This window comes from Pyrgilauda ruficollis, unplaced genomic scaffold (assembly GCF_017590135.1).
Source record: "Pyrgilauda ruficollis isolate IOZ18807 unplaced genomic scaffold, ASM1759013v1 scaffold44, whole genome shotgun sequence".
Classification (NCBI taxonomy): Eukaryota; Metazoa; Chordata; class Aves; order Passeriformes; family Passeridae; genus Pyrgilauda; species Pyrgilauda ruficollis.
Window position 1 is genome coordinate 2374641 of NW_024525934.1, and position 71864 is coordinate 2446504.

At 42.5% G+C, this 71864-nt stretch overlaps 1 protein-coding gene across 2 annotated transcripts; it reads left to right on the forward strand.

The window, feature by feature from the left end:
* Positions 1-548: 548 nt before the first annotated feature.
* On the forward strand, positions 549-32137 carry RAP2A (RAP2A, member of RAS oncogene family). 2 transcript variants are annotated; one of them, XM_041478275.1, is made up of 3 exons: positions 549-1058; positions 1221-1486; positions 28098-32137. In XM_041478275.1, the coding sequence occupies exons 1-3, from the start codon at positions 999-1001 to the stop codon at positions 28333-28335; spliced, it is 564 nt and encodes a 187-aa protein (XP_041334209.1). In that variant the 5' UTR covers positions 549-998; the 3' UTR covers positions 28336-32137. The 2 variants fall into 2 exon arrangements, with proteins under 2 accessions (XP_041334209.1, XP_041334208.1); XM_041478274.1 differs by having other exon boundaries at positions 553-1016; positions 1191-1486.
* The last annotated feature ends 39727 nt before the right edge of the window (positions 32138-71864 follow it).

Sequence of the window (71864 nt, forward strand, 5' to 3'; positions counted from 1 at the left end):
AAAGAAGCGTTAAGGAGTCTGTCTCGTAGCAGACAGGCAAGCATACAAGTGAGCATCTTTCCGGAGTGATACCAGTTCCTGGGAGGACCTGTGAATTCCATCCCATCAATCATCTTCATTTTCTATACTGTTTTGATGGAGCACTTTTACCAAAGTGCACCACCACTTTTACTGGCCCCTTCCCTCTATCAGAAGGGGACGAGAAGGCAGGCACCACTGCCAACAAACACCTCCGGCCGTCCCCTTGCAGGCACGGCCCAGACGGCAGTGCGTCCAAAGGGATCCAACGCGCGCCGGATCACTGCCATGGATTCGATGAATCCCACTGACTTCTACACGCAGCAGCGGGATTCACACGGCCGGAAAGCCGCCAGGTCCGGAGCGGCCCGAACTTACCGCGCCGGAGCCGCCTCCCGCCGCCCGGGAAGCGGAACCGCGGGAGCCCGGCCGCGCTCCCATTGGCTCGTCCCGCCCCTTCCCGCTCGGAGCCGGCCCGGGCGGCGGGGCCGGGGGACGCTGTGTCCCCGGAGCGACGGCACGGCAGGGGACGCGGGGAGGGGAAGGGACACGGGCGACAGCGGCGACAGCGGCGACAGCAGCGGCGCCGCCGCCCGCCGGCATCACGTGCGGCCGCCGCGCCCGGGGGCAGGAAGGGGGGCGCGCCACGTGACGGGGCGGTGCCCGCCCTCCTCTTCCTCCTCCTCCTCCTCCCCGCTCTTTCTTCCCCCGTCCCGCCCCGTTGGCTGTTGCCGTGGCGACACGGGAAGGAGGAGGCGGGGCCGCCGCCCCACCCCGGCCGCGCCGCAGCCCGTGAGCGCGGCCCCGCCGCCGGCAGCGCCGCCCAGGAGCCGCCGCGGCGGCCCGGAGCATCCGCCGGGCGGGGAGCGGAGCGGAGGCGGCTGCGGCGGCGGGCACAGGGCGGGGCGGCCGATGGCGGGGGGGTGAGGAGGGGCCGTCGGCAGGTGCGGGTCGGGCGGGCGGTCCGCGCTGGCGGGAGGATGCGCGAGTACAAGGTGGTGGTGCTGGGCTCGGGCGGGGTGGGGAAGTCGGCGCTCACGGTGCAGCTCTTTCTTCCCCCGTCCCGCCCCGTTGGCTGTTGCCGTGGCGACACGGGAAGGAGGAGGCGGGGCCGCCGCCCCACCCCGGCCGCGCCGCAGCCCGTGAGCGCGGCCCCGCCGCCGGCAGCGCTGGTGGTGCTGGGCTCGGGCGGGGTGGGGAAGTCGGCGCTCACGGTGCAGTTCGTGACCGGCACCTTCATCGAGAAGTACGACCCCACCATTGAGGACTTCTACCGCAAGGAGATCGAGGTGGACGCCTCCCCCTCCGTCCTGGAGATCCTGGACACGGCGGGCACTGAGCAGTTCGCCTCCATGCGGGACCTCTACATCAAGAACGGGCAGGGATTCATCCTCGTCTACAGCCTGGTCAACCAGCAGAGCTTCCAGGACATCCGACCCATGCGCGACCAGATCATCCGCGTCAAGAGGTGACTTGCCCGGCGGCCGCTCCTCCGGCGGCCGCGCCCGACGCCCACCTGCGGCCCGGCCCGCCCCGCCGGGGCCTGCGGGCCTCCCGCCCCCCCTCCGTGCCCTCCTCCCCCGCCCCGGTGCCCGGATCTCCGGCCCGGGGGCTGCCCACGCCCGCTCAGGTGCCTGCCCCGCGGCTCCCTTCCCTCGCCCGCCTCCCTCCGCCCTCCCCCGGGCGGCAGGGCATTGCCCCCATCCCGCCGCCCCCTCCCGAGCCGCGCCCGCAGCCCCGGGCTCCCCGTGGGCGGGCGCCGGCCGGGGGTGGCGGAGCGGGGGCAGGGGCCGGGGGCTCCGGTGGCTTCCGCCGCTCGCCCTCCCCCCGGTTGCGTGTGCGGGGAGTTTGGGGTGCTCCCGTATGGAATACGGTGGAGAGTCTGGCCAGAGGCTGGAACCGTGGGGGCGGAAAAGCAGTTCCCCCAGTGGTGCATCGGGTCAGGCAGCCCTCGAGTGCACTTTCGTGGTGGACGTGCTGTGGCCGATGTGCAGGGGAAGCACCTGGATGCTTTCGTGCGGCAGGCGAGAGATCTGCCTGTTCAGATACCTGCATAGGCATTTCCATGAACTTCTCCCTCTTAAAAGTGCAGGACGCCACCTCTTTCTCGGTGGACGTGACGGCTGTGAGTGTTAGGCCTCATGTGTGCTGGTGTTTCTCTTAAATTTCCCACGGTCTCGTTGCCAGCCGCTCTGTTAGGAGCGAGCCCACGGTGGTGAAACACCGGTGCCTACTGCCAGTGTGTTTTTATAATCGCTGCGTTGTTTAGATGTGCATCAATCAGTCAGATGTCGGCAGCTGAAATGCAGCCAGTCGCGCTAAAATAAGGGTAGATCACCATTTGAAATCATAGCAACCGTTTGAACCAGAGCGTAGATGAGAAAATGCCGCTGGCCAGACCATCGCAGGCAGACGTCTCTTACTGCCCGTGGAGAGAGGCTGTAATTATATCGCAGAACTGGTTGTAGCTTTGCCTTGGACATCTGAAAGGGAAACCCTTGTAAATAACTTAGTTGGACCACATCTGTTGGATTTGCATCTTAATGTAGAGTAGAGCATAAAAGGTGATGATAATAATAATGGCTAATCATATGGTCGGGTATGGTCTGTTCACAGAAACTGCCATTCCAGACCAAGGCCTGGGGAAGATGTATTTTGAAATTGGGGAGGAGGGTGAGTAGGGGAAAGGGGAGGGAGGAGGCAAAGCGCTGCTATTTTTAAAGACTTGCAACTTTTTCATAGTGGGTGTTTCTTAATGTGTGTCCTGACTCTCTCAGTGGAGATTTCTAAAGACCAATGTAATGGAGTTATTTTGAATTTATTATAAAAAGTGCATTTTCAGTATCCTTCCATTCTTATCGTTCTCGCATACCTTGCAGAAGGTTTTTTCTTTAAGTAGTTTGGGTAGACATTATTAATTACTAAATGCTTTTGGTTTTCTTGTACTTAATCATCACTATAAATTCATTTAGCTTCTGAATTTATATCTGTGGCTTTTGCAGCTTGCTTTGTACCTTGTGCTGGAGCAGCTGCATTCAGACCCCAGCTGACCAGCTGTAGATAGGTGAAGCAAAATAGAAAGCAGCTTGTACTTCCATAGTTACATTGACTCAGCACTGCTGAGAGTGGGTCTGAATGCTGCTCTCATTTTTCATCTGCCAGCTCTTTCACTGCAAGACTCCAGCTTTTACCTTTTGGTTAGATATTTTGTGAGACATATGAGCAGCGTTGTAATCCTAAATTTCATTTATGTAAAGTAATCTAAATGCAGCTTAAATCCTGAAAATTTTAGCAAGCCCAGATAATTTTAATTGAGTTGTAGTTGAAAGGAATATGATGCATTAAAGGGATGTAGCTTCAGCAAGGGTACCAGATTTTTACTTGTTAACTCGCCTGATTTACATATGTGGGTTGTGGTGGGGGTGTTATGTTTTGGAACTTAGGTTTGCAGGCAGTGTAAGACCTAATGTGCTGTAGACTTAAGCTTGCATCTTTCTTACCAGTTGAACCTGAAAAGTGCATATTTACAGATACAATATGCATCTGTACAAGGACTTCTAAATTATAATTTACAGTTGCAGAAAGGCATTTAATCCATGCTGAGAAACAAATAATCGTAGTACTATTTTGTTGGGGGTTTTGGATGACAACTGTATGCTTATATTGATACAAAACCATGTTCTGAAAAATCTCTGAGCTTTAGTTGTACCGAAAACCAATTGGCCAGGTCTCTAAGTGGAAGGTATCTGTGCATTTTACATATTGTCCTTGCTATTTTGTTTTATTTTCAGATGAAAGAATCCCTGTGTTATACCATAATTAGAGAGTAATTTTAATTACACTACCAAGAAGTAGAAAAGCCAGTTGAAATTCCCTCTTTGGGCTAAGAGATGCACATTTGAGTCTTCTGCTTCCCTGGTCTTATGACCACATGCCATGCCAGCTAAGCTAAGTGAGTCCTGCACCCCACCTGATGAATCTGAGTGACCTTAGAGGAATGAGCGACATGTTCATGAATGAAAGAGAGGAAACGAGTGGACCTTCGCTTAGCTCTGAAGCTTAGTGGTTAGAAGAGATTGAGATCACTCTTGCCACTCTAGTTTCTGTTCTCTTTAAATGGCTATTTAATATTAGTGCATAAATAGGCTTAGTCTGAAATCCAGCTCTGCCAGCTTGCAGAGAACTCCCCTAATGGCAAAGCTGTGAAGTTGGGCTTCCTTGTGTAGTGTGTGCAGACCTTGCATCCCTTTCAGTCATGGTGCACAGCTTTATCAAGAGTGGAAGGTGTCTTCATGGCTTTTAAACAGGTAATTAAAATTCTTTCCTGGGAAAATTTTTAAATGTAAGCAGTATTCCTCTTTTCAAAGTAAAAAAAAAAAAATTGTTTAGATCTTTCTAAGAGAGAGTCCAAGTGCTTTACCTTGAGAAGGGAGCCCTGCCAGCTCTGGGTGGATAGGTGCACCCCCAGCCGCTCTGCCTTGACAGAGGATGAGGAGGAGGAAGAGGTTTCAGAAGTGCTCACTGTACTCCGGGCTGGAGTTTCCTGCAGCGCAGAGTGCTGCCACTGTTGGATGAAGGATCCCGGTGGTACCAAATCACGGCTGCTGCTCTTCCTCCAGATGTTTCATCTGAAATGCCTTGATCCAGTCCCAGTTTGGGCACCTAGAACTGGTTTCTGGACCCTGCTTTTGCCAAATAGGTCCATTGAGCCTTGTTTCCTGATTCTTGCATATGCTGAAGGTTTGTACTGCTAGGAAGGTGGAGTGTACATAAGGTAGCTTTGAAGACTACTTACTCTCTGTATTCAAGAAGGATAAAAAGAACCAGCTGCTGCTTTACTGCCTCCTGGTGAGGTAATACACAAAGTATGTCACCTGTGCATTGGTGGGTGCTGCAGTTCTGGGGCCTTCTTCCTTAGATTTACAGGCTTGGCAGCAAAGAATTGACTTGTTTATGCTGCAGACAGAGCTCGCCATCGTTTCAGAATGAGCTGTTTTCTGGAGAAACCTTCTGTTTGTGAGAGCAGGGCTAAATTGGATGAGTGGGCCCATGCCAACAAAGGTCCGCAGTGGAGGAAGGACAGAAGCTGTCAAAAGAACAGATTGGAAGTGGTATATCCCAGTTAGATGTCAAGATTTAGAAGTAATTAGCGAGAATGAAGATAAGGTAGTGCAAATTTTATTTTTATTTTTGTGGAAAAAGGAGTTGGGTATCTTCTAACACTATTTGTGTTTGTCTGTTGTTTGATTAGAAAGCTCTCTAAAGAGAATCTGTTGGTATTTGCCAAATAACAAATTTTAATTTTTAATATGACTGCCAATGTTCTTCTATTATGAAGGTATGTTTAAAACTCACTGGGTAGCCATTCTAGGTGCTTGCTTAGCCTTCAATACTGTAATTTCTCAATCTGTTCTACAGGTGTTTTTATAGTGTTTTTTTCAGGTGAACCCCATGAAATAGGAAAGTTTTGTTATTTCTATTCAAGCAGAAAACTAGAGCCTAGAAGTAAAAGAAAACTCAAAGTTAATTCAGAGTTCTTTACTTGTAGTAATTTTTCTAGGTGTCTGACCTATGCTTTAAGTAGAGGACTGTTGCGATCACATTTTAGAGACTAACAGAGCCTACTTAAAGTATTTCTCAAAAGTGCTATTTTACTCCAAGTAGTGAAAAAAAACTCCTTTTCATTAATCTCATGCTTTTTATCTAGAAGAAAAAGACCAGAAAATTTATTTTATTTAGATTGGCTGAAAATGTAGACTAAATTATATGTGTCTTGCTATGAAATATCACAGAAATGTATCTTTGAGTTGACAATAGTCTTTGTAGTTTCTGTGGTTTATGATCATGATGAAAATCTGCCTCCCAGTCTAGGAATTCTGTGTAGAATTAAAACATATAAGAGATGTAATTATTGAAATTTATTAATTGTGAAATCATCTTCAGTCAATGATAATTGATGTATTTAGTGACTTAATGGTGATTAAGTCTGGAAAACTATATTTGAAATTACAAATTGCTTAAAAGTTTACTTGAAAATATTGCTTTCCAAATACTTTGAAATTGAAGTATGTTTTTTATTCAAAGAACATAAGATCTCTTTAAACAAGGTCAAATTTTTCAGTTTTCTGAAGTTCTGTGTATGTTGCGTCCTTATTTCCAGAAAGTATTTTTTCTACTTTTGAGAATTAGAGGATTCTTCATAAACACTAGTATAACACCTTCAACCACAAACATGGCTTCAACCTTTTAGGAAGAAACACTTAAGTGTTTGGTAGAGCTGAAGTATAGAAAATCCTGTTTCTTCTGAAGTGTACTGTATACAAAGCTTGACAAATGTCTAAGGATTTTCATAGGTGCTAGCTGTGTGGAGATAAGCAGAAATAAGCACACACTGAAATCTTTGTCTTTTTTTAGGAAGAGTTCTTTTTTGTGCAATCATCTTAATGCAATGGATTGCTTTGAGTACTCATTTTCAGGTAAAAAAAGGCTGAGTGGATAAAAAGCATGGCCCCCATTCTCTCTTTGGACAAGCTGCCAGCTACTTTTGTGCACCCATGAGGTGAAATTTAGGACTTCATTGGAAGAACAGATTAACAGATTCTAAATCTCAGTAAACATTTGCACATATTGAAGTACAATAGAAGAACTCTACTGCTCTCCCTTTTCCTTTTTTCTTTGTTAAGGGACACCTATGGATAGCTGCTTATCAGGTGGGAACCTCACAGATTTATAGGAACAAAATGTAAACACTTTAAGGATCTGTAGAGATGTAAAGGAGAGGTAAACAGAAGTAGTCATACTTAATTGACTCTGTATATAATATCAGAACTTTCAGCTGTCTGGACATCTCTTGTGTTTTATTGGAGAACTGATACATAGACTGTCCTCTAGAAAGTGTCTGTAATAGAGCATAACTCAGATTTGTGCTCTCATGTTTTTAAAGTAACTTTAGAGACCAAAAGAAGCATTGTACAGAGCTTAGATTAATTTTTTGTGTGTATGAATATACCTTTGTTTTAATTTGAAATTAATGAACTAATTCTGTCAGGTAAAATTATAGGTTCCTACAAGTCTTATACAGACAATCCTCTAAAAAACGTCTCTGACAATGTGCAATTTTAAGCTATAGAAGACTATTTTAATGTTGTTTGGCTTAGTCTTAAAATCAGATATTTCAAGGTGCTCGTGCATCTTCAGAATATGTAACCTTTAATGTTTTCCTGTAGTAACTTTTGAATTTAATTGCATATTTGCAGAGTTCTCTTGACTCTTCCCCCCACACTTTCCCACTCTCACATTCTTGATAATCTGAAATATTCATATTACTTTGAATTTCTTTCAGTGGAAAATGTGAAAATTGGAGACAATGCTTATAACCAAAGTGTTCTAATATGTTGGGGTTTTTTTGGCTGTTTCCCTGCTTCCTACCATCCCCATGGCCTAGTCCAGATAATTTTATTGGTATTCCTTCCCAAGTTTTACTTATTTTTCTCTGTAAGGTAAAATGACATGATAGCTTTCATATCCGAACACTGAATATAAATATTTTTTATCCTCTCCTGCTTTTTAGGTGTTCTTTGGACTTTTATTGAAAAAGCCAGGTAGGCAAGCTCCTTTTGTATGCGTGTTTAGTTTAGATTGTGCTAGTTTAGAGTATAGTGCCTTTCTTTTTTTTTTTTTTTTTTTTTAATGATGCCTTTCTTAGCATCATCTTCTGGGTTTGGGTTTTAATTGCTGCTGTAGCTTAAGTTGTTGTAGAGATGTGTGGATAATTTTTGGATAGCTACAATTATCAAATAGTAGAACAGTATGTGGCAAGACTTCTTAAGTTTGTTTTTGGTTGTGCAATATTGCTTGATTGTGTCTGTGTTGTAAAAATGTCATTTAATGTGTTAAAAACCAAATATTATCATGACTTTGTTTTCATAATTCAGTTCAGTAATATAGCATTAATGCTTGGGGTTGAATGTTTTCTATCTTGCACTTCATTAGACTGTTTTGACAAAGATTTTTTGAATATTTGGAAAATTTTATTTAAAAAAAATCATTGCTCATTAGAATTTCTAGTTTTGCATTTGAATTTCTGTTTTGCTGAGAGGCCAGTAATTCTTTAAATACTGTTTTTTATAGCCAACACAGTTGTCAGTAAGTTTAATATTTTCTTTCAAAATAATTCTTCAGCTGGATAGTGTGTGGATAGAAATAAGTTTCATTCTTTGGTCAAACGTGAAGCATTCTGGGTAACATAATGTTTAGTTAAAGCTCCTGTGTTATCAGGCATACTTTTTAGGCCAGAATTTCAAAAATAGACATTCTTTGGCTGTTAAAAGTTTTTAAATTAAAATGTGAAATGTCTGAGTGGGTGGATTGCCCAAAAAAATCATCAAATCCTTCCATTAAATTTCTTTTCTGGTTTTCTTAATAATTGAATGTCAGATTTTTATTTCTTGTACCTAAGAAAAAACCTGGGGTTACTGGTTATTTAATTTCTGGAGCATTAGAAGTGTTGCTCAAACAGTTTTTTTTTCCTCCTTGTAAATTGTGTAGGTGGTATGTGATGATAACGTTTTGAGAGAGAATAGGGAAGCAATCAGGACTGCAGTGCTAAATTATCCTGGCGCGTAGTGACTTGTATAAAGATTTATGTATAAAGATTTTAAGGTAACAAGAACTATAGCTATCTGCTTCTATGGGCTCTCTTATTCATTAGCTTGCTCCTGCTCTTTTCTGGGGGGGTTGGATTTGTTTTGTTCTGCTCTGGGTTTGTTTTCCAGAAGTTTCCAGTTCAGGACTAGTATTCAGTTTTTGCTGCACTAAGGCAGACACTATAGTCTAGGTGCAGTTTACAGTGGTGAGTGCAACTTGAACACTTTCTTTGTCAATGGGTTGGATGCACTTTGGCAGCTGTGTTGCCTTAAATCCTAGTCTAGACAAGAGAATTAAAGGTGTGTTATGAGCATGTTATCCTTTCTCAACACAAATGTCATGGGGCTCGCTCAGTACAGTTGGATGCTGTACTCTTCACAAATGCAATGGTGACAATATTTTAATTCTTGTCTTGGTTAGCCCTAGACTGGGTGAAAGATCAGGTGAAGGACAAACAAAATGAATGTTGTTAGGATTGATTAGTTTGTTTTGAAATATCGCTTGTGTCTTGTAGATGGAGCTTTAACAATTTTTAAATTATTATCTTCTGCAAAAGTCATGGTAATGAGGAGGACATTAAAGCATTTTTAAAATATTAGGATGCAATACTTAGGGTAGTGGTCTGTGGTAAAATAAAATACAGTTCTTACTTTAAAGAATGGTTTGGGGACTCCCATTATTGTTCTGGTTAACAGGTAGCCACCTTAACTAAAAGATTAATAGTGTTTGAGATTCCCATGCGAGTTTCAATTCAACTACAATTTAATTTAAACTGGAAATGAATTGGATAAGGCACTGAACTTAAGTGCTGTGAAAGTTGTGAAGAAGAGCTTTGATCCTGGATTTCTGATTAATTGCAAGAAAGGATGCTTTCAAGAAACAGCCAAATAGGTCACCACTAGCCTATAAGCATGTCTGCTGAATTATGAGCAAGTTTTCATAGGAGAATGTTTGAATTGTTTGCCCTCTTACCCCTAATATATTTTACAGTAAAGAGTGTAAGCCAGGACTGATCAACCTACTTTATCTGATTAGATCTGGTTGCAGTTTCCAGCACTGCTGTAACATCTTTTAAACTGCTGTGCAAAATCTTACTTGAAACATTTTATAAAATAATTGGAATGCTTCTGTCTTTTCAAAAAGCTATGAACTTTATAAGACCAATATAGAAATGCATCAATTCTTTCCTCAAGAATTCCTTTACTTTTGAAATTTCCTTACTATGTTTTTAATTTAATTTATAAATTTTAGAAACTCCTTGGTTTTGTTAGAACTAAACAATGAATAGAAAATGTTGGGCGTTTATACCATTTTCCCCAGAATTTATAAATGGGTGGGGAAAAAATTCTGGTGGGGTTTTTTTTTCACCCACCTCTGTATTTAATGCTACAAAATGCTGAACAAGTGTATTTTTTTTGCACTATGACATCAGTCCTAATTTGTATACTGCTACTTGTAAATACATGTTTTTAGGAAGGTATGTTTTCAGTCTGTGGATTACTTTCCTCTGCCAAAAGAACTTGATGTGTTATAGGTTTTCCTAGTAGTTGTCTTCTATCTCCAGGTTCAGAATTTGCCCTTCTGCTGAAATAATGCTATTGAAGGCCTGTCACATCATGGTGTCTTGTGTTTTAGCTTCAAGCATTCAGGTTGGGGTTTCTTTAATAATTGAGAGGGCAGAAGATGATCATGTTGAGCTATTTATTCTGGAGGGTTTTATCAGATGCCTTTCATATGCCTCTCACCCCACAAAGCAAAAAATCTAAACTGGTCTGAGTGTTTTTCAGTCTCCAGTTAAATTCAGGCTCTCTATCTCAGTGCTTAAAGAAGGCATCTGCTCCGTTATAACAGTTTAAGATGCAGCTAGATTCTTGGTAGCTGACATGCATGTCACTCCCTACAATGCCTGGAAGAGAGAAGAATGAGTCACCTTCTGCTGGGTTAAGGCTGCTGCAGTCCACTGTCAAAGTTCAAGTGATAATGTGAAGTGAGTTCTCCCATTCCTTTTATCCATTTGGGTGTGGTTTTAGGTTTGGAGGGAGGAGAGTGGCGGTGTTCAGTGTGGTACCTCTTAAATCTGTTCAATCTGCTTGGATTCTTTAACAGATGAGCTCCTCAGGATGCATGGAGGCTTTGGAGGTAGGAGAGCTTGGTTTCATTATTGTACCAAATGTGCAGGATGCAAGCAGGCACTCCTGGCATCAGTCTTCTGAACATGCAGTGCTCTGGAACAGATGCCTTTTTAAAAATATTTTTCCCTAATGCCAACCTTCTCTTTTTATGCATTTCATTTAGAAATAAATGAGACCTAGGCCTTTCAGGAAAAAAAACACTAAGCTATTTTGGGTCATTTCCTTAGGAATCTGCTTTGTTCTAAGGTGTGTAATACTGTTGTAGCAAACCACTCAAACTACCAAGTCATATATACAGAATCTTTTCTCTTCAGAAACAGGCTTGGCCACAGGTCAAAACACTTAATTTAAAAGAATGGGAGAGAAGTGGAAGTCAGTATGTCATCATGAAGCAACAGCTGACCTTTCCTGAAATATTATGGTCACCTGGACCAGGGGAGTCTTCTGTTGATCATTAACTATATGGGATATCAGTTTTGCATTTTTGCAGTGACTTCCTAATCTAAGGAGAATAAGCAGTCCTGAGAAATGACTGGGTACCAGTCCTGGTACCTTTCTTTATCTTGTACATCTGATCCTTTTCTGTTGTTCCCTTGGGATTTGTGAATTTGCCTTCTTGTGTCTTGTGTACTTACCTTCATAGTGGTACATCTTCAACAAAAAGATTTAAGAGTATTTTCTGAACCTGTCTTGCAGTTGAGTGGTTAGAACAGTCTTCTGGGAAAAGCAGATGTGAAACTCCTATGACTAAAGGAGGTGTGTAGTGCAAGTCTGTCACCTCATTGATCAGGGTTATAATCGCTGTACTATGTTAAGTGTGAGAAACAGCATTGACACCACTTGCTTCTATTCCCAGGGCTTTCTATGGAAGTGATCTCTATTGTGGGTTTGTTGAATATCTCACTGTTGTTGTGTTAGTAGCCTCAGTAAGCAATGTTTAGTGAATTAAGCCTCTTGAGGGACTTGGCTGCTTGCGTAAGGCTGCAGAGACCTTAGGTGTGTGACCCTGTTTTGGTTCCAGTATGTGGCTCAGCTGGGCTTGCACAGCTCTAGACCTTCAGACAGATACCTTGTTTTGACAAAAACTTTGAGTGGGTGCAGCTTTTCAAGAAATTTACTGGGGAGGTAGAAATTTTGTGGAGCAGTCTCCTGGTCATGGCCTCTAAACACTTCTGGAGATCCAGTATATTTATCTACCTCAGTTTTGCTTTCAGACCCAGGAATATTTGCCATCAGAATGAGTAAATCTCTCTACCTCCTTTTTCACAACAGTTTCATTCTGTATGTTTTGGGCAGTGAGTTTCTGAATGCCTTTGTATGACTTTTTTGGTACAGAATATGGAGTAGGCCACAGCCTTGATCAACAGCACAGGCTTAACAAGTCTTGTACTTCAGATCCCTTCCTTCTCTAGAAGTTCTATGCACAGCTTATATTATATTACTGATTACAAAATTTTATTTGGAGTAGAATCTGCTTGGAAATCTATCCTTATAGAAATACTTGTCAGAAGGGTGATAGACTCCTTTCTAGAAAGAAACTGGAGAAGAGGATATCAGGATAGCCTGTCAAGAGTCCATAGAGTTTTAATGTTAAGTATCAAATAGGAAAAAACTTGATTAGTTTGCCTTCATTAGGTATCTCTTCTGTCTCTTAGTTTGGTTGTCTGCAGCCTCACTTAACGTCAGAAGCGCAGATGCTCAGCAGTCTCATGCCATCTCTTTCTCCAGTAGCTGGTATAGGTTAGTCATGTGAGAGAATCAATAGCCTTGTGCTCCTTGGTCCTTGATGTTCTAGAAAATTTAGACATGATGACACATTGTAGAATTTCACTCAGTCCAAATATTCCCAAAGTTCATTAAAACTGGGGAGAAGCCAGGCTGCCTGCTGCGTGTGGCTATGTTTTGATGGGAGTGGGGTTCGAGAGTCCTCTGCTGCCTTTGAAGATAACATAATGGATCAGCTGATAATTTTGCCTGGACTAAATAAATGGGTATCTATCTAATAGTCTCACCTTTAGTCTGGTACCATAGAGGGTGTAGCTGTCCCATCTGGGATTTTGTAAGCTCTGTTACTTAACAAAGTATCACTGTCTTATTGTAGTTGTTGCAAATTTCTGAGTCTGTTTTACTATCTAGCAGTTTGTAGTCAAACTTCTTGTAACTCTTTTATTTCTCATACTCTCTTGTAACCAGATCTCTTAGCAACCAAAATCAGAATATTGTTTCCTGTCAGATGAGTCTGTTAACAACCCTTGGCAAGGAATGCTGTTCGTATTACCACTCCAAGTTCCAGTTTTTACATTGTGGGAATGGTCCTGCTGCCACCAGGCCTTTTGCCCCAGATTCCACACTGACCATGTAATTGGAAGAGTCGCTCCTCATCTGTGTGAAGGTGGTTTTCAGGAGCCACAATGAGCAAGTGCAGTCCTTGGACTGTCTCCTGATGGACTGGAGCTACTTTTCCTTTCATGTTTTTGATGTTACACTGTTGGTTACGCCTGTAATTGCCAAGAGCTCGACTGCTGGGCTGCAGTGATGGTTTGTAGACAGGACGTGTGAACATTTAATGGGAAGCAGGGCCCTTTCTCAAGGGAAGGAGGTGATGGGCACTTGCAGATGATATGAACCCTCCATCACAAGACTAAACTGTACAGGTGTGTTCAAAGGGCCTGTATCTCTCAAAATTATATCACAAGAAGCTGAAGATAAACATCATGGTAGCTTGATGGTAGAAAGGTGGTTTATCCAGACTGCTTTGTCTTAGGTACTTTAATAAATCTTTGAACAAATCCATGCAATTCAGGTTTACCTACCAAAGTTTACAATGTAACTCTGTTATGGAAAGGAAAACGAAATATGCAGAAAGCCACCATTGGAGTACTTGAACTTAAAATGTCCAAAGTGCTCTGGAACATAAGGAAGAGGGAAGGCAGGTGCTATGAATTGCAGGGCTTGCTAATGTGTCCCTAGGCTTGACAGGGACATATTGGAGAAAAAGAAACTACCCTGTGTTTACAAAGTTTTTACTTCTGGAAAGATTTGCTGCATTGTAGGCTTTACAGAGGAAAGAAGTATGATTTTTGAAAAAAGAAAATATTTCCATGGCTTCTCAAGAACTTCATCATTCAATATAATTGCTGCAATTTATTGCAAAATATTACCTTTTCTATTTTTTTCTCATGAACTATACTTGGTAAAAAATAAACAAAAAAAGAGAAAAGCATGATTTTTTAAATTAGTCTGTTCAAGAAAGAAAACAAGTAACCTAAAGGGTGTTATTCCCGCATAACTTGGGGAATGTTGAATTCTCCTCCAGATGGTTTTTAGTCAGAAATAGTGAATGCCATTGTGGTAGCTGTGAAAGGTTATTCCCGCACAACTTGGGGAATGCTGAATTCTCCTCCAGATGGTTTTTAGTCAGAAATAGTGAATGCCATTGTGGTAGCTTCATCTGCCAGAGAGGGACAATGGTGAGCTCAGCCTTGGATGAAAGCTGAGAAGTCACACCTTGAAAGTCCATCATTACTCTAAAATTAAGCAATTGTATTGCCTTCCTAGCTGGGATAATTAGTCTGGTAATTGAAGTTTACATTCTTCTCCAAGAAATGATCAAAATGCTTGCTTTGAAAGACTTTGTCAGCAAGAAATGTGGTTAGATTAAAAGGACTGGGAACAGTCTAGGCTTCACACCTCTGCACACACCTTCAGATTAATTGGAATGGCCTTTCTGAATAGGACAACTTAATGTGGAAAAAATAATTAATGAACTATTTTCAGGAAATTCTAGTTACCAATTAGTGATTCAATGAAGAAGGTGTAATGGACTTGGGGATGTGTGCACAGTACCTTTAAATATAACCTCTTTCTTAAAAGAAAACCTTCTTTTTCAAATATTTCAATATTTTCACATATTTTCTTACTGTTACTTTAGAGCGTTAAGTATACAAATTACCGTCCTTTCTCTACCTAAAATGTAACAAATAGACATGTAAATATTGGGGTAATATTTTGTTTCTTAGAATAAAATGAAGTACATGCTGGTTTTTTTAAATTAAGTTTGCTCAGAAGAAGAGACATTTAAAATGTATGTACAACATACACATACAAATATATGCATATATGTACACAAGAGATTTTCAGTCTTTTAGACATCTGGGGTCAGGACTCAGGATAAAAGGAAAAAATGAATGAATTCTATCAGGTTCTGCAGTCATCTTCTGTTTAAAAAAAATTAAAATAGGCTTTGTCTACATGTGAAAATTCTTTCACCAAATTGCTTCTGAACAAATTTGTTTAAACTAATGTAAAGCCACATTGTTTGTCTCATACCTAATTTGGGCAATATAAAAATTGGTATCCATGCAGGAATTTGCAGCATTTTAAGGAAGTTTCTTAGCTTTTCCTGGCTTGTTTTTGTTTCCCTCTCAAAAAAAAAAAAAAAAATTATGTCAGTAAGAAACACAGGCACTGATTTCGTTCTGTTTCCCTCTCTCACACACCTGTGCACGGGTTGCTTTTTCTGTCAGCAAGCGGGGCCCATGCTCCCCGTCTGTGGGTGACACCGGCCATGGGCCGGCGCACGGCCACCAGCCCCAGGCAGAATGCCAGCGCGGAGCCGCTCCGCTGCCCAAGGGATGCTGCCAGCCGGAGCCCTGGGCTCTGACCCGGTGCTGCTGACACAGCTTTGGCACGGCCAGGGTGCCCGCATCCCCAGAGGTGCAGCAGCGTGGTGGTGGTGGGGGAGTGCCGGGGGCCAGCCTTGCTGCTGGGGCTAACAGGTACAAGATAAAACAGTCTGCAGGCTTGACTGGCTGCCACAGAGTGTCTTCGTGGACAATAAAATGGCTGTCAGACAGGTTAGTAAAACTCTTCTGGGAAAGATGAGCTTTTTATAACCTAGAGTAGACCCAAGGAAATTAACATTTATACAGTAGTTAAAATATAAATAGCTCGACATCTGAGATGATGACTATATCTGAGTTCCTCATTCTAGATGGCTTCATTTTGATAGGTAATCAAGTATTAGATTTGAGATATTCATACACACATCTATGTATGTGAGAAAAAGTAAAATGTTCAGATTTCACTGTTTTACCTGGTACCCCCCTGTATTTAATGTCATCTTATAAACATGTTCTTACTAAGAAATGTCTGGATATTCAAATGGATCATATTCACAACACTGGTTCAGAATGAAGTGGTCTGTTGTTTTTCTTTAATTGGTACCCGTCTTATTGTAGAAATAATGAAAAAATCTCCTAAGAAAATTATTTCTCAAGTTTATGCTCAAGATAGAAGGGAGATTATCAAGAAATTGTTCTCTATATTTGTCTTTATTCCACTTAGAGGTAGTGTATTGGGAGGCAGTATTTTATATTTGAAGATGAACCAGAATTTATTTTAATAAGAACAAACAAGTAACAAGCTATCAAAAAATCCTGACAATTCTGAAGCTCTTATTTTGGTCTGTTCATCTTTAGATATGAAACAGTTTCACGTAACAAGATAATTGTTAATAACTTTTTGAATAATATTTCTGGAGATAGAAAGTTGAGGTGTTGAACTTGGAGCTGACTTCTTAAACCTGTGGAGAATGAAACCTTCTTGGTGCTCTGTTTATTCTAACATTCCAATTATTTATAGTAGACATATGGTAATTAGATAAATTATTCTGTAAGGTAAAGGCCACCAGCTTTCTGAAGTAATGGCAGAATGGTTTTGCTTACCAAGTTGAAAATAAAATGTTCTGGTAGAAACTTGGCAGGAGTGAAGAGGCTTTCAGAGCATCTGCTCATGATACCAGTCAAGGCCTTGGATTTTTACTTTTTGGTAGAGGAGGGTTTGACTATGGTCAAAAGGAACTGAAAAAAGACTACTATTTCTGCAGTTAAAGAGAAAATGCATTTACACTGTTTTGTCCTGAATTGGTTCACTGGATCAGTGTGGTCACTTGCTTAGAGTTTCTGTAAAGTAGGCCATCTTCTGAAAAATATCCAGAGTTCCACCCTAATTGTACCATTGTGAGGAAGATCTGTCTCAGCAGAGCATTTTTTGCAAAGTATTTGTATGTGCATTGTGGGATGTTTTTATTAGCTTGAAGGACATTAAGCTGTATTCTTCTTTAGTTTCTAGGGCAACAAAAGTCTCTGCTTTGAACTAGACACACAAATTCTTTTCAGGCTATGCAGTATCATAAAAACTCCGGTATCTACCTGCCTTACCTTCTACTTAGGGACTGATGAAAGAGCAGAAGATCAGGCCAGGTTGTTTGCCAATTTGACCTGTTATTTTTGTTTTACTTTTTCTTTAGTTTTAGTGACCTGCAGCTAGGTTCATTGCAAACAGTCAAATTCTTTGAAAAGCAAATAAATAAAAGCCTCTATGGAACTGCAGTTTCTATCAGTATGTAATGCTCGATTCTGCAGACTAGATCGTGGCAATCAAATTATCAGAGGTCAGTTTTGTGACCAAGGTTTGCATTTCATGGGCCAGATCTGGGTAATGCCAAAAGTCAGGAGCACAGACTTTTTGGAGTAAAAGGTTCTTACCTTGAAATGGAAGAGAAACTGTTTCTTTCCCTGTGGTTCTGACTGGACAGGACAACATGATTGTTCCTGACCTCTAATCCTTTGGAAGTGGGTGATGCTACTAAGAAGGTTTTGAATTAATTGTTAGGCCTATTCTTGAAGACTGTAAAAGTGTCATTTTAATGAGCTAGAGAAAATCCTGTTAGAATAGTTTAAACAAGTTTTGCAGTGGAATTTTTATTAGTGATTATAAATTGGTTAAAATAGTATAAGAGTGTGTTGGCTTTGAAATGTGAACTAATACTTAGGGAACTATAGTCTTCTGGCCCTTTTAAAATGCATATGCATTTCACTATTTTTTGCTATTTTTACTTTATGTATCCACTAAAAAGTTTTCAATTTTATAGTTTAAATAAACAAGGATAAAGGGTTTGAAGTTGTCATTAACTTATGCTTGAGCTTTAGCTAATTCTGCAAAATCTGGTTAGTTCATTTTGCCTTCAAAATTCTAAGATATGGGTATCTCAAGGCCTGTAAGTATGATTATCACTTTCTCTACATAAATGAATGGCTATAACTATTTATATAACTCTGTCATTTGTTTCTCGGCCCATTTTCTATGTAAACAAGCACTGTGCAACTCAGTTGTCCACTTGTCTCATCTTCCTCCATCATCTGCCAGTAAGTTTTGAATTTGGCAGCACAGTTAAACTAAATTCAGCATTAGGACAAATTCCCAAAGAGATCGTGGAAGACCTGTCCTTGGAAGTTTTCAAAACTGAACTGTGCATGGCCCTGAGGAAGCTGGTTGAGATTTCCTGGCTGACCTTGCTCTGAGCAGGGGGTTGGACTGGAGACTTCCCAAGGTCCTTTCCTGCCCAGATCAACATCTGGAACAAATTAGAAGTCATGATTTAGTTCTTTCAGAATTGTTGGTGGGAAAGACACACTGTCACTGCTGTAGTTATGGAAGAAACTGGCACATGCTTAATTCTATTTATGGACTGGAGAATGATGAGGGGAGAAGTTGTAGGCAGAGGGAAAAACTAGAGCTTTAGATAGCAGCATTGATAGACTCTGTAAGAAACTAGACCTACCATTGTACTCATAAATTACTTTACAGACTCTGCGCTTTATACGAAGTCTGGATGCTGTTTCAGCTTTTCCAGGAGGATTGTTAACAGTATTTTATTGCAAAGATTTTTTTTTTTAGCTGAGCTACTGGCATAAACTTTGATATATCAGAATTGGTACAAATCTCTTTGGTCACTTTCTTTCTCCTCCCTCACCTTTGTCAGTGCTTGTTTGTACAGGAAGTTTACAGTGTATTTTAAAATATTACAGTAGTTTATCTAAACATTTGCACATCAAGATACACTTCTGAGAGAAATTTCTTGTGACAAAGCGTGTATTGATATATAGTAATACATTTTAGGGTCACTGTTGTTTGAACACAGCAATGTAATAATTTTAAACTATAAAACAACTGGAATCCATAGATTTGTATGATGTGCAAGAAGCTCACATTGCTTTTAATAGATATCTGCATTTTTTATTGCCTTTGTAAAGGCACCTATTCAGTTCCACATCACCAGAACAGGCAGGTTTTATGACCTGGTAGAGTTTTGTACAGAGGAGCAAGAAAGAGGAGAAATCTCTCAATGTCAGCGTATGTTTAAAGGTATTGTGAGCCTTTGCAGTTTCTGCTCAAGTTGGTGGTGTTGAAGTGAGGTAACAACCTTGACTTTGACCCCAAAGCTGGTTTTCTTGCTTCAAGGCACACCTAATCCACCAGCTTTATTCTTGCTGCTGACAGGTTTGATGTTGGCATGGAATCTGCCCTAACGTTCCTAATACTTGTAAAGAAATCCCAAAGTTTTGTGGTGTTACATAGCTTACTGCTGAGAATAGCTGGGATGCAGAGTGCTTTTTCAGTTGAAGAGCAAGCAAAACTGCTACTGCATGCTTGAAGATGTTCAGATTGCCTCCATCACTAAGGATGGAAGACCTCAGAAGTGTTTATGTGCCACAGGCAATAGAGGTTAAACTGACAACTCTTCTTCAGATGGAGAGCAGAGGTCCAGAGTTCAAGGGACTTGCTAGAAATTGCACAGGTGGTCTGTAACAGGGTGTGAAACTGAACCCACATCTCTTAAATCACATATCAGCATTCCTCTTGCTTGATGCTTAATGTTTTTGCTCTAAGATATTGAGGATAAGATTTAATTTTAAGTGGCTATGTCTGAAAAAAGTTGTCATTTAAAAGAAATTTTTTTTTTTTTGAGAATTCAATATACAAATAAAAGATAGATGGTAGCCTCTCTAATTTTAGAATCTTCTATATGTTGCACATTTGGTAGGTACTGAAAGCCTTTACATATTCAGTCATGCTCATTGTATTGGAATAAACATTAGTATATTAGCATGGATATGGCTTAAAAATATTCAAGGTAAGAAAACGATTGTGGTTATTAAGAATAATTTTCAATTATGGATGCAAAGCTTAAATATTGAAATGCGAGACCTAATTTTCAGGATGTTGAGTTATTCCTACAGCTAGTAGCAGTAATTTTTAAAAAAATTAGGTGCTCGGCTTTAATGTCTGGAAATTTTTTGAGCAAGAGCTTTTTGTATTTAAGAAACCGTAGCATGCCTTATAGTCTGTTAGTAGTTTTCTTGACAAGTAGACTTCTTTCAATATGACCTGAGTAGAGAGACAGGAGCTAGATGAAATTGGTGCAGCTGTGAGAATCTCAGATTGGTAGGATGTTCTGATTTTCTTGTTGCTTTTAGAAACAAGGCACAGTAACAGAAACAGGTAAAACAGTTGCCTTGTATTTACTTGTGGTTATTGCTTCTTAAGCTAAACCAAGGAACAGAAAATTCCCATTTGAAAATTCCAGTGTTTCTGAGTTGCTAAATGTGCCAAGGATTTCAACAAGATGATGTTGATGCTCAGTTGTGTAAGATGAGGATTTTGATTGGCATAGAGAGGGAACTCGAGGATTAAAATCTTGTTTGGATATGCTCCCAGCAAACCTGCTGCTAAGAAGGTAGATTTTATATATCCCTTAGAGTCTTTTCAGTCTTGATAATAGACTTCAGTGTTAGCTATGAATTTTAATGATATATGCTAGAGAGAAATGTCCTTTTTAAGTTGAAAAATAACTTCTTGTTTGTGAAGACTTCAGAGCATCTGAAATGGCAGTAGATGAGAACTGAAGCTACTTGTGTCATTGGCTCCTTGTCATCCCCAGCACTCAGAAAGCTATTTTCCTTCACCTGTGCTAGAGCCTTACATTGAGGGGAACAGACAGCATCATGGGACGTAGTTTAAACATTCATGGAGCTCTGCAAGCTTAATGAGAAAATGTCTCCCTAACATCTTAATGATCGGGGATTTTTTTTTTTTTTAAGCCTTACTTTAGTGACTAGTGAACCCTTAAGACATGTTGATAGAATTTTGAATTTTCAGATGCTCTTGACATTTTATCTTAAAAAGCTGGAGGGAGAGCCAAAAGTAGGCTCTGTGTGTAGTGACTTGCAGAAGCGAGCTGAAAACATGGAAGGAGATTGTTATTCTAGTTCTCCTATGGAATCTTAGTTGCAGAAAATCCTCTGTTGATAAGAATTTTTCTCTGAAGTGAATGGAAATGACCTGTGAAGATCTTTGGTGTCCTTCATAAAGAGATGATGTGGTCATTCTCATACCATTCTCCTGTTTCATCTGTTGCAGCAGGGGAAGGTAAGTTTACTGCATGGCCTTTGAGTATGTGTGTTGGGTTGTACAATCCATGGTTCTAGTCCCTTGGAAGGTCTCAGCTGTAAGCTGCTTGGGAATAATGCATGCAAGTGCTTATTGTGAGAGCTGGGAAGAAGATATTTATAGTGCTTCTGTATACTGTAGTTGGTTGTTGTTTCTTGGGCTTTTGCTTGGAACTATTTCCTCTAATTTCTTACAAGCACAGCACCAATGGTGAGCCAAACTGGCAAGTGAAGCCAGTTCTAACACCCACAGAACTGAATTGGCTTTAAAGTATTTTATTTAAGCTGAGGGCATTATTTCCAGAAAGTTTCATGTATAAGAACAAAGATTCTGAAGCCTCCTCAAAAGTGATATGGTGTGATGTTATTTATTATTCTAATATTATCCTCCCAAGTTGTTTTGCAATTATTATTTAATTTGCTGTCCTATGAGTAAGTCCAATTATCATGACTTTATATACCTCAATCTATCCATCTGAAGAGTTTGTTTTCCCAAAGGCTATGTAAGGAGTTCGTGTCAAAGCCTAGAATAAAATGTTAGATCCCAGTCCCGCAATTAGACCATACACTATTCTTTATAGCAAACTGATTCATGAGTCAGCCACCTAATTGCAGTGGGACTTCCAATAAACTCTTTAACGTCTACTCATTTATAAAAATTATTTTAAGACTATTTTTTTAGTTGGGAGTTATTGCTTATGAAATTAAATCACTACACAATATAACTTACAAAACTGAATATTAAATGCAATTAATTAGTAAACCGGAATGACTTGTTTGCAGCAGAATCGTGGGAGTTTTACAGCTGTTCTGTGTGGTTTTGCCTGAGAAGCTGTAAAAATTTCCATTAGATGGAAAAGTGCTCAAACTTTGCAGAAAGCTACCTTTGTCTAGATTTGAGTATCTCTCTGGCACATTTATACATGTATACAGGTATTGACATGTCTTTATTGGTGTCTATTTGCAGGAGTCCACGGAAACATAATTCTGCACAATGACCCCCTAATAGCTGCAGTTTTTAAAGCTACCAAAATACAAAGAGTAGGGGTTTGGTAAAAGTGAGGTGTCTCCTCTGTCTGAGTGTCTTAAGGTAGTAATAGCTTCAGTTGTGTGTTTGTATATATATATTTTTTTTTTCCTGCTGCTTTGGTTCAAGAATTGGGTTAAGCTTCAAGAAAGGGTTAAGATGGTTTTCTCCTTGAAAATTCTGTGGTATTGCTTCCTCTCATCCTGGTGTTTGAGAGGCTCAGAATCAGGCTGGGGAACACTCGGTGCCTTTTCTTATCCTCCATAGCTGATGTGAGTTTTAGCTGTCAAGGTTTTTGCATTAAATATCAAGTAATTATGTGAAAGATATTAGAAAAATTCTTGATAGTTACACTTGGAATATGTTCTTCCTCTAAAGGAGGAAACTGCTTGTTCAACTTATGACAGATTTTACTGAAGGCCATCACAGTTTGCAAGTTACATTACAAAAGGATATTTAGTTATATTTAGTGTGAATTTGTAAGTAACCTAATAGATTTAAGTGTCATTTCTGGTACTTTATTTTATATTACCCATAACTCTTTTGCTGTGTATTTTGGCAAGATTCATACCACAAATTTTTTTAAGTCTAAAATGAAGAACAATTTTTTAATTGACTTTTTGATATTATTTGCATAATTTTCAACACTAATATCTTTATCCCTTAAATTAATTTCCTTTTATAAATACTATCAAAAGTGACAGAAATGCATTACAAAAAAAAAGGAGAGAAAGATAGATACCCTGTATATAGAAAGTAATAAAGGAGATTTAGTACTGGAGACTCCTTTTGATTATTCCATATAGATACCTTTTGTATTTCAGTAGTCTCAGTTTTTATCGTATAAAGCTGTAATCATGCATCTTCCCAAAAACTTCAACAGGACTTTAAAAAATGGTCTTTAAGAATACATGGTATTATCTTGGGGGTTTTTTATTACACAGATTGATTTGGTTGAAAATATTTGGGTCTGATATGAAGCCCAGGGAAAAAAAATCTTAGAAAAGAGACACCACCTCCAGAATGTCAAATTAGATAACAGGAACCTGTTTGTACATTTTTCTCTACTGACTACTGCAACTCACACATGCACACAGGGCATAGGGGTACTGGGCAATCTCTACCACTCTTTAAAGGAATCAGATCAGTTTATTAGCCTTGGTGTGTGTTTGGGGGTTTTGTTTTTAAATTCTTGCTGTTTCAGTCTTCATTTTTATTATATTTTCACTGCACATCATCTTTGTTTTTATCTTTATCCAATGACAGTCCTAACCAGAAATCTGAGAAATACCTTGTAAAAGAAGTCAGGTACTGCCCATGTTTTTTGGGGTGTGATTGGCGGTGGAAAAGCTGTGAGGAAAAAGTCTCTGAAGATCATTCTCATACCATTCACCTTGACGCTTTCTAAATGTTCTAAGCTGTTATTCAAAATGTACATAGTAATCTAAACAGAAATATGGATGATGTGTGTGCTGTGTGAGGCAAGATAAAATATAAAATATTTATTGCTGTGTGACATATAAGGCTGTGTGGTCAGTGGTGTATAACTGGGCCACATAAAACATTTGATGTTTGTGTGTTTATTGATTTTGTGTGTCTGTGGTGTCCATCCTCAGGAAAACTGAGATTTATTGTGGGCTATTGGTCCCAGGTGTTTATTAAAGATGGGTAACAGGGTGGGTTTTAGCACTGAATTTATCTAGAACTCGGAAATACACTCTGATTGTCTTTTATGGGGCAATGACTGTACCTTGCCAGTAGTGGAAACCGTAGATATGATGGCATTTGACTCTGTACTGGTGTCTTTCATGGGGCTATAAATGTCTGCAGTCCTGTTACCTCTTCAGGAGTCGCCACTGCTCAGTATTGGCCATATTGGAGCTGCAGATAATGAGATGATTTAAACAGGGTGAAGTGCCTTGTTCTTTAATCATGTTCTGCAAACACATGTAATTGGTCTTGCAAAAATTTGTTCCTGAAGAGGTCTTAAAAAGTCAAGCCTTCCCCAGCTACATTTGAGAGTGTTTCTTACAGGCTCTGCTGTATTTGCCCCAGAATACATACTGTGCTGCTTTGATACTGACAAAAGTAGCAGCAGTTCTTATTTTCAGGTGGCCTTTGTGCTTTTCATTAGGAATGATCAGTGCTGCTCAAAGCTTTTCAGCCATACTGAGAAAATTGGATTTTCCTGCTCCAGAAATGAGCAGAACTGTGCCACTTTCCCATTGCTCAGGGAACAGGCAGGGGCAGGTGGGCTGCAGCAAAAGGCAAAACTTCTGCCCAGTTCCTGCTGCGGGCTGAGCTGTTCTCTCACAGATCCTGTGATGGGAACAGCAGCCTAGATTCACAACTTCAGTATAGGTGGTGGGGTTTTAGCCTCTCTTGCTCTGCTAAAAGTATTTGCGAGTTAGATCCTACTGGAGGAAGGATTTGTGAATTCCTGTGTTTGATTTTTGTGGCTGTGTGGAAGGATTCTGCGTTGCTGCTTGGACATTGCAAGTGGCTCTCTTTTTTTTGTTTATTTGGTTTTTTCCTTTGTAAAGAACCTATTTTTCTCTTGGGCCACTGAAATTCAACGGGGTGAAAAGCCTGTGAAGAAGAGATTATCTTCCCTTCAAATTTCATTAGGATCTTATAATTACCCCAGATCTGAGAAACTGCCCTTCCCTTGGTGGGCCTGCGTTGCCACACACCACCTGAGTGGTGGCTGGTCAAAGCTCTGAGTATCAAGTGGAGTGACCAGATGCAGGCAGAAGTTGCCTCCAGTGAGATCAGCAGCTGTAGTAAGGAAAGTATTGAGCCTGTACTCATCAGAAAAACAATTGCTCAGGATACTAAGTGAGGCAGGAAATTCTGGCAGTGTTGAGAGGTAAGGGGTGCAGAGCTAGCTTGAACTTCAGAGCTTGTAGAGTTTGATTTAGACAAGAGCTAGATTTTCCACAATGTGTTACCAGAATTCAAAACTGGAAAGTGCAAAGCCCTGAGGAGTCTGAATGAAGACACACCGTTCATCATCCTCTTGGTACTTGGGGAGTATGATACACAGAAGTCTGGTCTGACTCCCTCCACTCAGCTTGGGTCTGGCAGGACTGATACTGAGCTGGAGCACTTCAGTCCAGCTTATACCAGAGCCAGTCTTCTGCTCAGTGTCTGTGGACTGTTTTTCCATTATTTGCTGTTTTCTAGGTAGTAGACACTGACTCTTTGATGTAGAAAGAAAAATGGTATTTATTATAGACAGGCGTAGAGTATAAAAATCTAAAATATGTGTCACACAGAATGTGTATATATATAAAATGTGTTTTCTCTGTAAAATTAACTACTCAAAATCTAGGTAGTATAGGGATGTATTCTGCAAGAGCAACTTTATTTTTGCTAAGAAGACATACTGAGAGCTTTGCAGAAACACTTTCTTACACATTTCAGTATTGTAAAGTCATTGGTGAATCTGAATTATAAGGTGAATAAGGCTATTGACTGTAGGATCTCATTTTAGATGGTGAAGGTAGGTAATGAATTGGGTAAATGCAACAGGAAAAGCAATACAGAAAATTGCTTCTCTCAGTTCCACCTAATAGTTCCTTGATGGTCCTGTGCCAAATAAATTAAACTAGGCTTTTCACATCTTTTCTGTCAGCTCATCAGTTCTTTATGTTCTTCAGTACAAAACATCAGGCTTTCCACTGCTCCATTTCCCAGGTGCTGAGTACTCATAGCATATAGACACTCAGATGTTTAGTTGCCCAGTTTTTCCAGGGTTCCTAAACCTTTTAAGCACTTGAATTTTTTAGTGGAACTGACTATAATTCTGCAACAAGTGTGTATGTGTTTCCTTATATGTTTCTCAACAATAGAGTGATGTCACAAAACTCAGAGAGGTGATCTTGTGTTTTAAATCTGGCTCATCTATTTCTTCACTGGGCATTTCTCAAGCACCTGCTTTGGATTTCTCAGTTTTACCAGAGGGCAAGCCAGTGGAGAGTGAGGGGAAATTCAGGGCCTTCAGAAATCAAGAAATTCAGTGAAGGGGGGTACCTGATTCCATTTCCACTAAAGGATTTTTTAATGCTGTATAGCAAATACAATAGGGCACATGCATCTGAACAATAAAGATAAGACAGCAATTCAGTGTTACTCTTTATCTGTTGAATGCCATCCATCTTATGTAATTAAAGACTATGCTATCTTGTTTAAATGCAGGAGGACAGATTTCAAGATGCTTGTGTGTATTTTGGTACTTTATTAATGGCAGCTTAGTTCTTGCAAGAGTTCCAAAGATATCATTGTGCTAAACACTTGTTCACAGAGTAAGAAATGGATTGTGTCTCTTCTTCTGGTAAATCAAAGCAGGAAAAATGGCAGAAGTGAGGGGAATTCTCTGCAATTATTGATGACAGCCCTGGGCTATGGATCAAATGACATTCTCTTAGTAAGCAAAGAGGCATAACAAAGTGTAGATTTTCAGCTACATCTTGACATAGTTGGACAAATTTTTTATACTAGTCTGGTGATGTAAGAGTTGCTGATGTGGTTTGAGACATTATTGGCCTTACATCCTTTTGGACCCTGGGGGAGCCCACCGTCCCTGCAGCAGGAGCACACAGGGTACCTGTTCCCATGCAGAGTGGGGACAGACAGGGAAAACAGGCTGTTCCCCTCAACCAGATGAGGCAGATGCACCAGCACTGCTCTGCTGCCTTGCCTGGCAGGCAGGGGGCATGGGTGGGAGGGATGAAGAAGGTGGCTTAAGAAGGGTGTCATCTTCAGCTGCTGCAGGTGTCAGCTGTGTCTTTTGTCTGCCCACAGTTCAGTCTTACTCCAGCAATTTGACTCAAAGCAATACTACTAAGAAAATATGAAGGAGAAAATCAGGTTTAAGTTAAGAAGGTACTATCTTGCTTCTCTTAGGTCTGGTTTGAATGCTGAAAAGTCATGAGTGGTTTTTCTCTCAGTCCTAGTTGCTTTCATGAGAAAACCTGTGTTAAGAGTATTTTGGAAATAGACCCAGTGTTTTCTTCTCTCTTTTCTTTTCTGTGGCAAATATGTAAATTCAAAGCCTGATGAAACACTTAGTTTCATGTCTGAAGAAAGGTTTATGAATGTGAGGATGGAAAAAAAAACCAGCAGGCATTTCAATTTTGTAAAAAAATTTGGCAAGGATCCTTTCACAAGGAGGTGCAAAGTAAAGAATTCCTTCATAGCAACATGATCTGTTGTGCTGTCCAAGCTGATTATGAAGCAGAACTGTGATAGTATTGCCTGGAACTTAATTGTGATTTTTTTTGTCTCTTCGACTTGTTTAACTGGCATCATGATGTGAATGCTGCAAGGGAGAGATATACATTCTGTATTATCTAATTTGTGTTTTTATGTAACAGTACTTATGTGTGTATGCAGTACTTCAAGTGGACTACATTTCCTGAAATTTGGAATTAATTTACTGGCCCTTTGGTTTTGTCTCATTTATTGCTATTCAGAGAGTTCTGTGTATATTGACCAAAGGTAAATGTGCTCTTGAAAGGGAGAGTGTTACATCATTACCCCAAGCAGGAGATACAAAATATCTGTTCTGGGAGAAGGAGAGTGTAATGTTGAAGGGAGGATTTGGTGTCCATCCTGTTCTTGCACGTGGAGATTGCAAACAGAGAAAATAGTATTATATTCCTCATTTTTGTAGTGTGAAAGTATTCCTGGCGTGTTTCCTGGGGGAATGGAAAATTCAGAGGAGTAAGATTTTTGTAGAACTCTGAAACCTCTGAGGGGAGCAAGATGTGCAACAAATTGCTAGAATGTGAAATACACATTTTTTCAAATGTAAAATTTTAAGATCTTCCAAATGTCTCTTTCTTGTAGGGCTTGTACTGTTTGCAAATAGATTTTTTTTCTTTTTCTTTTTTTTTTTTTTTTTTTACTTGAAGAATATTGCCATTTTTAAAAATTTAATTATTGTTGTTTTTTTTTTTTTTTTGTTTTAAACTGTAGGTATGAGAAGGTGCCAGTAATTCTGGTTGGTAATAAAGTGGACCTGGAAAGTGAGAGAGAAGTATCATTGAGTGAAGGCAGAGCCTTAGCTGAAGAATGGGGCTGCCCCTTTATGGAGACCTCTGCTAAAAGTAAAACAATGGTGGATGAGCTCTTTGCGGAAATTGTTAGACAAATGAACTATGCAGCACAGCCAGACAAAGATGATCCATGCTGTTCTGCGTGTAATATACAATAGCATTAAAAATGACCTAACCTGGACTTAATTTGAAGAAATTTTGTAAGGTGGTAAAACTGTCTACTTCACTTCCTGGTTTGTGGGTCACTTGAAATACATCTGTAGTGAAGTAGCAACATTAACTCAGAGCTGAGCATTGAAAGTCAATCACTGACTCTGAATATAATTGGGTTAAATGACCACATCTCACCCGTTTTTTCCCTTTGAGCACCTGCAATTTTATGGCACAGTCAGTTTATCTACAGGGTCGTTCCAGTCAAACGTACGTGTGTTGTCACGTCAGACAGCAACAACAGCAACTATTTCTGAAGAGGACAGAATCCTTTTGGAAACGAAGACGAAAGCAGTGGAGATGATATCTCTGAAGACCTTCCATGACAAGCATAAGCATGAAAAGGAAAGCCAAGTCTTTTGGTGTCTGATTACCGCGCTTCAGAATGGACACTATCACATGTGGCTGAGTTTGTTCAGTCAGTTATGTTGATTTCACCAGGACTTCTGACAGTGTTGGAGGAAAAGGCTACCAGAGACCCATACAGTTTGGATTCTTTTCAAAATCAATGCTATTATTTCTACGCTTTATCCCACATCTTGAAACAGAAAACATTGTATCAGTGTGTGAAACAAGAGGCAAGATCTGGAAACAAGTGACGGGTGAAGAAACAGTCTGGCATTGGAATGTTTTAAATCTTTCATTTTGCTGCTCGAAAATGGAGGATCGCTTCAGGTTTTGGTCTACAAAAAGCCAAACAAACCCTCTGTTTACAAAGCAGGAAGCATCTTTATTTTCACTTTACTGAACCAGGAGGAAGCAACTGTGATGAAAAAAAATTGCTGAGCCTTACTAACAAGGAACACTTTAATAGATTAACTAGTACCATCTTGTAAGGAAAATTAAGCCATGTTTCATCCATATGTTCCCTTCTGCAGAAACCTCGTGGGACAGTATGAACATCCTGCATTTTTAAGTTTGTTAAAGACAACAGTTTTTCTTGCCTTTAAGGGCTACATTCTCTGGTGTGATCCCAAACTAACATTTGAAAATCCAGTTTGCTATTTGATAGCTTTAATGTTGAAAACTTAAATTGAATAACCATGTGAAATCATTTGGTTCAGAGGTGAAATAGTTACAGTTGTAATTCCTTAGGTGAGTGTGGAAATGGCTCTTTAATTGCCTGACACACTATTCAAAGGTTGCCCCAATTATTGGAGTGTTTAATGGTGGGAGCAAATATTTTATTTGGAAAGGATGCTCGAGCTCTGACTTGCTAGTTTCGTAGCAGTGAAGTATTTATCATTTGCATGACTAATGGCACAGAAATACCTATTTCAAAGTCTTACAATCAAAGTATAGAAAAGTTTTCAATCGCAATGTTTAGACTTTAAATGCTGGAGAGATTGTCTTGAGCTGGATCTTTTATAGGTAAAATTGGCCATAAAAATACAGTCACTGAGCCTGTGGTCTAAATAACACCATGCGTTTATTAGTTTTTAAATCTTGTGCAGTAACAGTGTAGTTCCTTGTGTTTAAATGAGTGAAAATAGGGGTGCTGGGCTGTGTGTGTGTGTGTGTTGAGTGTGTATGTGTGTGTGTATATGGCCCTTAGAAATGCTGTAATTGGAGTTAGGTTCGAGAGTTTTGCCTCCATCTGCAGAACTTCCTAAAAGCGCTCTCATCTGCCACAAAGGACACTGGAGTAGGAAACACTTTGCAGATTTCCATACATAAATATCCTTAACATTTGAATTATAGTTCACTGGATGATAACTAAAGAAAATCATATTCACAGAAGAGAACTGACCAACTCTGCCCTTAATCTTTCAAGACCTTTCCACAACCAGTGTGACAAAGGGCATTAGATGTCACAGAGCATTAAGCCTTACTAGAACGTAAATGTAGCCCATTTCCCATCTACTTTGCAGAGCTTTTGTTACTGTACTTTGTTCTCTTAGGGAGATAGGCACACCGTTTATTTCTGGCATCTGAATGCCCATTTTGGGTGCTCTGAATCGCCCTCCTAGAGGCACCTACCTCTTTCCATGGACTGTATAGCAAACTTAGGCTTTTAACTTTAGTCCTCCAAGTCACGGAACTCACATGCCTAAACTAGATGGTATGAATGTTCTCTTACCACCCCCTGCCTGCCCATTGTGTCAGCTGCCATGCTTAAACAAGATGTGAGATGTTGGATTAATGATATTTCAGGGTTTCAGATATCTAGATTGGGAAATGGTTAATCAAGCAGCACAATCCATCCACAAAACAGCTTACCAGTGTGAGATCCACTGTGTAAGCACTCAAAAAAGAAAACCCACAAAAAAACAAACCAAAGCCAAATTTCAAACTGAGTTGGAAGTGCATGCTATGCGAGGTTATTTACAGAGATGTTAAAAATCTTACCTGACAGATTGTTCGTCAACCAAGAAAATGGCGTGAAGTAGAGTATAAACAGCCTAATGTGAAGTTCATGATATAAAGCAGATGGGCTTTAAATATAGGAAAAATTGCACAGTAAATTTGTAACAGAAATATTAAAGAAAATATCTCCCAGTTTTGTTTCTTCATTACACTCTTACATTTTCAAAAGCATAGGCCATATGTTAGCTACCATGCAACTTGGCTGGGGGAGCAAAGTGTAAGTGTTGTTTTTTATTGTATAGTTCTGAGGAAGTAGTTATGCACTATTTGTATTTCCACTAATGTGAAGATAGTGGAGCTTGAATCAATGACAGTTGCACTCAACAGATTTTTCAAGTTATAGGGATAGCAGAAAGGGCAGTAGGTGAGCCACACAGCGGCTGTATGGCCACCCTGCAGGAGTCACTGGTCTTGGGTCACTCTTTCATTTGTACCCTGATAGGATTACCAATTATAGTATTTGAAAGTTTCTTGTAACATGCCTTAAAATATTATGATTTGTTCCAAAGACCCATTTTTTCCTTTGGCTGTTCTTGTAGAGCTTTGTACTTTTCTACAAAGACAGCATTTCTCCAGTTTTGTTGGTTTTTTAAAAAAAAAAGTTGCAACTTTTATTCTTTTAAGCTATGATAGTGAGAGCAACTGTTTCCTCTTTCCCTTGAAAATACACACAAAAGAGATTCAAAGCAAACAAACCAGAATCAGATCAAGAGTGTTAAATACAACTTGCATTGGATTTTGTTTGATTTTTTTTCTGTTGTGCCCATCCCCCTGCCCACCCCTTCAGAGCATCAAGAAAAGAAATTTGGTGACATTTTCTGTTCTGATTCTAGCCTCTCCCTAACCCCAGTGCTACAGTTGCCATTACTTTTCTGTGGGAAAACTACTGGTATTTGCTTTCCTGTATAGAATGTTACCTAAAGATGTCAGCCATTTGGTTGGGGGGTTTTGTGCATGTTTGTTTTTAATTTTTTTTTTTTTATTTTTTCACCAGTGTGCCATCAAAGCACTGGTTAGGCTTTAATTGTGAAACTCCGCAACAAAAGCAAATGTTTGACAACTGCAGGAGGCTTTTATCTGCATTGTTGTGCATCTGTTAATTCTTGATCAGGGTTTGAAGAAAGACTGAAGTGGGTTCTGGAGTCAGACTTAACACTGTTGATTTGGAGTTTCCTAGGGGTGAATTAATGTATTTCACAGTTAATTGTTGAGCTCTAATACAACTGGCAACTTTAAATGGGGCAACAGTTTGTTTTGTAACAATGTCAGTTGTTTAAACCTTGATGTTTCAAATAAAACAAGAATTGTACATAGAACTCAATGCAAACTCAGCAGTTGTATTTGGAGTTAAATTATTTTAACAAATAAATTTATTTAATGAAATCTTCCTTGTATTTTCTGTATTGTCCATTTTGATTTGATTAAAAACTTCATCCAGAGCTGATGAGGGTGCCCAGTAATTGGAAACAACATTGCCAACTGTATTCAGTTCAGGAAAGTATTTCCTGCCAAAATGCTCCTCTGGTACAAATTAATTAGCAATAAGTAAAAATCAAATATAATTTATTTTTGATGAATGGATGGATGTTGTGATCTAAGTTATGAGCTTGATAAAGAACAATAGCAATGGAGAGGGGTTTTCTCTTCACTTTTCTTAGTGGGGTACACAGTGGCAATCAGTAATACTCAGTATTTTATAAGATACAGCTCTTGCTATGGCAAGAGAATAGTGCTTATTTAAATGTATAATGAAATGTTCAATATATAAAAAAGACCAAATAAAAACTTGTTCAATATATGATATAATTAATATGCAGAATTACTTCTATAGCACTGAGACTGCAAAGGGTTAAAGAAAGATTGTTATATCAGCTGTTCAATTGATGAGTGTTTTGAAGGCTTTCAGCACCACAAAAAAGGAGTTAGTGCTAAAAGAACTTCAAATACAATTAGTGTTGCAGAGATTTATAAATGAACAGTTGAGCTAATGCTAACAGGATTATTCTAGCTAATTGGCACTGATCAGCAGTTACATTTTAGTCATGCCAGTATCACTAGAATACCCTATTTTCAGTAATGATGGGTGCTTGGTAATCTCTTGTTTTCATGTCATGCATGCCCTAAGGAGCAAGAAACCTGAGGCTGGCACATCTTAAATGCTTTTAGTTCTATGGATCATATAGAAGGCTGGCACATGCTGCTAATTGCATGTTTTTGATTTGCCCATTCATTCTGTAGATCAGTTCCAAGGAAACTTTTGCTGATGGGCTCTTCCAGTCCCATTAGCTTAGTAATATCCTTCTGTTTTGCCAAAGAAGATACCTAGAGAGAGAGAACACGAATTCACTGGGCTGTTCTGAACAGCTAAAAAATTGCCAATGTATGACATGCTCTTTTCAAATAGCTGAACAGCTAGAAAACTTTAAACTTTTCCCTCCTAGCAAATGCTTTCTCTGTCCCTCTGCACACTTCTCCCCCCTTTTTTTTTCTTTCTAGATACTGCAGAAAGTTTTTTATGCTGTAAAATATTTTGATTGGCTATAATATCTTGTTATCAGTCTTCCACAGGTATCAGTCTAAGTGGATCACCAACCTTTGGTCAATATTTTTGTTGCTTGACCAGGGAATCACTAGACTACATCTTCTATCCCAAGTTACCTCCAGTAGCATTGTGTCCTTGCTGTTCACCTTGTGCTTTATTCTCCATCAAACGACATCTATTTTTCTGAGCACAGGAAGAATTATTTTGAAACTGCTGGAAACTGTGCTTATTGCTCTGTCTGGCCCATAGCAGTGTAGTCATCTCTTCCTTTGGCAGGCACCATCTTGATCATTCTCATTTAAGAAAGAAATTTCTAGCTTCCAATGACTGTTTGAATGTACTAGTGTCCTACTCAGGTGGCTTAAACATAATTCCTGTTTTGCTGTAAAACCTGTAGAAAGAACTTGCGGTTTTTTTGCTAATTGTGGTCAGACATTTAGAACTGCAAGTTTCTTTTCTTTATAGGGAGGTCAGTTAATATGTCTGGATTTTGAGTCCAGTTGTTTAGGGTTTCAGTTGTCTGATGGCCAACACATTTTTCTTCTCACATTGGAAGTAAAAAGTACTGAGTTAAGAGTCATAGGCTCATAGAACGATTCAGACAGAAAGGGGTGTTTAAAGTTCATCTAGCTCCAATCCCTGTGCCATGGGCAGGGATGCCTTCCACTAGACTGGATTGCTCAAAGCCTGGCCTTGAGCACTTCCAGAGACAGAGCATCCTGTGCAGCCCATTCCAGTGCCTCACCGCTCTCACAGTGAAAAAATTTCTTCCTTAGAATCTAAACCTGCCCTCTTTCAGTTTGAAGCCATTCCCCCTTGTTCTGTCACTACAGGCTCTTGTCAAAGGTTCCTCTCCAGCTCTCTTGCAAGCCCCTTTTAGACACTGGAAGACTGCCAGAAAGCTCCCTGGAGCCTTCTCTTCTCCAAGCTGTGGGTTGCATTTACAGGCTGGATTGCAAGTGGGTGGAAGAAAACGCCGTGTTGATGTGAGCCAGGCGCTGTGCGATGCTGGAGCTGCTAACGGCACATCTTCATTCCACTCTGCTGGAACAGTTTTTCTGTGTACTTTCAAGCAGATGCTTTGTGGTCTGACTGGAATATGAAATAGTCTGTGGGGCACTGAGAATTTATTTCAAGTTCTTCATGGTGCAGTGACCACGTATGTAGACAACCAGACAGCCATGTAGGAGTCTCACTGAAGAATGGAACAGTGAGCTGGCAGAAGTGGAGGAGAATGGGGTTAGATCTAGGTTATAGAGGTAAGTTTATAAACCTCAAAGACTGCTAAAGAAAAATACGTAGGTACACTGAGTGTTATGTTGAATGGTAGAAATACGAGTATTAAGATTCGGGATGTTCTTGCACAAAAGTGCTTATTAGGTAGATCAGAGAACTGAATCTGAAGTGTAGCCTTCTACAAGACATTTCATTGAAATAAGTGTAAAGCTGCTCCTTGAGATGTTGTATGGAAAGATTCTGAATTTTTTCTTACTTTACAATCCTTGTACAGTTTAATAACCAAAAGACATTAACTTCAAACAACATCCCCAAATACTTGAGACATGGCACCTTAGCTTTCTAGTTGTACAACGCAGTTTAGGAAAACAAAATATGTTTTCATCCTACAGCCAAGAATATACTCTAGATCACAGCTCTTTTGGTTATTACGTAGGCTTCTTTTTGCTATTCACCCTTTGTTCTTCCAGATGGAATAATCAAACTGAATACAGGTTGCCTGGCACCTTCCAATATGACACAAGGTGATTTTTTTTTTTTCCTGCTTTCCAAACTAATTAGTAGAGCTCCAGTTTTTTCAGGATGATCTCTCTGTCCCAGATTTGGGGGTGGTTGTTTGTTCTCTATTTTTTAATGGTTCACCTATTTCTTAGGATAAAACAATTGAAGATGCACCATTCTGCATGTGCTAAATTCTTGAAAATATTCTGTCAAAACCTGGCACCATTCTGGTTTGAACCACTGGGAAATGGCCCAAAACACCACAATATTGGTGCATGGGTCTAAACTTGGCCAAATTATAAGCCTCTGAAAAAAATGGTTTGCCTAATATAAGGAGGGAGAAATGTCTGCATCCAGACTCTTCAACTGGATTGGATATGCTTTTGCTCTTTGTATTTCATATATAGTAACTGCTGGGTGCAAGGCACAGTCCTTGTCTGTACACACTGGCTTAGAGCTGAGAAACAGAGTGGGAAAGAGTAGGATGAGACTTCAGCAGGAAGGATTTCCAACTGTAGATCTTAATGTTTCTTGTTTAAGGAATAACAATCAGCTTTGCTGGCAGTGAAGTCATCTAGGAGCAGATTCAGAGGCAGACTTCATTAACACCAGTAGTGGAGGACTGGTCTGAACACAGGAACCTCATAACCTGCCTGATGGCATGTCACTGATCCAGAGACACAACAAAAACTTTCCAGAAGTGCTAGTGTGATTTTGCCTAGAAGTCCTTGCCTAAGTAAGGCAAAATAAGTTAACCTTTATAGTATTTGCAGTGTGGGATTTTAAACACAGGAACACAAACAATTGATTAACGCAAAGAAGATAAGATTCCACACACCAGAATAAATGATACATAAGTGTCCTATTGGTAGAGAGTAAATGGATGAGGACACTCAATGCTATGTGAATTAAGGTGCTTCTCAAATTCTCCATGAAGCCTCAAGACTTGTAACAGATGGTGCTCAAACTGGGCTGGATTCCTTCTAGGCTTTTCTATTTCTCTAACTGGTTTTTAGGTAAAGTTTATTTTTTCCTATGTGGTCCTCTTGAATTTTTTTGGGGGGCAAGACAACATTTAATTGCAGTATTGATGTAACAGTTATCTTAGTGTTTTAAGATGGAGGAAGAACACCAAGACTCTTCTAGTTCTGCCTAATTTTTCAGGAAAAGATACACTGTGAAGATTCAAGGATTCATAAGAGTTGGCACCTCTTTATTAGGGGAACTCAATCAACCTTTCTTGATGAAGGTGCTATTTGTGGTTACTTCTAGGAACGTGCTTATTCAAGCAGCCAGAGATCATGAAGAGTGGGTGGGCACTTACAGCATGTTGTCTACTTGTTCCCCTTTTCAACCAGGGAATGCTGTGCTTGGTAGTTCACTGAGATAATGCCTAATCTCTGCATTTAAAGTTAACCCATCAGGTGGATATCCTTAATCCAGAAAGACAACATCCACCTGCAAATAAGCTCTCTGTAGCATCTGTGGGCAGGGGACTATCATTTCTTCATCAGATCTAAAGCAAAATGCTTGTTTTCCTTGCCATTTTTCATTGCTACAGGAAATCTGAAGAGCAATAAACTTTGCTTTCTTCCCAATAGGGGAGGTATCCCCAGTTTCAGAGCTCTTTGATTCATCCAGAAGCATGCACTGGTAAAAAACCTTATATTTGTCAGTATGGAGGAAGTATAGTGACAGGGAAGTGACACTGCTCATAAAGGCTCTTCACTCCAGGGAAGTCACCTCTGCCATTGGGTGAACATCATGTACTCATGTCCACATTTTTTCTATGTGGAAAACAATTTGGTTCATGTAAGACAAGAGAGATTCTTCCTCCTTTATTCCCTTTTTGTCTGGTTTTTTTTTTTTTGTTTTTTTCCTAATCTTGTATAGGTTTTGCACAAAGCAACCACTGTGTGCCCTTGAATCAATAGTTCATGGCAGAAGCTGCGTCTCCCCTGCTCTCTGGAGACATTCTGACTCAGAAATGTACACAGCCTATGCATCACTGAAGCTATAAACCTAGTTTCCTTGTTTATAAGTGGGAGAGTTTTCCGATAAATTATGAAAACCACACTTTCGAAAAGTTCACAATGCTGCTCCTTGTTAAAGTTTTCTCATTTGTTCCAGATTTTGGCATGTTTGTCAAGAGTTTTAAAACACACCAATGAACAAAAAACACCAAACAGTAAAAACCAAGCAAACAAAATAAAAAACCAGTACAAACCAAATTCAGGTTTCCTCATCTTGCTATCTTCAACAATAACAACAAAAAAAAGTTTCAGCTACTATTTGTCACCTTTATGTGTCTAGAAACCTATAAATGCAAATTAAAAGGAGGGAAAAGGGAAGACTTGGGGAGGGGAAGAACTCTTACAGCTCACTGAGCTTGGATGGCAATATCAAAGTAATCCTTGAAATTCCCTGATCAAGTATAAAAAGGAGATGGTGGCAGCAGGTGGTCACTTGGGACTCAGTGGCAGCAATGACAAGAAAAGTTCTAGAAAAAAGAGAGTTCCCTGCTCTCTACCCATACAAGTGTCCCTGTAAGGAAGTGCTTGAATGAACAGTGTCTGCCACATCATGTGAGCAGCCTGGTCCTGCACTGAAGCTGTGAGTGCTGAGAAAGCTGGATTAGGATTGCAGCAGCTGCTACATTCACCTTCTTTAGCAAAGCTTCCCTGCAGACCACAGCTGGGACTTAGTGCATTTAGAGACATGCAGCTTCTTTAACTGATCATGTAATTGCTCCTAAACCTGCATTTTCCTTGAAAAACCACCTTCAGGTGGTGTCCATCACAGAGGAAGGGTAGGGGAGCTATCTTTCTCTTCCGTGTGTTAGTTAGGAACTGCAGCACCAGATCATGCTGAACACTTGTTCTGCCTTCAGGAGCCACCACGGAGGATGTTTCCAGATAAGCTGGGCTAATCAGGCCAGCATGATTTCAGAGGCTGATGCTCTGCCACCCTGTGAGAGGGGTATGGCCTATGCCTCCCCCTGACCAGCTGTGTGTCAGCATGGATACTCTGCTACTGGATTTCTGCATCAGAAGTCTTAACCAGTTTTCTGCCACATCACCCAATATGGGCAGTAATTGACTGACCCAGAGATCATTTGGTAACTCTTTCTGCTCTGTGTGAGAAATAATCTTTGAGATCAGCCCTCTTAGACTAATTAAGCAGAGATCCCCTCTAATCCCCTTAGAGCAGGCCTCCCATTGCCTTGGCTTTGTGTGGACAGACTCCAGAAAAGCTCTGGCTGCTGCCTGATGGCTGAGGCAAACACAGCTGAGACAAACATTCTGCCAAAGGTGTATCGGGGGGCAATTCAGCATCCTTGCTGTCAGCATGTTTGGATCCATACATTTCTCTGAGTGGCACCAAGAGCAAAGCAGCTCAATGCCCCAGGTGCTTGTTGGTGTGGGTTTCCAGCACAGTGAAATGCCCTCTGTGCTGCACTGTGGGTGCATTGCTACCGCAGTTTCTCCAGGATGTGCTTCCTGCACATCCCCTGACAACACCCTTAGCCCATGTGCCACAGACACACCAGGCACAGGGTGGCTGGCCCTGGTCCTTGGTGTGCCTGCCCTGCCTCTGAGGCACAGCCGAAGTGCTTGGGGCTGCAAACATTATGTCACAGCCTCAGGGGATCCCACCCAGAGGGACTCACCAAGTGGGATGCAGAACTCACTTCTCTACTCAGAGATTTTCAGGGTGTGCAGAGAGGATCCGGCCACCTGCAAGTCACTGAAGGTGCAGGAGGTGATAGGAGTCCTTGTGTCAGGGCACGTAGGATGTTTTCCCTTTCACTACCAACACACCTAAGGTTTTTCAAAGAATGGGGTATTTCTTACCTGTCCATTTACCTGTCCAATTCTTAGTAAGCACAACTTACTGTCACTGGCAAAACACTCAATAATGGCTCTTCATACTAATACTGACCAAAGCAACAACAAGAGAGTACAGAAGTTTTTTCTGTAGTTAGCTAAATAGTCATGGAGACTGGTAAATTGGAGGCTCCTACAGAAAAGCTAAATAAAAATCAAATTAAACTTGGCAAGGCTTCTCATCTAGGGATTATAGTACAATAGCATTTGAAATAAAACCAGTGATATTGAATTAAAGTGAAGTTTCCAGCTAAGACTTATTTATTTTTCCAACTTCTGTTTTCTGCACAACTATTTAAAAATACTTTGGAAAAGATGAGCAGTCGCATTTTCCTCAGCTGAGTGCCTCAAGGATGAGTTAGATTCAGGAGCATAGAGTCAGAGGATCTCAAATGACCGGTCCTTCCCAGCTTTTTCCTATTGAAGCAAGGATACACCTTTGCACATGTGCCATCTTATAATCTGGGAATAAGGAATCCTTTCCTCTGCTGATACTTAAAAGACCCTTTACTAGTAGTTTATCCAAATGTGCACATTAGCTTTATCAAGAGTCTTTTGTTTTAATGATCTAACAATCTCTTGTGGTGAAATAACGGATTTTTTTGCCTTCTCTTTGTGGAGTTTATAGTCTATATTTATATCATGCTCTGAGGCAATGAGCTTTATACTCTAGAGTGAAATGTATGCATTATATCCTCATTTCATGCTTGTGGAAAGAAAGTTGTAGAAACATATTCATCCAAAGGAGTGTTCCATGGCACAACAGATCCCAAAATTCCCCTCACTGAGAGTTATTCTGTTAGTAAAAATAACTGACAAAAAAATTAAACACTGAAACTAAATAAACTTGGAAGACCATTGGTTTTGAAACCATCCTGCTTCTAAGTGCATCAGCATATACCTAATGTAAAGCAACAAGGGAGGAAATGAAGTTGGCACTATTTCTGTTTGTTAGAAAAACTTGGAGCTTCAATCTTTCTTCTTCCTGTGTTTAAAAATCCTGATGCAGTAAGAAGTGGCTCTGTAGATCTTGATGTACTTAGAAAAGTAGTCTGGGTAAACATAAACTCTACTCTAGTCCTTTTAGTGCCAGAGAATATGTGGCCAAAGAGACAAAAAGCATTTCAAGCGCTCGAATGGGGAATCTCCTGGAAAGGGACAGCCTGAATAGAACTGGCCTTTGTGATGCTGGGGAAACATGAGGTCAGGCTTAGTAAATTGGCAGGAATTATTTAAAAGAGCTGTTACAAATGTAGAAGGGTACATTTTTGTGCATTAGCATGTTTCTGCTCACAATTTAAATGGTCAAAGGGAATAAAAGAGGTTTTTTGGGGGTTCTCTTTGCATTCTGGCTGGGTGGATTGAAAAGAGGGAAGCGAGGACGGAACTACTCTCTTGCACACATCTTGGTTGTAGATGCTGAATTCTTTTCCTGATCTTTAAGTTGTGGGGGAGAAGAAAAAACCAGAGCAATGCTTTATGAACCTGATGTCACAGACTGCCTGTGTAGAAGCAAGCTCACCAGTCTGTTTGGCAGTGCGTGGTGAATAATGAGCCTTCTGGGGACTCTCCAGCCCCTACCAAGGCAGGCAGATCATCCCACAGCCAGTATTTAAGCAACCACTGCGGTGCACTCCAGCTTATGAGTGCATGGGATACCCTGAATGGACTGAGGAAAGAGTGATTCCACAGACAGATTCCTGTTGTCATGCAAATCCCAGGAGAAATAGGAGAGAAGTTTGTACTAATAGTAACTGCTTTTACTGATAGAGAAATTTGCAGGGGGAGAGGGAGCAATATAAAAACAGCTACAGGAGATAAGTCAGTATGCAAAAGTCCCCCACATAAACAATGCCAATCCGATGACATCCATTAAAAAAAGAGAGCTAAGTAGCCATTCTTTTCTAAAGAGGAAAGCAAAAGTGATAGCAGAAATGCCTCTTCTCACTATCAAAATTGCCTGTGTCTGAGAGCCGCTCTGAAGGGCCCTTGTGAGGTGATTTGAACTGGCAGTCTCTGCTGGCATGTACCTACTGGGAAATGCTTTCTTAGCGCTGCTAAAAACAATTTTTAAACCCTCCCCACATTTTCAGGCCGAAGCTAGCTGATATCCCCCAGTAAATTAATTTGCCTAAAATGACCTCAAAGGGAGGAAAACAAAAGGAAATTCAGTCTTGTTTCAGACTCGCACGCCTTTAGAGTTGGCCAAGCAGGAGGAATGCAGACACCAAAGAGTCTTTCCACATGAACCTGTCAGAGAGTTCAGCACTGTCAATTCAGGGCTGGCATTGATGCCTCAGGTTTTAGCTTTTGTATTTTTCAGATTCTGTACTGCTTTAGTGGGTCTGGGCTTCATATTAGGGGACAGTAAGCTCTCTTCACAGAGTAGGTAGAAAAAACAATTCCTTCTCTAGCTGGGGACCAAGGACAAATGATCCAAATTTCAGGCCCAAGAGCATAAACAATGTTGGACTAAAGAGAGAAAAACAAGAAGGATGTGACTTCATGGGCTAAATCTGTAATTGGACAATTTACTCCATTATGCTAATGGACCAAAACTTATACAAGTGTGAAACCCCATGACCAGTCATCCTTTTTGTGATCATTTTGGGTTCCCCTGGGCTGTAGCCCTGGCTGGGCTCTTCTGCTGCTCAAGGTGGATCCATTGAGGCCTCCTAATAAATACTACTTTATTCTTCAGCTCTGTCTAGTCTCTGTTCCAGGTCAGCCTTCACAAGGCATCAGTGTGAGGTGGCTGACACTCCTGAGGAAGGGTTTGGCCCTGGCCTGAGTCGACAAGATGGAGTGACAAGGCAAAGGAAACACCCAAGGGATTGAAGGTCCAGCTGAGGGGTTTGGGCCAGCACCACAGCAGAGCCAGTGTCCCTGTGGGGGCTGCTGGCCACCTCTGCTGGCAACAGATCCATCATGGACCAGAGCCCTGGGCTCAGGGCCTCCTCCCCAGGACTGGCTGTTTGCTGAGCTGCACACAGGCACTTGTCCCTGCTAATGGAAAAACGGTGACAACCAGTCCTCTGCCCCCATCCACACCAGCGCTCAGTTCCTTGTGGAACACACACTAGAACACTTCCTTGGGATGAGAGCCTCGGCTGCCAAAGGGTACTTTTGTTTGTAACCTCTCAAATGAAGGCTGTGGTCAGGGAGGCTCTTGTACCTGCATCACAGCCACACGCTCATTTTGCAAAGTGTGCCTGTGTGTCTTTGCCTTCTTCGTCTTTATCACTGAAGAGAGATCTTTGCTCTTTGAGGGAGAAAATGGGTACAAGCTCCTCCGAGGCCGCATGTAAAACCTATGCTCACTGCCTGTCATGCAGGCAATAATTATTAGGAATTCGCAAACTGCAAAGCATGGCCCCCCTGCCTGATGTCCCTCAAACACAATCAGTGAGGGAGCCTTACATGGGTGGCAGTAGCTGGGTTTTATACTTCACTGCGCTCTTTTTCTCCTCATATTTTTGGGCTAAAAGCAGTTTTAGTCAAAGCCCTCACAGCCTCTGGCACTATCCCTTTAGTAGACAGGTGATGAGTTTTAGTGACAACTTGCTCTCCTTTCTCCACCCAGTAACTTTTGAATAAGCTCTTCCAGCCCAGGAGATGGTCGTTTAATATTTGCTGTGAGCATTGCCAGTGCTAATTGAGATTCTCAGCACTCACGCCCTGTTGATGGGATGCAAGGTCACGGGGTGTATCTATTCCCTGATTGAGCGTGGCTTTTGGAAGAAACTTCCTCTTGCCAGTGCTTGACATGAATTTGAAATTCACTTCCAGTGCCTGTTCTGCAGCCATTTGAAATTCACTGTTTTGCAAACTCTCCTGCAAGTGTTGGTTTCTGGGTAGCAAATGTGATTAAAGCCTTTGCAGGCTGTATTCCTTTCTGCAAGCCTCTTCTATGGCCATGGGAAGGGTAGTTATCGAGCCTCTGCCTCCTGGAGCTATCCTGGACATTCTTGAACTCAGATCAAGTGATTGCCACATCTTCAAGGCTGGCTGTTGACTGTTTGCTCAGCCGCAATCATAGGAACTAGTACTGCTAGAGCCAAAAGGGAGGTACACTCAAGTGCTTCCATGAAATTTCACCCTATTCACACCACAGGAACCTACTAAGTTTATCTTCCCACAACTCCCTTCTCTGCTCAGGAGAGCAAAGAACTGAAACAGGCAGGAGACAAAGGAGGAAGGAGAAAGTAATGCAACAAGAGGTGAGGAATTGGGTATGCTCTCCTTCCAAACTGGCAGCAATGATTAATAGAGCTGTTAACGACCTGGAACAGCAGCGTGGGTGCAGAACTGGCTGGTAGCAAAATATACAGCTACTTTCATAAATACCAGGGAAGTCTGGGAGGTTATGGTCCTAACTGGGAAAACTAGATGCATGGCACAGCAGTGCTTTCCAAGCTACTTGTGGAAAAGGATGATTTGAAAGTTTTCATTACATACAGACCATATGTCCTAGAGTAACTCCAGTCACCTTGATCCAGGCATTATTGCACTTCGTTGTGTTCAATAACCTGGACTCAAAATAGACACCAAATCTGAAAATTGACAAAAATGCGGAGCTTTTTTATAAAATTATTGTACTCCCACTTGAAAGATTGTAGAGCATTATTAGCCTGCCATTTCACATCATACATCAGCAGCAGCAAAGTGAGCCAGAGACAAGAATGAAAAGGATTAACGATACACAAAACTTCTGCAGTCAGCAGTGGGGAAAAGAGAACTGCTCAAGACAGAGATGAGTCGAATATGATGGGACTAAGAGGTGAAGATGTGACAACTGGTGAGTAGCACAGCGCATGCAGATCCAGCAGAGTCCATGCACCAGTTGTCTCATACAACTCCACAAGGGAAAACATCTGAAGACAGCACAAGTACAAGGCAGTGGAGTTTACTGCATGAGAAAACCACGATGAAGGAATTGATAGTGCTGAAAGTGATACAACACTTAAATGCATAGTGATGGGAGGGAATAAAAGCACAGCAGCAGCCACAATGCTCCAGAACTACCCAAACCAATGTCTTGAATTTTCAGTAGCCACTGCTGGACACAGGGGAAAAGACAAAGTGCCTCAAATGTTCTGCCTTGGGAGGGATGGTCCAGCGGAGTCAGTGAAATGTTTTTATATGTTTGTGCCAGGAGTAGCATTTGCTCTTTCTGGTGACCTCCTCATTCAGTGGCACTGACAGTGCAGGAATGGTACAAACGTGATGAACACAACCTGAAGGAGAGCAAAGGCCTTTCCAGGAGCACCATCCATGCTGGATCTGGATCCTTTAAGAAAAAGCAAAAAGCAGTAAAGCTGAAAACCCTCGCTCATTCTAGAAACACTGTTGATACTTTGCATTTAATCCTGCCATTATTAATGACTGAAATACTCTGGCAGCTGGTGGGTATCTGGCAACCTGCATGTCTGAGTCAGATCTCCATGGAGCACCTGCTCCAAGCTGGCTCCGGCACCAAAGCACTCTCCTTGTTGGAAACCTCCATGGAAGAGCCAGCCAGAGGACAGACTGCAGGTCTGCTGGCTAAGACAGAAGTTTTTTGCAAGCAGGTTGGCACAGTGCTGGCCATGTGCAATGTGCCCGTCCTCACACAGCCCTCACAGCCCAGCAGCACCCTCAGCAATGCTCGGGTGGGGATCCACAGGCAGTGGCAGCTGAGACAGAGGGTAGAGGTTTCCTGGGGCCCTGACACAACTGCCTCAGTCATGTGGAAGTCCTGTATGATGGTGCATTGTGGAGTGCCTGGGACCCTTATGCTGAGATCCAGCAGCTGCATCACTGAGTGTCTCTCCTGCCATGTTTCCTGGCTTCAGAGTCAGAGAATGGGGCAGCAGAGCACACACCTATTAAAAAAAAAAAATCCCAAAAAAAAACCCCACAGAAAAATAATGTCAGATGCTTAAATTACAGAGATCTTCAGAGTCTGAGGATCTGCGGGTCTGGCTTGTTCAACAGAAGGCATATTTTACACTATAAGAAACCACCTTCATAACCACCAGCCTCATAACATTAACTTCGTATGGGTTGAAGGGAGGGGGAATGGGATGTTCAGCATCATGAAAATCAGGATTTTTTGGAGTGTATACCCTGCATCTTATTCTATTAAAGCTGATGGGATGCTGGTGACCATCTCCTGTGTGCAGCAACAAGTCTTAGAGCAATAAAAAGTATAATAATGTATTCTTAAAACTCATCCAAAAGTATTCAAGTATTTGCACACATGGACCTTAAAATCTCCCTGCCAGCCCATTCTGTAAGCTGATCTCTGACAAGAGAAACAAAATACATCTAATTCTGAAATGCAGCTTCTTGGTTAAGAGATGCCATGTGGGGTTGGGACTTATCTTAATACATGCCATATGCAAAAGGCAACGCTGACCTTGCGTGCCAAAAGAGGCTCATTTGAGCCTTGCATTACAGTGCTGTGCTTACAGGCAGATAAAGATAATTTCTCTGGATTGTTACTATTTGCTTCACCAGCTGTCTCTCAAAGCGTTGGAGCAGATAATCTGAATGGCCTGGCAGCCGCTCTGTGGCAAAATCATTGCTGCCCAGTTGGCTGCGATTAAGAGCGAGTGAAGACCAGCGCTGCGGGATGAAGGTGAGCTGACCGCCCTCTCCAGCGGCCCCCGGCACGCCTGGCTGGGGCTGCGCAAGGGAGAAGGGCCTCTGCTGGGAATGCAAACTGAGGTAAGGAGCACGTGTCTCTTCAGGGAAAGGGGCTGGCAGCACCTGGCCTGTTCCCAGTGGTCCCAAATGATGGGCAAACACAGGCAGGTGCAGGCCTCTGCAGGCTGGGGGGCTCTGTGTTCCTGAATATGAGAATTCCCAGTGTGAGTGATTTAGGCACTACTAGCCTAAGCAGCGCTGCAGGAGGACCCTGGCTAGCTTGGCAGCTGATGCCAGCTGCCTGCTCCAGGCAAGAATGTTCCAGAGAAGCTCTTCAGCCTAAATGGTGACCCAGAGGCTGATGCTATCTCAGTTTTCCCTGTGCGGCTGAGTCCTTCAGAGTGCTGGGCTGGCAGAGGACGAGCAGGTGGCCAAGGTAGGCGCCCTGACCCAGCTTCAGCACAGCCCTGAGAGAACTGTGAATGTGCTGCCTGTAAGCTGTGCTTCCCCTGCAGCACTTGGTGGCATTTGGAGCTCCTGGGAGAGGACTGGACATACCCAGCACCATATGGCCTCATAGCAGACAGAGCTGAGGGCAGCCTGGTGGTGCTTTCGTGAAGCAGCAGCACTTTTTTAACTTCAGCTCCCACCATGCTCCACTCAAGGCTGTATGAGCTGGTGCATTAAAAATAGCACCATGTACAGAACCAGGCAGAACAGCAGGGTTAGCTGCATACACTGCTTTTGCTGCTGTGAGAACAGGACTGTCATGTTCAATGCACTAGTAGAAAAGGTGGGTCTGGCACAACCACCCAGACCTCCTCCCTTTGGACCTATTCTGTCTCCTTCCATTCCCATCCCCAAAATACTTTTAAAAGATGCTAAGTACGTTTTCAAGAAGAGACAATTAATACTGAAAGAAAAAAAATCACACTATTTCTTCTGCTATTCAGGCACAACAGGGTGACCCAACTACTGTTCCAGAAACTTGTATAGCTAAAGCAAAACCTAATTATTCCCCTCTAACTCTAGCTCCAGCTTCATATCTTACAGTTAGCATAGGCAAAATGAGCTGTTTGTCAGGAGAGGACTTTGTACCACTGGAAAAATATACCTGGCAGTCTCCCCAAAATCCTCATAATTTTTAATACAGCTTTCATGTTTGTTTTCACTTTCCCCTTTGTTAAACATTTTAGGCAACTCAAATGAAGCCCTTGCCATCAAACCAGCCTTTTAGCAGTAATGACATAAATTACATTGTTCTCCTGAGCTTGCAGCACCCAGCTATTAAATCTAACCATGGGAGTTTGGCAAATCTTTTCATGCGTGAGGCAGCTGTTTCCTTTCTCCCCTGCTTCCACCCTCCACCCCCTTTTTTTGCCTTGCATGAGCATGATGTGCACTCTGAGGGACACACTGTACCCAAACCCCTTTGCCTAAGGTGCTCTGCACAGAGCCACAGGGCTCCCTGAAATACTCCCTGAAATACTCCCTGCCCACAGGGGGTGCAGACCCGCTCTTGGTCCCAACCTGTCACAATTCTCCAGAAGCACAATCTGGTGCCCAGAGAGGTTTCATGGTACAGAGCTGGCAGAAGCACCATGACTTAGAAGTCACCTGCATCACCCAGGGGCAAATCCTGGCTCCTGCTGTTGGAACACTCCAACTCAGTGCAGCACGACTTGGGCATTTATCATACAGGGCTTGGAATGTGCTTCCAAGAGTCTGTGCTCAGTTAAACAGTCCTGACAGCTTCTTTGTTTACAACGGGGTTCTTCTGGAAGCATTTTGACTTGTGTTTTCTCAGTGTATTTATCTGCCCAGGCTGGGGTACCATGGAAAAACCATCACCTTGCAGAAGCTGTAACTGTGCATATCCTGCTGCAAGGGGAACTTATTTTAATCTTCAAATTGCCCTGCCATCAATGGGCATTTTCATGCTGTGCAGAGTTATTCAATGGCAATACTCTAATGCAGGCTAAAAGATGGTTAATTTGCAATCAGTGCTGCTTAACACACACATCAAATGGTAACATGCCAGTCAGGTACTGCCCCCTCGGGAAAGTTGTCTCTCGTGGGAATGCATGACATGTGGCCCTGGTTGGCACCCCATGCAGCAGGATGAGCTGACTGCTGCACAGGCCACTCCTGGTTATCCTTGTCCCCATGTGGTCTCAGGACAACCTGCCAGATGGATCGGTGTGCCTGGGGACACCGACCTGTTCCCCATTGCCACCCTTTCCAGTTCTCCTGCTGCATCACTGCCAGGTGGTCAAGAAATGGACGGGAAGCCCTGTGCTCCCAGACAGCATCTCCCAGAGGGCATCAGCTGCAGACTCACTGAAGGAATTGAGGAGCCCTGTGATTGGTTTGGGCCTCTCTGCAAGGGAAAAAATGAAACTCAAACCCAAACCTATTTTTCTTCAAGCTCTGGCATGAGCAGAGAGGCTTTTCTCCTGATGAGCTTTCTTTTTCTGTGCAACAGCAACCAAAATAAAAAGAGCAGCACTTAAATGGGGTTTGCTAGTAGACAAACAAGGTTAAACAGGTTAAGCAGTGGAAATAAAAGTCTCGGTGCTCCTAGACTTGGAGCAAATAGATGCCTGAATGTTCCTGTGAGACATATTTGCTGGTACTGCAGTGCAGAAAGACAGGCACTGCAACCCTTCGCCTCAACAAGCAAAACACATCTATGCGGAGAAGGGAGGGAAATGCTTTTCCTCCTGAGTTTCAGAAAGCTTGTTTTGAAACAGCAATTAGAGGTGTCAGAAATGGCAAAGAAAATGCACCCCCCTTGCAGTTCCACCGGACAAAAGGAGGAACAGCACTAAGCCATTCTGCCCCGACTGACAGAGGGGGGGATGGAGCCACAGATGCCATCCCCAATCCAACACAGGCTCCCTCCCCAGATGCTGAACAGCATGAGTAATAGAAAGGAAGAAGTGACTGTTTCCCCTGCCCTGTGTCTGCTACCCAACAGCTGTGCTGACCCACCCCACCTGTGGCACAACCTGTGGGGCAGGAGAGGAGCAGTCACTGCTGTCCCTCCAGCTCTAGCACAAGAGGCACAAGGTGGGGATTGGAGTAGCTTCTCCAGCCCAAGGATGGATGGAGAAAGTGTGTGATGGGAGGATAACCATTAGCTTTGGCTGGGTCTGTGACTGACCTTGCAGAAAAGCCTCCAACTTGTTTACTAAGTGCCTGGGTTTACAGCTGTAGGGATTTAGGAAAGCTTTGGAGAAGATGAAGGTTTTATCCGTCATCAAAGAGAGGATTTAGGTTCATTTGGTGGACTCCTAAATTTGTTCCTCTCACCTTCCAGTGTATGCCTGGGTGTCTGAGTCACTCTTTGCCTTTAGTTTTAGATGTGCATCCTTGGGTGAAATCCCACCCCAGGTGATCATTATTTGCCCTTAATGGGCAACACACAGGCAGCCCTGTAAGGAACTGTATGAGTGCTCCAGCTCCCTTTCAGTGTGAGCTCCCCAGGGATTTCAGCAGAATGAAGGGCTGCCACAGTGGCATGGATAGTCTCCACACAGCTCTGGTGGGGCCCTGCTGTCATGGTGACAGCCCCGGCTAGCAGGGGGTACAGTCATACCAGGGGGTATGATGGCTATTCAAACAGCTCAGTCGATGTCTGCAAAAGCCTTTTGGCCTGAAGGCTTGTTTTCACATCATCACACCAATGGGTTTGCTACTGTTCTCCCTGGATCACTTCTTTCCTGACAGGTTATATCTGGCTGACCCAGGAGGTGCAACCCTCCATGTGATCTCAACAAAAGCCAGTGGAACTGTGATCTCAACACTTCCAGCCCCAGCCAGGGCAGATGAGTCAAGATGCTGTGTCTTGTATATCTACACCTACCTTAACAACCTTAAAAGATAAAAGCTACAGACACTTACAGAGGCAGGTAGACATAAAGGTTTGTTCATGAGATGAAGTAAACAATCTCCAAGTTCAGGAAATAACTGCTGAATTAGTAAGCTCCAGTAAAAGCTAAGTGGAAGTGAATTAATGCAGTTAATCTACTTTTCAGCTTGATTAACTTTCCACCAAATAATCAGCAAATTCTTATAAGTTTCTGATAACAGTGTTGAAAAGTACTCAGGGGTCCAGGACAAAGAAAACTCATGTGACATCCCTCATGGCAGCACAGCATGAACACAACATTCATCACATTCTTGCTGCAATAATAGGCATTTCCAGGAATGGAACTTCTCTTGGCAAAGGGACTTCACCTGCATGCCTAATCTACCAGTCTGGTGGGATAAATACTGACAAGCCTAAAAATAGAAGAGTTTTCAAAAAAAAAATTAGGAGGAAGAGGTTATGTGAGACGCAGTAAAACCATTTGCTTGATTTTATTACAGAGACAGAGGAAAGCAATTTAAAAGCAGAGATATCCATGGACAAAGGAATGAGAAAAGGAAGGATGGAAGGAAAATCCAACTGTTGAAAAAAGCTTTCATACAGCCTAAAGTGCAGAGGGGGAGGAACCAGGCCTGACACAGGTAACAATGTGCACCAGATCAGAAACACACAACTGCAGTGTTTGCACACTTGTTATGGAGCTGGTCAGGGTGAGTGAAGGGAAGAAAATGTGGATATTGTATAGACAATGGTGGAGCAAAAGCAATGACCATGGCAGGTAGATTGAAGAAAATAGATGGATATATAGACAGACAAACAGATAAACAGAAGGAACAGTGAGCAATCTATGAGCTGTTAAGGAAACAGAGAAACCAATGCAAACAGAAACAAGGGATGTTACCAGCTAATTTTGGAAGAGATGGTCGGGGAACTAGGGACTGTGAAACAGACTTGGTGTGCTCTGCCACACACTCCTAGCAGCAGCTTTTCAAGTGGGAGAATGCTTTGCAGTTTCAGCAGAAATAGACACTCTTGAGAATTGTATCATTGAAAAGACCTGAAGTTCAGAGTTGCTATCTGGAAAATAGTTCTGCCAATAGTTACAAGCCCCAGGTATTCTTGGATGCAGCAGTTCACTTGTTGTTGAACCAAGCAAGGCTGACATTACCTCAACCTAATTTGTCATCCACTGGACTGGTTATAGAAAATCTCATTGCAGAAGATGACCTTGGTCCAAAAGGGCATGAGCAGACTTGGTTGAAGTTAACAGCTAACAAAATTAAATTATAATGATATGCTAATGGGAAAAATTTCTCAAAGATGAACAAAAACTTGCGTGCTTGAGACAGGGGGCATTGCAGTTGACTGTTGGCAGGGTAGGGTGGCCACAGTGACAGTAGTCCCAGCTCTGTGGGAAGCCCTGCCTGGTCTTGGCTGCTCCAGCACCATCCATATGGGTTTGGGACGGGCAGCTGGGAACCCATCAGAGCATTTTGTTCTGGTCTTTGCACCTCTTTGCAAGCAAACCAACAAAACTTCTTCAGAGCCACTCAATTCCTCCTGTTGATTTACCTTCCCAAATGAAATTATCTGTGAGATCCTGACATTCAGCTTCCTGCTCAGGTTAAAAGGAGTAACAATTTATTCAGGTCTCAAAACATAAGAGACTAGCTTGGCGCTGCAATTCAATAAGAATAATTATCTAGACTGCAGGGTCAGAGCCAGGATGACTAATGGAAATGTTCAGAGAAATGGAAATTACCCTGCTGCAGATGGAAGCTAAACTCTGAGTTTAATATATTCCAGCTAAAAAGACCAGATAATCTTCATCCCCAGAGCTGAGGGAACTAGCCCATGAAATTGGCAGTCTGATAGTAAGGATTTCTGATCTATCAAATCAGAGACAGATACCATAACACAGGATTCCAGTTAGTGTGAGAAATAGGAAGGAGGGTACGATCCAAGCTGTTTACACACTCATTAATCCGACCTCATTGGTTTACAACCCTATAAAACAAATTTTGAGCGAACAAATAATTGAAGACATGGCACAAGGTGTAGCACAGGCCAACCAAAGGTCAGTGAGATGGCAAGCTTACTGGCTCAGGATGCACAGACCTGAGGGACAGCTGCAGCTTGCTTGTTGGAAATCCAGGAGAGAACCTGTTGCTTGTTCTTGGACTCCTAAGCCTTGGTGGCAAGGCAGGAGGGTGGTGGCAGCACACACCCTGCTGCAGGGAGGCAGTCTGGCATGTCTGGACACTGGTAAAACCCAAAAAAAACCCTAAGCAATTTGATCAGAAAGCCCATAGGTATCTTGAGCTAGTGAGTAAATGCCCAGTCATTGCTTCAAACTCTGTAAAAACACCCATCTAAAAGGTAATTTCTGTTTTCAAAGAGCAAATGCACTTGGAACCTGGAGCAGCAAGCAGGCAACTGTAGAGTCTCGAGCTCTCAGAAGAAGGGCTGGGCCCTGCCCTATAGTCAGGGACCTTTCTTTATTTGTGGTGCTCAGCAACTCAATTTCTAACAGCTTTGTTGATATACCCAGTCCTCATGTTTGCCAGCATGAAAATCTGATGGATTTTGTATGCAAGCCTAGCATAAATTTTAGCAACTATTTCCTTCTTTTCACTTTAAAGAGTGATTTTTCCTTTTTCTTTTAGAGGCTGCTGGCAGACAGCCTATAAGACAGTTTTTAACAGGGAAATTTTGCTTAACTTAGATTTGTAGCTGTGGTGGGTTGACCTTGGCTGGATGCCAGGTCCCCACCAAGCTGCTCTATCACTCCTTTTCCCAGCTGGACAGGGAAAAGAAAATAAGATGGAAAATGACTCACAGGTTGCCTTTACTGAGTAAAGGCAGTTTACTAAAGCAAAAGAGAAAGTTTGCATGCACACAAGGAAAGAAAAAAACCGTGGCTTTACTCTCTACTTCCCATCAGTGAGTAGTGCCCAGCCACTTCCCGGGAAGCAGGGTTTCAGCACCCTTAGCATTGGCTCCTGAAGGCAAACATTGCAAATAATGAACGCCTCCCTTCCTCCTCCCCTCCTGAGCTTTTATACCTGAGCTGACATCACATGGTGTGGAATAACCTTTTGGTTAATTTGGGTCAGTGGTGTCCCCTCCAAGGATCCAGCCCCAGCCTACTGATGGCATTAGCACCGTCGCTGATGGGCTCAGCCTTGGCCAGCAGTGGGTCCATCCTGGAGCTGGACATTGGCTCTGCTGGACATGGGGGAATCTTCTGGAATCTTCTCACAAAAGACACCTCTGAAGACCCCCTGCTACCCGGATCTAGCTATGCAAACTCAATACAGGAGTTTTAGAAACGATTTTCCCATGAGACCAGTCACTGCAAGGCCATACAGACTTCGGTGCTGGGACATGGCAGACAGCAGGGACGGGATGGAGGCAGAAGGTGAAATACTGGCAACCTGCACTGTCCCTGCAATGTGTCCACTGCCCAGACTCTCAGACCCCAAATCCCACATGACTCACCGAGTGACAGGAGGAATTTTCAGGGTATTTTCTTGCCGTTGCCCAAGTCAGTCCCAATCTGAGCAAAAGATTTACCAAGTCTTATAACTATTCACAAGAAGCCTCGGCTGAAAATGGTACTTAAACACTGACATAGTTGTAGAGAGAATATAGGTATGTGCCACCACTGCTCCGGGGCTGATCCGCCCAAGTGTCCCACATCAAATTGCACATTAGTGCTGGAACTTTGGCACCTGTTCAACCAAGTGCAGATCAAAATGAGCTGTGCAATCTTCTGCTGCTACATTAGCCAGCTATCCCTGAGCTCCATGACTCAGTCCTGGCCCTGCATAGTGCCCCCATGGACAGCAGTACTGTGGCCAGTTGGTATGTAGAGGATTAAGGGTTTAGTCCTGCATTAATTCTACTAATAAAGCCAAGTCAGAATAAGATCAAGGAAAAAAGAAGTAGGAAAAAGCTAGAAAATATTGCTGTGGTTGTTTTACTAATCCCCCTTTGTTCTCCACTGGCCCACAAACTCGGAACTCAGAACAAAACCAACACGATGCAGACATTTGCAGGTCCATAAACAGAAGATCTGGACAACATTACTCAGAAGGAGGTTCTCAGAGGAATTGCTTTCCTGTATCTCCTCACTTCCTTCCCTTTCTCTAGACAGCTTATCTCAGACTTGCTGCCTGAATTCTTCAACATTTTTTTATGCTTTTGCTACTTTAATTTAACAGCAGAGCCCCTCTTACACTGAAACTCAAGGAGCTCAAAGGAGTACAGGAGCTTTCCTGAACTGCTTGTCAAAGCTGATTGTCAAGGTACCTGTGTTATAAGAACAGTTCTATTAACTTTTGACCTGCAAAAACTGACTCCCAGCTCCATGCCTGGCCAGCTCCAGCATCCCAGAGAGCAGCAAGGCCAGCATTTATTTCCCTTGCAGCTACAAGAGCAGCCATGGCTTGAGCTGGGACTCGGATGCTCCACAGCTGCCTGCTGTGCCTGGAGCTGCAGGAGGAGGTGCTCTGGCTGCCACAGGAATGACCAGGGTGTGCTGTGGGAGAAAGGAGCAAGCTCCTAGGGAGGACTCAAGGGACCAAAACCAAGTGCAGGTCTTTCTGGTTGGGTATTTTATGCCCAGAAGCATTTTCATAAATCCAGAATGTCTTCTTAAACCATACGGGGATGGAGGGGGGAGTTTTTTGGGTTGGTTGTTTGTTTGTTTTTAAATGTGGGAAGAAAAGAAAACTTTAAACATTTGGAGCAGATTGACATCTTTCCTCCTAACATATTTTCTTTTACTATAGGGATGTGTATAGAAACAGGAATTTCCTGATATGTGGTTCTAAATAAATATTCCAAAATCTTTTTCTGATGAAAAATATCCCAGCTCTAAATTAAAACTATTTTTTTCCTGACCCATAAGTGATTCTTTTTTCCACTACGAACATGGTCCACGGGAAAACTTCAATCTGGAACACAAACAGTGTCAAAAATCTTGAATCTGTAGCAATCTGGAAGTTTGGAAACCCACCAGAGGAGTTTGGAGACTTCTATTCCTTGTGAGCAGACTGGGAAAGGAGGGCTGCTCTGCCTCACAGCAGATTCCCACAGTGAATGAGATAGAAAACCAGACCCTAGAATAGGTTTTGGGGGAGCTGTGCCCACCATCACCTCCTCATATCAGGACCTAGGGCATCATATTTCCTCTGGCATAATAATCACAAATTATTATGCCAGAGGAAATATGCCAAATTAGCCACAGCTAAGACCTTTCCCTAACATGCTGGATGCTCTCACCAAGATTTCTGAATTGATTGAGGAGTGAGTGTGGCTGAGGCAGGTGCTCTCAGTACTGAGTCTCCTGTGCAAGCTCATTAGAGCATCCTCCATGGCGCATTTTTACTTATACTTTTACACATGAGAATCAGTAATTTTCTTAATTCAGCAGATATGTGCCCACAGAAGAAGACCTAACCAACAGTTAGCCTACTCACAGCACCAGCAGACAGTGACTACATTTGAAGGTGAATTATAATCCATTTGGCTGTAGTGCTATCAAAATCTAACTACATACATATTTATTTTAGCTTCATATGTATTTTCCATGTAAATACAGTCTTAAAGACTATTTATATGAGTGTATATACACACACACACATACACACACACAACATATATTTATCTACACGTAGGTACAAGGCATGGTACCTGTAGTTTTAAACAAAGTCACACCCTCAGAAAGGACTCTATCAGGAATGGTCAGGGTGAGTCATAGACATCTAAGCATGTGAATGCACTGGTGTTTTACCTGACCTCATTAGATACCTATTCTGGATGTGATTTTACAAAGGACAGTGATAAGTTAAAGACAGCATCCCCCTCACAGTGTTAAACAGAAATGCAGGCAGAATGAAACCAGGGCAAGAAGAAGAACATGGAAAACCAGATGAAACTCAATGGGTGTTACAGGCCACTGAAAAATAGCCCAAAATTTGGCATTTCACATAGGCGTATGGTGTCTGCTTGGCAGACTCTGACTTCCCTAGAGGGATGACCAGCTCCCTCCAAACAGTGTCCTCAACACTCAGTTAACCAAGGGGGCAATGTCATCCCTTGAATGTGCAGTCTTGATGGAAACCACCTATGAAGCACCTTTACCTTGCTAGGTAACTCTCCCCCTTGGGTGATGGTTTGGCAGCAGTGCTACACAGTGAGCTGACTCGCAGGCGCGGCTCCGTGTTTCCCGCAGCCAAGCGCCCAAAGGCACAGCTGTGCAGATGTTTGATGTGCCCAGGGGTGAGCCAGGCTCTCAGCCTCTGTGGTGATGTTAAAATACTTGTCTGTCATCTGAAAGTGCCTCTCCTACTGTGAATGGGCAGCAGCGCATGCTGTGCATTCAGAGACCAGCACACAGCTTTTGGGCACTTTTCTTCCATTGCTGGATGACATCTGAGCAGCAGGAAAACAATTTAGTGACTAAGGCAAGAGGCTCACAGGAGGAGGAGGAGGAGGAAGAGGTCATTAAAATCCTGCGATTTTTTGAAGTCCTTGTGAGTCTGATGCAAGATTCTCCCACAGATTTGCCACCTCTTTGACCTTAAAGCAGTATGTTTATAATGTACTTAGCGCTGGAAGCACCGAGAGTGCACCAGTGTATGGCATCTTTTTGCACACTGCAGCATTTCCTGAAGAATCCTCCAGGATGGGTTTTTCAGATAAATTCAAAGAAAAATATTTCTTGGCTTTTAACCCCTTATTCTCTTTGCATTTGCTGAACAGCTCAGGGAGCTCTTTTGGTCATAAGCATGCCACGTTTTGAGGCGCCCTTGCTGTTTTAGGTCCGCCAGACAGATGACATCAAAAAATGCCAAGCAGTTTGGAGTGAGGCAGCATGGGGCTATTTTAGGTTGCATGATCCTGTTTCAGACCAGTGGCAGTTGGTTTCACCCTCCACAGGGATTCCATTAGAGGGGTGGAAGTCTAGATCCATAAATTATCATAAGTTTTCAAATATCGTAATTTCTTTTTTGTTCTCAAACCTGCAAACACACACAATCACATTTAGCTGAGTGCAGACAAATCCCTCTGGCTTCAGTGAAAATAATGACAATGCCAGCTAGTTGACAGTCCTGATAGGCACTGCATCAGAGTGGGTTTAGCCTCTCTTTGTGAGAAAAGGTGGAAAGAAACAATATAAATAAAGCCCAAACAATTACAATGCTGATAATCAACAGAGGGATTTTTGTTCTGAGAAACTCAGGTTTGGGTATCTGTGAAGAGAAATGACCTCATCTATTAAAAGCAGAGCTGGAAAACAGTTGGTTTCCAAGATGATGAACAAGTAATAAAATAATTTCAGGAGGGAAGGGTCTTCTGTAGCTGGTTGGAGACACATTCCAGAAGAAAATATGGATATAGTGAGCAAAGAGAGGAGGAGTGTAAAATACAGGGAAGATGCTCTGGGAAAACCATTAGATACTGCAATAGGGATTTTAAAGATCTTTAAAATAGTCAGCTTACCTCACACAGCAGAATGGAAAAAATGTGAGCTCTAAAGGAAAACAGAAATTCAAATGGAGCGACAGAGGAGTGTTTCTGTAGGCCCAATAAAGACAGCTTGGCTGAGTTTGGGCAGAAAATTGGTCTGCTTTTCTTCATTGTCTTTCCCAAAAGCAATTTCAAGATTGATCAGCCCTTCCAGAAATTTCTATGCCCATGGGCTGTTACACATCCTCCTCAGGAGCCAGGCCCTGGGGGAGAAGGCAGCCAAAGCTCCACAGCCACTCTGCCGTGACTGGGACCTGCAGACAGACCCACCGTCTTCTCACCCTTCCCACAGCCCAGAGGAGAAAGAGTGGAAGGCCATGTTCCTCCAAGGACTGGTGGCGTTGGCATGGTTCTGGCACAAGAAGCACAGTCAGGCTCCAAAAGTTTTCACTCCAGCTTCCCCATCATCCTCACTCAGCTCGTGAGCCCCTCCACTGTGAGCTCAGCAGCATGGCTCATGTTGAACTTGCCCTTCTGCTCCTCCAAACCCTAATGCTGCTAAGACATGAGAGGAGGAGGCTGGACAGTGGAACTATGAAAAAACCATGTTCAAAAAGACCATCAGCAGTATTAATGAGATTGGTTTCTTTACTGTGATGTTTCACTAGTGAGAAGAGGAGATGGGATGAACCTTGTCTGTTCATCAAAGCCTGAGAAGGAAGAAACATCAAGTGTGTTTTTGGAGAGCCTCCCTGAGCCTGCAGGTTCTCAGGTGACACCTGGGGATGCTGGCCCAGCCACGGTGTCTTGTGTCTGAGACCTTAATCCATCCACCTACAAAGCACAGCTTTGCTCTCTTACCCAAATACAAGCTCCAGGCCTGAGGGCCATGTTTTGTGAAGAAAAGCAGAAGAGTGATGTCCTGGCTTGTGTGGATATAGGCACAAATCTGGGATAGGATCTCAGGCCAGCTCTTCAGGTAGTGTTATGCTGGCATTAGCAACAGGTAAAAAAACAAGGAGTTCAGCTGGTGACCCTGCTGGGTTCGTTAGCCACTGTGCTAACATTCACACCAGTGCTGAGCCCCAGGGCATCTCCTGCACTGAAAGAGCTGCCAATTACAGAAAGTCCCATGCTCCATCTGTTTTTGGTTGAAGGGGGACTAGGCACCCATTGCAAGCATGTTGAAAGTGTATTCCCCTGCTACAGGCTGGGGAACACCCACTGAGCTCCCCAGCCTTGACACACAGGTCTTGGAGGACAGAGCTTTCCTTGCCTCAAACCTGCCATGCTTTAACGATGGGACCATTAATATTACCCTGCTGGCTGTCTCTGCAGGACTGAGGAAACAAGTTCACAAGGAAACACTCTCAAAGCCACTAACCTTTCTGCTCTCAGCAGCTACAAGAGGACAGCAGCATTATAGGTGTATTTTATACATATATATTTATGGGTATTGTTCTCAACAGTGCGCTGATGACATCGAGGATGGGGAGTTTTGCTGCATGGACAGGAACCAGACAGTCCTTGGGGACAGGAGTTGCTCCTCTCTTTCCTTTATCTACCGTGTTTACAGAGACAGACAAGGATCAGTCTCGTAGGCTAAAAGAGAAGCATGAGGATCAACAAATGTAAGGACCTGGCAAATATGGACGGTTTGGGAAAGAGCCAGTCATCTTCCACAAAATGACAGAGGCTAGTCTTTTCTTTGCTGCAGTCTTTTTTCTCTAAGTGAACTTCAGAAGCACCCCGGTTACCATTTTCCTGTGTTCACCATGGCTGGCCAGCAGCTGTTTTGGTAGCAAGGAACAGAATGAGCTGTGTGCTCTCCTCCACACCCTTGTACAGGCGTGCTGGGATCTGTGTGGCTGAGGCATTTCCTTCCAGGGCTCAGTGGGCAGGTTACCCAGTCATTTGGGCTGAGAGGCACGAGGGCAGGGCAGGACAGACCTGGCCAGACTTGCCCTCTTCCTTTTGCACTGCACTCACAGAGGACTGTAAAAGAAAGGAAGAGGTTTTTGTAATCAAAACTGAAAGAAAACGTCTCCCTGAACTTACCAATATTATTTTTTTATGATCTCAAGCATTGCTGTAACTTTCTGCACCTCTAAATTAACACTTGCAAATCATGTGGAGGTGCTCATAAGGTGACTTCTTTGATTTTTGGTTTCCAGTAATTTAATTTTATTGTTAAATATGTGGCATACTGCTTTGTTTTTGACAAAAACATATAGCTGCAAAAGAGAGAATTTTTCACCAGTAGGGATGAAATGCCTTGTACCAGGCTGCAGTAGAACTTCACCCACCCCCTACCACCCTGCCAAGGTCACAGGTGGCTGAGCAGGCGTGGGGTCAGGGCTGCCTCCACACTGGGGAAGAAGCACCTCATGCCCCAGCTTTGTCTTCCATCAGCCTCTTTGGCACGGAAGGGATTTTTCCTTTGCTTGGATTCATGCCAAAGTGTCATGGATTGACACTGGCACAGTGCCATCACTTCCGGGTCAAACCATGACACAAAGAAAGAAAAGATTTCTCCCAACAGAGCCCAGGAGCTACAGAGGCTTTGAGGACAGGCAGTTCTGCCTCAGTGAGGACCAGCAGTCTCTGTTACACCACTTGATTTCATGCTGTTTTTAAAATGTTTGCAATGTTTTATGCATTTGTCTGTCTTTCCTTAACCAGAATATAGAAGTGTGTAAATAGGAAAGGAGAGGCAGAGAGAGTCCATCAAAGACCTTGTACAACTGATGCCAAAGGAGCAGCTGTGCGGGGTGATGTGAATTGGTATATGAGGAGGTGCTTTGTTTTCATCACCTCTTTGTTTGGGGTTTTTGGGTTTTGGTTTTTTGGTGGGTTTTTTGTTTTTTGGGGGGTTTTTTTTGTTGGTTTTGGTGATTTTTTTAAAAAATGGCTAATACATTTATTGCTGAAGGTTTATTTTTAGCTAGAAGAGAAATCATTGTTATGCCATGGCAACCAGAACTAGGAGGTAAGCTAGAGCAAAGTGGTCTGACTAAAATATATCTGAAAGCATTCAAGTTGATTAAATATCCTAAAAATAAAGATGATAGCTGTTAGGATAACACAATGCTGATGTTTGTGATTTAGAAACACAAACAATTTCTGTTCTGGCGTATTTTTTTTTTTTTTCTCCTAGTTACTGGCTGCGAAGGGAGGCCTGGAAAATCATTGCTTACAGTCATAAATGACTAATTCTGCCAAAGGATTTGCAAAATGGGTGGGATGTTCTGCTGGAGATGTGAGGAAATAAGTCTTTCTCTTTTGATATGCAATAAAACTCTCCTGCAACCCATGCTTGAGGACCCAGCTGCAGTGCTGAGCTGATCAGCTGGTGGGAGGCAAGGACCCTGTGTGTAGGTTTTTCCCCTTCCTCACAGGGGTTTGTTTAATGTGTGCTGAGCCAAGTCCTGGCTGCAGAGCTCCTGGTGCTTATTGGGATGTTGGGGGTCATCCCTCACATGTACAGGCAGAACAACACCTCTGAGTCCAGATGCCCATCATGCCTAGTGGTTTTCCAGCAGTGTCAAAGAGAAGAAGAGCTGCACAGAGGCTAACCTGAGCCCCAAACAGCCCCATCCCTGGCAGCCACCTTGGGCTGCTGATAAGATGGGAGCAGGCAGTGGTCCCCAAATATCCTCCTGGATGACCAGGGATGTGTCATTGAGTTCACATGCCAGCATGTGAAGACATTGTCTTTTTGAGCTGAGAAAGATAGAGGGTCTTGAAGACCTGGGCATCACAGGTGATCCCCAGCTGGTGTCTTCTGTGTGGGCCCCTCCATGCCAATAGATCTTAGGGGGGACCCCAGCAGTGCAGGTGCTGGACCATGAAAACCAACCAAGGCAAAATGGAGCAAAGTCAGAACCAGAATGAGCGGTCCTGAGCCCAGGGGCTGGGTTCTCCATCCACAGGAGGTGGCTTCCAGAGTGGGGAAGATGCCAACACAGCTCTGTCAGCCTCTCCTCTGCTTTTGCCTCTCTCTTGAAGGCTCTTCCCCATCAGTAGTGGGAGGGAAATGGTTTCCATGAGCATCCCTTTAGGTTATGGGTCTGACCTAAATGGGTAAGGCCCATTTTAGTCAGGGGAACAGGAGCAATGGAGCACACAGGTCCTACAGATGGATAGATCATGGTCCTATTGCCATGCACAGATCCTGATTTGGTGAGGGATGAAGTTCCCCTGCCCTGAGCTCTGGGTTGTTCTGAGGCAGTCAGACTCGGTGAACTCCAAACAGGCATTGTCAGGTGTTTGGGACTGGAAGTTTTGCTATGAAACCACTTCACCTTCGGCTGTGGTGGACCCATTCACTCTGAAGAGCCAAGTCACTCAGACAGGAAGAGACATCAGATTTCAGATCCAACTTATGGCTCAGAACTAGGTCAGCTTTGGCTTCAGACCATGTTACTTTGTCCTGTTGGATGCTGGAAGCTTCCATTTACAGACACTGCACAACTTGTCAGGGCAACCTGTCCCATTGTTCCATCCTCCTTGCACTATACTTTTGTTTCCTACACCTAGTCAGTCCCAACTCCAGGTTCTTTCATCCCAAACATTCTCCAATGGCAAATTTAAACTCCTTCTCTTTATACCCTCTTTCAATCTGTTAATTGAGCTCCAAAAGTCTTCCTTTCTTACTGGCCATGAATTCAGAAGAATTCAACCAAAATTACAGTAGAGGCCCTGGAATTAAGACTTTATTCCCAGCACCTCATAATTTAGTACTGCACAATTTTTGCCACTCAGATGCTACTTGGTTAAAGCAAAAGTGAAAACACTTGGAGAAAATTTACATGGTCCAGAAAACACTTTAGGCCATACTGGTTGTCTTCTACTTGTGGCAAACTGTCAAGTATGAAATTTTTACAAACAATGTCAATATTTGTGAATAATTTACTATTTTCAAAGAGCATTTGATGTGCTGTAGTATGTTTTAAATTATGTGCACAACCGAATTATAATATTTAGATTTGTGAAAATAATTTATCCTTAGTTCTCACTAACACAGAATCAGTAAGGTCTGTGAGTTTTTTTTTAATTTTGAAATACATACCCAAAATTACATATGAATCTTTTTCAAAAGATGCTCCATAATTAGACTCCTCTTGACCTGTTTTTACAGATCATTTTTTTTTCACCTTTTATGCACAGAGGTTGGATTGACCCTCTGTTCTGGTATCTATTTAGAGTTGTTTGACACCATGGGAAATACTCTTAATGAATACATTAGTAATTATGCACACACTTAGAAAATCAAGCCTGAGCACAAAGGTGAACACCAAGTCTAAGCCAAAAAGTTTTCACATGAATGTTTCAGAGAGCTGGCATAATTTCCTCCTTTTGCAAAGGCTGCAGGAACATGAAGCATTTTAGAAAAAGATACCATCTTTGGTCTACAAGAGGCTACAAAGAAAGGCCTTGATCTTGCAAGTGGCTTTGAGCAGATTTCTGAACCAGTGTGCATCCGATCATGGCAGCGTGAACAAAGGGCCCAATCACAGCTCTGTGCCTCAAAATCTTCCTCTTCTGAGGGCTGCAAATCTAGATGTGAATCTTCACATATGTTCGAGGGGAGTCATGCTCTTCCTTGTTCCAGGTGGGTGTCCTTTCTCCTCTGATCCCCCTGGACACTCTGGTGTCCCCACACTGCTCATTACAGTCCATTAAATACTGGCAGCCACTGCAAGAGACAATGGTGGTTCTCCCTGGCCCAGGCTTAGTCATGTTCCTGTCCCATTCCCCAGCCAGCAGAAGGTGAGTTTTCTGCCAGTTTAGCTCCTTGAAGGGGTATGAGGACATTAGTGGGAGGTGGAGGGAAGAGTGGGAATGGCTTTTTGTGGGTGCTAGTCGTTAGGTGGGAGTTGATGTGTGTTACCCCACACTTCCGTCACACCCAGGACAGGAACCACAGCAGGCACTTAACCCAGGCTGGATGTCTGTGTGCTGAGTGCACAGGTGTGACTTAAAAGGTAGCTATGGACCCAGATGAAAATGACCTGAGGTTATGATGAGCCATTATCTTCAGGGTTTTGCTGCCTGAAGTCTCTAAGATGTTTTCCCCAGGGCTGTGAAAAAACAGTGTTTATTCAGAGTGGCAAAACCAGGAAGGGAAGCATCTGTGGGGTCTCCTTCCCCCAGAGATGCTGCCAGGTGGGGTCAGGTCAGCACCCATAACAGGGCAGACATCAAAACCCAGGGATTTCAGCATCCCCATCCTGCCAAGGTGTCCACCTTGTATTTCCTTCTGCTATACATCCCCTCCTTTCCTTGGGATGAGGGTCTGGAATGGTCATGGGGGCACAACCCCTCCCTCACCCAGGGCCTGTTGCTGCGGCTGGTTTTACTCCCCGTTTGTAAAGCTTTCTCCAGCACCTGGATTCTTAGGCATCGTGATAATGAAAATAAGGTGAAATAGCACTTGGTTCATTTGGTGAAACTAAAATTGATTTTTAATTTTTAATAGGTTGACTCACCACTCGTGGGCATTGCAGACAGTAGTTAAAAACTACTTTGCACTGGAGTCAGAAAGTCAGAACTAATTAAAGAATATGTCCAGAAAAGCACAGCTAATAGACTGAAGGGAAGGCCTTAATTAGAAATTTGGGAGGTAGTAACCCTCGTGTTAATAATGCCTAAATGACATTTGGGAGCCATGCAAAATAAGTAAACAGCTTCTCTCTGCATAACTACAGTTAAAGACAAGAGACCAGAAGAACAACGTAAATAGGGTCTGGATGCTGCCACTCCAGAGCTGCAACAACCTCCTCCTCAAAGCAGTCTTCAGGCTTGCTCTCCACCTAGTAACAAACAGCACTGCAGCACTTAAAAAAGTCAGTAGAGTAAGGCAGCAAGGTGACTCCAAGGACTGCAAGGCATGAGCAATAGTATGCAGAAGCTAGAACACCTCAGCCTACACAATATGACTTACCTCGGCTCCCACAGCAGAGCTCCAGGCGCACCCTCTGTTATCTGGCAGACACAGCCAGCCAGGGCTCCGGAGAAATGTAACTGAAGCAAGATAAGTACTTCAGGCATGTCGACGGTGATGCAGTGATTTGGTAATGACCCGTGCTGAAAAAATAACTAGGCTAGGAGAATAAAATGTTTTACAACATTTCATTTCTATTCAGAAGAAAAATAAAATAAGAATCTGATTGCAATGTGCCCCTCAACACAAGCCTGAATGTCTCTATATTAGCAAACCTGGACAGTGCTGTAAATCAAAAGGCGTGCTTTCATTTAACCTGCTCTGACAGACCCCAGAGTAATCTGCTCTGGCAAATCATCCCAAACTCCATCCATCCCCCTACTCCAGCCAGTTCCTGAGGCAGCAACACTGTGGCTGGCACAGCATGGGGGCCACAGGGATCCACGGGTGACCTGGGACCGGCTGCCACAGCACCCTCACCTCCCCCAGCACCTGGAGCCAGGGTAGGGAGCGTGGGTGCTGAGCATGCTGCAGGAGTTGCCTTTCGACAAGAGCTGTCTCGGAGCTGAGATATTAAAAATAACAATCGACGTGTTGGGGCACGACAGCTCTCATACAAAAGAAGTTCCATGAATTTCACCATACCTTCTGTGTTGTGGCTGCCAATACAGAAACCTACCTAAATTATCACATTGTTTGAGGGGAAAAAAATCACACAGATTTAAAGTGCGATAAAATAATGCCAAGGAAAGGTTTCCACTAATTTTTAGCACATTACTGGAGGACCAACAGCTATTCCCTTTCTCTTCTAATCTATAGAACAAGAGGTGTTTGTTGACATTTGAGGTGTTTCATGATCTCTGGATGTTGTGAGCTACATAAGCCAAAAATATCAAAATGTTGATTTATCTGTTTGCTGATGCCTGGCAGTTTCATAGCACCCTTTCCTAGGCACTGCTTGCGAAAAAGCATAAATATATTCTACCAGAAATGTCTAAAAACTGAAAATTTTATCAAGGTCACAGTTCTCACACGTTTCTGATTTTCATTAGCAAGCCAATTTTATTTAAATTTTGGGGAACTTTCAGCTAGTCATTAAAAAAATACTAAATATGGGTGATTACATGGAGAACACACTAACAGCAGGTTTATCAGAAGTCTCAGCCAGGAGCATCCTTGGGTGCTCTGCATGTTCAGCAGCTATATCTTCCACCCCCACAAAGCAGCCACCACGGCGGGGGGAAGATGAGAGCCTAGTTACAGTCTGGAAGCTGCATCTGAAGCATTTAGGGGTGTTCAACCTCTTTCACTTCCAGTTTTTATTTGTGGAGTCTTGTCTTGGGGGCTGACAGGAGACTGGGTTGTGTTCGAGTCATTTTTCTCATGAAACCCTTTGTTACACATTTTGATGTCCCTATCTTTAAAGTTTAAAAAAAAAGCCACTCTTAGCACAAGCTATTACTGGCCTTGAACAACCATCAAAAACCTGCAAGCTGTGATATTAAAATAACTTTTTCTCATCTTCCACCTTCTTTTTGTAGTGGAGGGTCTGTTTTCACTTACGTCTTCCTATACCTTTTAAAGAATGGGAAACCTCACAATAGAGCAGTACCTGCTGCATCCCTGTTCTTGAAGAGTGAATGGTCAAAATTTTGCTTAAATCACAGGTAAGAGAGACCATTTTGATCTGCTGCTTGATACAACTGTTCTCAATTTGCATTGTTGTAAAATAAAAGGTTGTTAATTTCTGTTAAAACAAGTTTTGTGCCCAAATTTCCCACAGCAAAAATACGATAGACATCAACGGGGGAGCTGGCATCTCACCACCAAGAAAAGCTGGGGATAATCAGTGTGTGTGTCCTCGCTTTGCTTCACAAAGGCCTTCAAGAAGTGAAAGGCAACGTAGCAGGCTGGCATTAAGCAGCCTCAGCCATTCAGATACTTAGCTGAATTATCAACTTTGTCTGAAAAGAATTCAAACCAGATCATTGATGGTAATTATCAACTGCACTTTGTGGGCTTTCAGTCTAATGAATACACAAATCAAAAATCAATGGAGGAGGCTTCCAAAAATGAACATGGCAACAATCTTGATCTTAGAATTGGCTCAAAGACAGCTCCTCCCAAATCAGCTCGAAGGCTATGTTCTTACTGTATGCTTCTGTTATTTCATTGCAGGGCCTTCCCTCTGAGGAACTCATTAGTCCTTTTATTCTTAAAATAAATGCAAGTTTGATTTTCAAATTAAAAAAGCATTAAAATAATTACATCTCCAAATCCTTAGTTAAAAATGATAAGAGATCAAATCTGTCAAAGGTTGTAAATGATCCCCCATCTTCTGAGGGTCAATTGAAAAATTTTCTCAGAATGAAGCAGCCACACTGAATAAAACTTTAAATAAAGAGGATTAAGCTCTGCAAACCACCAAACTCAGATGAACTTGAAATTCAACATTATAAATTGCCAACTTCATCTCTTTTTAGCTGGAGAAATACAATATACATTTGTCTTTGTTACAAAGAGGTTCTGCAGCTCTGAGATGAATACACTATAGGACTAACAATGGCTAATCATGTCCAAAGGCTGGGGCAAGGCACGAATCCTGTCCCTCTGGGGTCATTTTGCAGGCTCTATTACCTCTGTATGGCACAGTCAGGCAGACTTCTGCTACATACCTGCTATCAATTCTGAATTATGTCTTGCCTGGAAAAAGATCTTGGCAGGAAAAAAATTCTGTTTCAGCCAGACTTAATTATCTGTGAATTCTGAGGAATACTTGCTGCTTAAAGGGAAAACTTGAGAAAATTTGTGCAACCACCAGTCAGAAAACCACACAGCATGGAGAGACACTCCCAGCAGTCAGGACATTATTCTGAGGTGTGACGTGACTTAGATTTCCTTCTTTCATTTATCTTTTGCCCCAGGTCAGAACCTTGGTCTATCTGCAGCCTCCTCCTATTTCCACCACACTGCTGAGTAGAACATTCCAACCCCTTGCCCAGATGAAAAGAAAGCATTCAAAAAAATTTGGGCATTGAATATAATATTTAAATTGATTCAGGAAATCCTTTATGTTTGTCCTGAATTCAGAAATAGTTTGATTTGGGATGGATCCAAAATGGAGTGTTGTATTTGGTGTAATCACAATATTGTAAAAGCAGTGATTCCCACAGCTTCTTCCTCCTGACAGCAATTGAAGCTGATGTCACATGGCACATTTTGTGCTGCTGCTGCCTTCATTGATTAAATTTTTCTTCAACCAAGTAGTTGCATCCATATCCAAGTAAGAAAAAAACTTGGAGTGATCTTTTAAGGAACTTTGGGTCAAGTCATAATTTGGCTGCCAATAGCTCAGAGGCAAACACATCTGCTATTATCCACCTAGCAGCAGTTTGTTTGTATCAGCTTTCCAGCCATAGGGAAAAAAAATTGGTAATGAGGAGGCCTTGGGACAGAGAGAAGTGGTTGTCTACAGACACAGTCAGGCATTCCTAAAAATACTTGCTCTTAATTCCCAGAATCTAATACCTGCTCTTCACCACACTCAAAAGTGAGTGAAAAGCAGAAGTAGCAAACTTCTCACAGCTCCCCACAGGTGCAGAGCAGCTCTTTTTGGACAATTACAGTTTCTTCCTCATAATTTAAAACCTGTCTCAAGCTCCTGCTTCTAATTTTATGTAATGTTATCACCATAGGAACATCCTGTATGGTTAGTTAATCACTGCAGTCAACAGAGGACTTCTTATGCATTTCCTTGTGTTCTGTCTCTTCTGGTGCTCGCTCGGTTTGTTTCTTGAACCGTGGTGTGATCAGCACTGAGGCATGTTGAGGAAGCCAAGCTCACTATTTCCCAGGCTGCAGGCCACAAAAGCTTGGAGATGCTTCACCCACACAGGGTATGATGTCCAGATGACTGTGGTAAGACCACAGGGACTGGTTTTCTGCCACTCTGCCCATCGGGTGGTAATTGGCACCACTGACTTTCATCTCTGAGGGCTGCACCACTTTTTCAAGAGGTCATTGAAAACTGGAAAATCTAGGCACAAGGAAGAGCAAAGGCAAAGGAAAGCAATGTTTCCACAGTGCCTATTTAATTTTGACTTCACTGCTCTGAGCAGTTTGCACCTTTGAAGAGACAAGCCTGCTGAAAGAGATGCACCCTCTCCATGTGGGAAGTAGCTTGTTGGATGCTTGCATTAATCTTGGCTCTCACCTGGAGCAGATAGCTCAGACCGGCCAAATGAGAAGCACATGAAAGTTGGTGAGCCCACATCGGTGCCTCCCCAACTGGGAAAGCTTCTCAATTCCCAGTTCTATGAAGTGGAGCAGTTAAGTATAGCTTATCCAGATAAAAGGACTTTCCTTCTGAGAACAGGAATTAACAAGCAAGTCATAACTGGTGCCTGATTTTAAGCCTATGTCTCTAGCATATCATTAGCCGGGTTTCTCCTTCTTGGGGTTTTTAAAGCCATGAAACCCACCACCCTGGTGAGATCTATGTGCCAATCCCAGTTGGAAAGTGTGTGCCCCCACAGCACCCCCCTGTGCCCCAACATTCAAGCCTCTTTTCAAGCAAAATGTAGACACAAAACCCACAGAAATGCAACCCTCATCTGTGGGAAAAGATGGGCGGAGAGATATTACAAAAAAATATAAAAGTTCTGTATTATAATAAGCCCTTGCTCTTGGAGACACATATAAAAGAAGTTTGTTTCATGGTTTCTTGCTCTGAGAAGTGGAGTTGCAGTAGTTAAAGCTTGTTAGACTCGGGAAGTTTCAGAGCAGTTGAAGGATGAGATCAGTGTTCTTCGAACAGCCATGTTTGGGCAAGGTAAGGTAGGAAGGTGCAACTATTTCCAGCCTTTGGTCAGCTGCCCCAGAGCCCACTGACCCCTCTATGGTGGTACATGCACTGGAGCCAGAGCAGCCTGGTTCTTCACTCTTGACACTGAAGGAAATGTGTTTTTCTCTGTAACCTGCTGCATGTAAGGTATAGTAAAAAGTCTTGGAGAGAAGTTGTAGTTAAGATAATTTCAGACCTAATATTCCTCCAGCAGTTGTGCAGCACACTTTGAAACTGAGCTTGATCCTTGCTTCTGTCACAAAGTAGAGACAGAAGCTCTAGAGGTGCAGAACTCTACTGCACAAGCCTTTGTCTGCCTCCCATACATCATGCCAAGAATGCAGAGTTTAAAAGCAAAGGGAACAAATCTCTGGACGAAGGAAAAACACCAGTCAAAGGGACCTCTTACAGGGTCACCAGAGAGCAATTTGTCTTCTCATGTCTAGTTACCTGAGCAAGATGAGGTCATCACATTCTCTGGTGTCTTAGGAGGAGCCAACACGACTAACTTTGAGGAGAAGAACTAAGTCTAGAGGTAGCATGAACGTGCAATGGGAATGACACGGCAAAGTCCACTGTGAAGCCTGAAGCTGATCCTAGGTGTTCCCAGACTGCCTTTAGTGCCTTATTGTGGAATCAATACAGATGAATGAGGTCTTAGATTAGCTTTACTTGAAATGATATTTGAGTATCATAAAGCAGAACGGCACACAGTTTATTGCAGCAGCATTAGTGTGTAATGACTTTGAATTGACCTATTCAACTGTATAGAAAATTCACTTGAAGGAATTCACTCCTTGAGAGATTGGTTTCTGACAAAATGTACCTGTGGCATGAGTGTTTATGGTTTCTATCTACATCTCTAAACTAAGCTGAAAAATTAACATCTCTCCCCAAATTCTGTGTGGCTGAATGATAGGCTGGGAAGGTTATATTGAACACCAAGGTGGGCAGTGCTGAGCATCCAGATCAGCCCCAGCCAAGCTGAGCAGCAGAAGGGTTGCAGCCATCTGCCACACAGTTGGTTGACCCGCCTGGGATTAATCTGTTCTCGAGAGGACATACAAGCAAAAAGGTGTCAGTGTCCTCCAGCCTACCACCACTAATTAACTGGCATCGTTGCTGATATTAATTGATACTCTTGCTGCTGCAGGAGAGAAGCCAGAAACCAAGCAGGGATGTCTGAATCCTCTTTCTGAAAGTGAGCTTCTTGCAACATGGGCTGAGATGTGTTACCCACAAGGTGAGAAGAAGCTGTGCCCAGCCACTGCCCAGACGGCACCTGCTGTGTGGCAGCATGGAGGCTGCCTGTCCCACAGGGGATGCCAGTCTCATGGAGGACGTGAGTCACACACAGCAGGCTTGGAAAAGCCTTGCCCTCTGGCCACCAAAGCAAGGTAACCCTGCTTCAACGCCACAGCAGGTGTACAACAGATGCATGGAAGAGTCAGAATGTTAGTACCTTTCGCAGACAGCTGTTGTTATCTCAAAGCCAAGCAAAATTGAAATACTTGATCCACTTGACTTTACAGCCACTGTTAAATATCCCTGCTGTAGCTGCCTGTCTATCCAAGTACCTCATTTTGTACAAATCAGAGACTGGCTTTGGGACATGTTTACTCTGGCCCAACTTGACCAATTTTTCAAGAACATCTGAGTAAAAAGAATAATCGCCTTATCACTTATTAACTCCAAAAGTGATGATGATGCTAAGGAAGCCTGGGACAAAAAACAGGACACTGCTCCTCTTGGAACACTGTGATGGCTGATGCAACACTCCCCAAAACAATCAAGCAACTTTCTATGTGAAAAGATATTAGAGAACGGTGACATTGACCAATGTTTGGCCTGTATATGAGAGCACCTCTTCTGTGCATGCTCCTGCCTCTTCCCCGGCTTAGGTGAGCTGGGTTGGTGCAACCAGCTGGAGCCAGGCAAACACAGAGCTCTCCTGAAGTCCCCAAAGATGTGTTTGTGCCACCCCCTTTGCCAACAGAAGTGTGAGGGGGAGGTGGTCACTTCCCTTGGAGAAGTCATGGCATTTAGCTGGAGTCAGCATGGTTTTCCATCAGCTGATCAGATTGCAAAGTGAATGCCTGGCTACAAGAAAGTCACACAGAGCGGGCAAAGCGAGATGGGGAAAGGACAGACAGAGTTTGTTGGGCGAGCCTTGCCCCTTGTGCTGCCTTCCCGGTGCCTGTCCTCCTGCAGATATTCCTTCCCCGAAGCCTCCTCCTGTTCCCTGGCTCCGCAGAAGTCCGGCCTACATTCGCCACATGCCATGGAAAAATGAGTCAGTCATTAAGGCTTTTAACAATGACGCAAGCACAACTGACACGCGTGTGTCTAGTGCGTGGGATAGGAGCAGCAGAAAAATGTTGTACTAGTGACTGATGTGCCAAATTTCATTTCACTTGCTGCAAAGAGAAATTGTGCCCATTATCGGTGAGCAGTAGGCAATTTTTAATAGGCTTTTTTTGTTAGATGCAATTTTATAGTAATCTGTTCCACAAATGAACCAGTCTACATTCTTACAGGAGAAAAAAAAATTTTTTAGAAAGACCAAGATAAGTGAGGCATGTTTAGCTATTCTGGTTCATGGGCTTGATTTCTCTGTCCTTCCTGAAAGATGGACATTTGATAGGAAACTTCTGTAATTTTTTCCCTCAGATTTGTAGGGGATGAATTTGCCTCTTATGTAATTATTCCCATGTGCCAAAGTTAGTGCCTGCTGATCTTACAATTATGGAATGAAGATAGATGACCTTAAGAGTGGTTTGAGTGAGGAAGGAAAGGCCTGCTCATCTTTCAACCAACTAGATCTAGGTGCTGAATTTTGCATGCTATGGGGTTTGCCTGTATTTTGTTTGCTTGTTTTCAAGAAGTTTACAGTGCCTCTGCATCCTTCATTTTCAGTGAAGATCTGGAGCTTTTCTGGTATGTAAACATTCATGGATTATTATGCTTCAAGGTAAGAATAATTCTCATAAATGATAGCTAAACTATCTCAGCCTAAAAGAGACATCTTCCACTCAGTTTGGAGTCGCTCTCTTAACTGCAGGACCCCCAGGCTGGGTTTGCAGCCCTACCTGCTTCTTCCACCTGTTTGTTTCATCTCCCACCAGAAAAAATTGCTCATTTTAGCAGATAGATATCCAGTCACAATGGATGG

Bases quoted from the DNA above. Each gene is read 5' to 3' on its own strand.
- RAP2A (XM_041478275.1), top strand. From the start codon at position 999: ATGCGCGAGTACAAGGTGGTGGTGCTGGGCTCGGGCGGGGTGGGGAAG. The intron at 1,059-1,220 runs GTGCAGCTCTTT...GGGGTGGGGAAG, and splicing joins TGGGGAAGTCGGCGCTCACG to TCGGCGCTCACGGTGCAGTT. The intron at 1,487-28,097 runs GTGACTTGCCCG...TTTAAACTGTAG, and splicing joins CAGATCATCCGCGTCAAGAG to GTATGAGAAGGTGCCAGTAA.